The sequence below is a fragment of the Scomber japonicus genome, chromosome 7, assembly GCF_027409825.1.
Source record: "Scomber japonicus isolate fScoJap1 chromosome 7, fScoJap1.pri, whole genome shotgun sequence".
NCBI classification, from domain to species: domain Eukaryota; kingdom Metazoa; phylum Chordata; class Actinopteri; order Scombriformes; family Scombridae; genus Scomber; species Scomber japonicus.
The window spans coordinates 10,249,360-10,317,635 of record NC_070584.1 but is presented as its reverse complement, the minus strand read 5'-3'; the positions used below and the strand labels follow the sequence as shown (position 1 = coordinate 10,317,635).

General features: G+C 42.0%; 8 protein-coding genes across 12 annotated transcripts in view; 3 read left to right on the top strand and 5 right to left on the bottom strand.

The window, feature by feature from the left end:
• Positions 1-5,329, bottom strand: part of paics (phosphoribosylaminoimidazole carboxylase, phosphoribosylaminoimidazole succinocarboxamide synthetase) — a 6,622-nt gene extending 1,293 nt beyond the window's left edge. Inside the window, exons 1-8 of one of the 2 annotated variants that reach the window (XM_053322775.1) lie at positions 5,184-5,329; positions 4,128-4,208; positions 3,671-3,831; positions 2,212-2,251; positions 1,925-2,122; positions 534-712; positions 233-412; positions 3-116 (exon numbers count right to left, since the gene is read on the bottom strand). In XM_053322775.1, the coding sequence (XP_053178750.1) occupies positions 3-116; positions 233-412; positions 534-712; positions 1,925-2,122; positions 2,212-2,251; positions 3,671-3,831; positions 4,128-4,208; positions 5,184-5,322 (1,092 nt within the window). In that variant the 5' untranslated portion in view covers positions 5,323-5,329. Of the gene's footprint in view, positions 1-2; positions 117-232; positions 413-533; positions 713-1,924; positions 2,123-2,211; positions 2,252-2,357; positions 2,405-3,670; positions 3,832-4,127; positions 4,209-5,183 lie in introns of those variants that run through there. The other variant, XM_053322776.1, reaches the window with a different exon arrangement.
• On the top strand, positions 2,545-11,203 carry ppat (phosphoribosyl pyrophosphate amidotransferase). The gene is made up of 11 exons (XM_053322777.1): positions 2,545-3,089; positions 7,634-7,700; positions 7,976-8,182; positions 8,349-8,461; positions 8,546-8,691; positions 8,899-8,971; positions 9,055-9,206; positions 9,297-9,424; positions 9,524-9,745; positions 10,060-10,180; positions 10,337-11,203. The coding sequence occupies exons 1-11, from the start codon at positions 2,962-2,964 to the stop codon at positions 10,504-10,506; spliced, it is 1,527 nt and encodes a 508-aa protein (XP_053178752.1). The 5' UTR covers positions 2,545-2,961; the 3' UTR covers positions 10,507-11,203.
• A 238-nt stretch (positions 11,204-11,441) lies between these two features.
• si:dkeyp-117h8.4 (uncharacterized protein LOC572032 homolog) lies at positions 11,442-13,840 on the bottom strand. The gene is made up of 5 exons (XM_053322348.1): positions 13,823-13,840; positions 13,664-13,739; positions 11,886-13,559; positions 11,725-11,766; positions 11,442-11,629 (listed from the first exon to the last, which is right to left on the bottom strand). Exons 1-5 carry the CDS (start codon positions 13,838-13,840, stop codon positions 11,541-11,543), a joined length of 1,899 nt encoding a protein of 632 aa, XP_053178323.1. The 3' UTR covers positions 11,442-11,540.
• A 2,487-nt stretch (positions 13,841-16,327) lies between these two features.
• Positions 16,328-22,792, top strand: aasdh (aminoadipate-semialdehyde dehydrogenase). The gene is made up of 14 exons (XM_053322767.1): positions 16,328-16,683; positions 17,242-17,362; positions 17,594-17,871; positions 17,953-18,145; positions 18,240-18,481; positions 18,571-18,677; positions 18,761-18,933; positions 19,587-19,905; positions 19,992-20,110; positions 20,194-20,908; positions 21,031-21,194; positions 21,409-21,534; positions 21,623-21,754; positions 22,350-22,792. The coding sequence occupies exons 1-14, from the start codon at positions 16,445-16,447 to the stop codon at positions 22,743-22,745; spliced, it is 3,324 nt and encodes a 1,107-aa protein (XP_053178742.1). The 5' UTR covers positions 16,328-16,444; the 3' UTR covers positions 22,746-22,792.
• Positions 22,793-24,377: 1,585 nt separating this feature from the next.
• Positions 24,378-43,536, bottom strand: cracd (capping protein inhibiting regulator of actin dynamics). 3 transcript variants are annotated; one of them, XM_053322771.1, is made up of 9 exons: positions 43,464-43,536; positions 31,071-31,239; positions 30,437-30,569; positions 30,194-30,349; positions 29,874-30,089; positions 27,411-29,781; positions 26,081-26,271; positions 25,836-25,998; positions 24,378-24,597 (listed from the first exon to the last, which is right to left on the bottom strand). In XM_053322771.1, the coding sequence occupies exons 3-9, from the start codon at positions 30,476-30,478 to the stop codon at positions 24,437-24,439; spliced, it is 3,300 nt and encodes a 1,099-aa protein (XP_053178746.1). In that variant the 5' UTR covers positions 30,479-30,569; positions 31,071-31,239; positions 43,464-43,536; the 3' UTR covers positions 24,378-24,436. The 3 variants fall into 3 exon arrangements, with proteins under 3 accessions (XP_053178746.1, XP_053178743.1, XP_053178744.1); XM_053322768.1 differs by lacking the exon at positions 43,464-43,536 and adding an exon at positions 31,462-31,676; XM_053322769.1 differs by lacking the exon at positions 43,464-43,536 and adding an exon at positions 31,462-31,676 and having other exon boundaries at positions 29,874-30,086.
• Positions 43,537-47,553: 4,017 nt separating this feature from the next.
• chst14 (carbohydrate (N-acetylgalactosamine 4-0) sulfotransferase 14) lies at positions 47,554-49,973 on the top strand. Its single transcript, XM_053322778.1, has 2 exons — positions 47,554-47,955; positions 48,607-49,973. The coding sequence occupies exons 1-2, from the start codon at positions 47,662-47,664 to the stop codon at positions 49,432-49,434; spliced, it is 1,122 nt and encodes a 373-aa protein (XP_053178753.1). The 5' UTR covers positions 47,554-47,661; the 3' UTR covers positions 49,435-49,973.
• Positions 49,974-50,563: 590 nt separating this feature from the next.
• Positions 50,564-57,612, bottom strand: cep135 (centrosomal protein 135). Its single transcript, XM_053322781.1, is given in 24 exon segments — positions 50,564-50,720; positions 51,211-51,315; positions 51,527-51,729; positions 51,820-52,029; positions 52,123-52,308; positions 52,437-52,547; positions 52,636-52,804; positions 52,940-52,995; positions 53,112-53,266; positions 53,399-53,514; positions 53,827-53,978; positions 54,111-54,188; positions 54,351-54,488; positions 54,569-54,781; positions 54,783-55,057; positions 55,135-55,285; positions 55,645-55,710; positions 55,801-56,016; positions 56,143-56,271; positions 56,361-56,445; positions 56,573-56,714; positions 56,941-57,108; positions 57,207-57,397; positions 57,500-57,612. Coding segments are annotated over 24 exon segments (3,585 nt in total).
• Positions 57,613-58,520: 908 nt separating this feature from the next.
• exoc1 (exocyst complex component 1) lies at positions 58,521-68,068 on the bottom strand. Of its 2 annotated transcripts, XM_053322772.1 has the most exons (19): positions 68,031-68,068; positions 67,210-67,342; positions 66,990-67,120; positions 66,737-66,896; positions 65,508-65,695; positions 65,151-65,378; positions 64,702-64,834; positions 64,443-64,552; positions 62,932-63,081; positions 62,552-62,660; positions 61,397-61,441; positions 60,883-61,046; positions 60,653-60,766; positions 60,268-60,347; positions 59,909-60,137; positions 59,568-59,751; positions 59,262-59,461; positions 58,972-59,166; positions 58,521-58,850 (listed from the first exon to the last, which is right to left on the bottom strand). In XM_053322772.1, exons 2-19 carry the CDS (start codon positions 67,331-67,333, stop codon positions 58,698-58,700), a joined length of 2,697 nt encoding a protein of 898 aa, XP_053178747.1. In that variant the 5' UTR covers positions 67,334-67,342; positions 68,031-68,068; the 3' UTR covers positions 58,521-58,697. The 2 variants fall into 2 exon arrangements, with proteins under 2 accessions (XP_053178747.1, XP_053178748.1); XM_053322773.1 differs by lacking the exon at positions 61,397-61,441.
• Positions 68,069-68,276: the final 208 nt, after the last annotated feature.

The window sequence follows — 68,276 nt, the reverse complement described above, 5'->3', positions numbered from 1 at the left end:
ACCTGCTTATCTTTCTGCTGGCTTCGATCTCCGGCAGGCCACAGCCTCCACGAGTCGTTGTCAATAACATCGGCGAGGACAATCTCGTTAGTCTTCACATTCACACCAAACTCAATCTATGACAAAAAAGGGAAGATAATCTATTCATATTGTGCGGTCAGCTGTGAGCGTTCTGTAGAAACGTGGTCACAACAAGGTGCTGACCTAACCAGCAGGGGGCAGCACTGCATACCTTCATGTCCACCAGTGTGCAGTTCTGAGTGGCCCAGGCCTTCTCCAGAATCTCAAAGATGGCCACAGTGCTGCGATTCATGATGTCTACCTCACACTGACCGATAGTGAGCCCAGCCAGACAGAACTTGGCTTCCAGCAGCTGCTCCTCCGACCACTGGGGATCGTTGTTGGCATCATCCTAAAAAAGAACAAACCAGGATGATTAATTAGATCATTTTGGATTTGATATTGGATCACTTTTGAGCAAAATTACAGCTCTTCGGACTGAAAACACATTAGGGAAGAGGCCTGAGACTCACTTTAAAGAACATCTCCATCTTCAGGGGGGAGAAGCGGTAGCCTTCTTTGACTCCTGGGTTCCTCTTGAGGAAGGATCCGGTTGCCACTCTCCGACAAACCCACTCAATGGGAATCATCTCACAGTGGGCTGCAATGAACGCTGTGTCCGAGTGCTGCTTCACGAAGGCAGTCTTAATGCCTGGAAAACGCACATATTAAAATGAGACTCAACATTTGTCACATCTCAGCATGCATTTAAAATTACAGCTGGGTCATCAGATATGAGCAGTTTAACAAACATCTGTCTCAAGCTTTAAATGAAGGGCGAGTGACAGGGATGTAAGTGGTCACGTTCTGGTAAAAGGTCACAAGACAGCAGTTACCACAGCCTGGCTGACTGACACCACGCTCATGAGCAGCATATGGGTCACAGTTACCCAATTACCTTTAAATTAATGCAAGGTGGAAAGTCATTTTGGAATCTGGGCTTTTTTTGGACCAAACGTAAAACTATGCATGTGGGCATCATCAGTTGTGTGCACGCGAGAGATTAGTTGAAAAGCGTTTGTCGTTAATTGAGAGGATCATGCCATGCAACCTTAAAGTGCACTAGAATCTGATTCACTGTGTCTGTAGTCCCAGGACAGGAAATATTACACATATAAACAAATTAATTAAAAAAAAAAAAAAAAACATTTTCATCTGCATGTAACAGAACACATTTTAAAATTACAGAACAAGAAAACCAGAAAGTGAGGACATGTGTTCACCATAAACCCTTTTTCTTTTTTTTTAAAGACATTTTATGAATTATAAGGCATGAATTAATAAAGTGTGTTAATATTTGCTGGTTATCTCAGACTTCTATTATTTTTAACTTATGGTTTGGTACACTAAGCTATCTTTAGTAGATTAACCTGAGTGTACATTGAATTGTGATTTCTTTTTCTTCATTCCCTGACTTTTTTTTTTTATGAACCAAACAATTAAAAGATAGTGAAAATGAATAATAAATAGGCTAAAGATTGTCTTCCCTCCAGAATAAAACAGTCACCTCTCTGCACTCCTTATCTTGCACATGTGGGTGAAAAGTAGGGATGATGAAACCACAAAAATTCCCGAGAGATTCATTCACTTAAAAAAAAAAAAAAAAAAAAAAAAGGTGTGTGGGTGGGTGTGTTGAGGGTGGGGGTGGAGAGGAGTTATCAAAACTAAGCTTAAAATAAGTTCATTCTACAATCATTGTACATGTTTGGCTTTCATGCACTCACAATATATATGACACATTTTATATGCATGTATGAAAGCTGTCTCCTGGTTATGACAGACCTGCTGCAGCCCCCCCCACACACACACACACACTACCTGACAGCGTGTCTTTTGAACTGTGTCACCTTCACTGAGTCCTCACCAGATTCCTGCAGCAGCTTGAACACGCAGCTCGTGGTTCTATTGGCGATGGCAGCCTTTCCCTCCATCTGGTCCTTCCTCACGGCATTCCCAGCGGTGATCTGGTCTTTAGACTGGACCAGAACCAGTCCGGGCTGGTCGGCAAGCTCGAAAATCTGCTTCGTCTTTCCCTCATTCAACTTCTGGCCAACTTTTAACTCTGAAACATACATAAAAAGAAACAGGTTCAAAAACGCGGCGCATGAGACGTACACGCTTTCAAACGTGCATAAATGTGCTGTACTGTACCTGGTGCGGAAGCCATGTTTTTCTTTGACACCCTACAGACCTGAAAGACAACACAAAGCGAGACCACTCAACTTGGGAAAGTTGTTGGGTGAAGAGGCAGCAGGAGGCGTGCAGGCAGAAGAAGAGGGAAGTCGGCGGTGTCTTACGTGCTCTGATAACCAATCGCATCCATCCACTGATTCAGATAACCAATCACGGTAGCACACTGGTGACCACGTGGGGATGGGGGTGAGAGGATGCTCCAACTAAATATTTTGCATGGCCAGAAGCATTTTTGAGGTTTTAACAACTTTACTTTCCCCCCCATTTTCTCTTTGACGAGGAGATTGATTTAACAAAAAAAGCTGCACCGAGAGAAGAATGGTTGGCTGATAGACCGAATCGATTCATCTGATAAAGTGACTATATCTCTGTTTCATCTCCAAAATACCACGCTTGCTAAATTCAGGAAGTTTGATGCCATCTGTTTTTGATTTATTTGTATGTTAACAGCTATGGTGGCCTGTTAGGTTGAAGCCCCTTTTTTTTTCTTGGTCACTAAGTTACTTTAAAAATTGAAACACGCTGAATTGAACGATGTCAGCTGAGTTTATGTAGTTGTTTAACCAGCCACGTTGTGTCGGAGTTTGTGGCACGTGCTCGGTTAACGCTATCGGAGCGCGAGCAAGGCACGCGCACACGCACGCGCTCATCGCCCTAGGACACCGTCCAGGAGAACCGGAGAGAGAGAGAGAGAGATACAGCCAAGAGATGGAGTTCGAGGAGTCCGGTATCGGGGAAGAGTGCGGGGTTTTCGGCTGCGTGGCTGCAGGAGAGTGGCCCACTCAGCTGGAGGTGGCTCAGGTGTTGACTCTGGGACTCGTGGCTTTACAGCATAGGTAGGTAACACAGAGGTGTGTGTGCGTTTTAAACCCTACCTAAAGTTAGTTGTAATAGCTGGGGGAAAAAGTTACTATCACATGCTTGACTCCAGAGCTATGGAGAAAAGTTTAGTTGTAACGTTTATGAGTGACACCTGAGAAATATAGGGGAAAAAAAGCTAAAGTGTTTTTTGGGGGGAGGATGAGAAAACAGCAATAAGCACGCCTCACATAGTTTGCGTGACTGTAAATTTGACAAAATTGTTGTTCAACGCGAGACTCGAGGCACCATTGTTTTGTTTTTTTCCAGCTCCACATGTTGAATTCCAGCCACAAAGGAGTCACATGAGCATGAGAAGATAAATTGCCATACACTAAAGATGCTGCTGTGTTTTTCCCAAAAGTCAGCCATGATAAATGTCAGCATGTGATGACTCGCTCTCAAATATTTAAACAGATCCTCCTGTGTAGTTTTACATTGACTGCCCACCCCCCCCCCACATCACTTTTCTGGACTTTACAATCTTTCAAAAGTAACTAAAAGTTTTTCCTCAGTTGTGTAACATTTTGTACATTTAGTTACATGTGATTAATATTACCTGTCTGTCAGGAGATGGATTAGGGGAGGCCATTGAACAGACTGAACTGATCTTTATTATCGGGATGTGTTCCTGCTCTTCTTTACATTTGGCTTTCATGTTATCAGTAAAGTCATGGCCAGTGTCCACTTTTTTTTTCGCTGGGGTCTGGTGTCTGGTGTCTGAAAATAAGAGCAAAGTCAGGTTTAGTCCAGTACCGATTTGCATACTGTGATTTGTGAAACATTTTGGATTTTAAAGGACATGCAAAGTTTCTGATCTTTCATGTAATATAGTTTTAGCATGAGTTTTTCCATTTGTTAGCAGTTATAAGCGTACCCATATCTATAATTTCATTACCAGGCGTCATGGCAAATCATGAGACTGAGTGCACTGAATTATAAATTACAAAGGCTTCAGTCAATTGTGGACATCATGTGACAGACAAAGTAATTACAGAAGGAGGCACATTTCGGACCTTGATCAACGGCTTTCCTCTTGGTTCCTCTGTTTGCTGATAGAGTATCTGCATTTTCTGCTGCCGTGGTGTTAGATGAGCCTGCAAACAACATACAGCATTGAATGGTTAAAAGACAAAGACAAAGAAAACATTCAAATGTTCAAAAAAAATCAGATGTTATTTAAATGAAGCTTCTTTTTTTTACAACAGTATTACAACTCTAACTTGAAATTCCTCCAAACTACGAGAACGAAGAGTCAGTTCAGATTACAAAAATCATCTTAAAAATATGTTTTCGCTCTTACTCAATGAGTATCCAGCCATGCAGATAAGGGCTGTAACTAATTATCTTTATTACTTTTCAGATTACGTCCTTAATCGATTGATTGGTCCATAAAATGTCAGAAAATGGTTAATAATAAATAATATATATATATAATATAATAACATCATTTTTTAAAAAGGCCCATCACAGATTTCCAAAGCTCCAGTTTTGCATTACAAATATTTGTTTGACTAACCGTATTAATATTGTGGAAGGTAAACGCCACATGTCTTAACACTTGAGAAGCTGGTGTTAGTGAATGTGGCATGTTGACTTGAAAAACGTACTTAAATTATGGATTGATTATCAAAATAGTTGCACATTCATTTTCTGTCAGTTTAATTGGTTAATCAATGAGACTCTAAGGCAACCACATTTTTTTTTTAAAGCTGAGATTTCGAAATATAGGTTTGTCTGCCTCCAACCCACTACAGTGAAGGTGAATTTAAAATTATATTTTGGATGATCCACATTTAAACCACTCTCTGCAGAAAAAGCTGTGAGATTTTTCTTTCTTTCTTTTTTTTTTTTGTTTTTTGTAATTTGGGTAAACCAACCCTATTAAAAGTTTTATTTAGTTGAAATTTGGGAAATTGTAAATTGAATTAAAGTGATGTGACATTTTAATTTACATGTACATGTGAGTTGAGATGAAATCATTAATGGACTTTTTAAAATGAATAGAAGAATTTTACGTGTGAGTTATTTTCATCAAACACTAGATATAAACAAAATGTTCTGATGCTCACTCATTAATCTGTGCTCTTGATCCAAGCGGTGTCCATTGCCCGTGTGCAGTGCTGATTCTTCGCTTTCTGGCGTAACATCGATGCTTATGGACGAGACAGAATCAGAGCTACACGTTCTTTCCTCCATCGCTCCCGACATGGTCGTCCTTGTGTTTGCTTTTGCCAGATACACATCTGCGTGATCGTTCTCCTCGCAGTCCTCCAGCATCGTAAGTCTGCTGGAATCTGCTTGGTGGTCTGCGGGTGAGCCGTTAGTTGAGTGTTTCATAATGGCATCCACCTCATCGTAGAACCTCATGAGGCGTCTTGGGTCGGCCTCATCAGTCTTTCCTCTTTGGAGGGATCGGTAAAGGTACTTGAGGTTTTTGTACTTGGTATGGCACTGTTTCCAGTCACGTTCAATGCCTTGCTGCATTAACCTGTTGGAGATCTGGACGAAGATGTCTCTCTTTCTGGTGGAGCTCTCCAGCTGCCTGCACACGCGCTCGTCGGACCAGACTTGAATCAGTGCCCGCACTTCCTGGTCGCTCCAGTTTCGACCCGTGTCTGACACAGTGACCACGTGGAACTGGTCAGAGCAGGATGGATCTGTGGGTGTTAGATGGGCACCTGGAGTGAAGAAAAAGCGGCGTAAGAAAAGAGAAGATGACAGACTTCAAAACTGTGCAGTATGTTTGTTTCTGCATACCTGTTCCTCTCCATTTTGCTTCCATGTCGCCATCCATGTCGTAATCATCACTGGTGTCATCTGAAAATAAAATAAATAGTAGAAAAACAGTTTAATCTTGTAACCTTTTGAATGAAAAATTACAAGAGCAGCACAGATTGTATACATACCATCATCAATCTCTATGACGACCTCACTTTCCGAAGATGTCTGTACCGTGTGGCCCGCTGGCGTTTGCAGCCTCCCTGCTCCTCCCATTTCTCCATCATACAACCTCTTCTGCATCTCCATAGTCCCATTTTCCAGTCCGCGGTCCAGCAGAATGGCTTCCACTTCATCAAAGAACTTCATGTATTTCCCAGGGCCTCCTGCCACACTGCCCCCCGCAGCGTGAGCACTCTTAGCGGTCTTATAGTCATATTTTAAATTCTTGTATTTCGTTCGACATTGTTTCCAGTTGCGTATCACCCCAAAGGTTCTCTGCATCTGACGGGCCATCTCTTGAAAGATGGACTTGTTGCGTAGCGTGCACTTCAAGCGCTCACGAACGTGCCGGTCAGCCCAGACGCACAACAGCGCTCGTACCTCATCGTCTGTCCAGTGGCGACCCCCCTCCTCAGCCACACCCGAGGTGTAAGGAAGAGCCAGGTGGATTTGTCTCTTGACTCCTGTTACACACAAGCACACAAAGTCTTGTTTTTCTTTTTGATTTTTAAAAACAAGATGGAAATTCTATCAATTTTAATCAGAGTTTTAAACATTTACAATATGAATGGTTTTCTATATAAGTTTAAAATAGTTTAACTGACATGCTTGTTTATCCTCTAAACTGTTAGTTTTTGTCTAAACACTAAAATGTGTTGAGCGTTGTCATATTGTGATCATCAGCGCTACAGTTGGGGTTGAACCTACATTTACCTTCCTGCATTGAGATTGTGACTGAGGAAGGGTAGATTCCTCTTTGATTACCCACATCTTCCACCTCTTCCTCCCAGCCCTCCACCGGCCTTCCATCCACTCCCGGGCTGTAGTTTGCTGATGTGCCTGCTGCTTCAGGCTTCCTGCTCTTAAGTCCCAGGCTCCTGCACTTGGCCTGACACTCCCACCAGCTGCGCACAACACTAAGCCTCCTCAGACGCTCTGAGATCAACTCAAATGTGGTTCTGCTTTCAGCTACGTGCTGAGCTCCCACCTCGTCCCACACGGACATGAGAGCCAGCACCTCTGCTTCCCCCCATTGCCTCTCCACCGAGCCTTTTTCCTCCACCACCTCCCTATCACCTCCTCTTTGTCTCTCTGCTCCTCTCTCCATGTTTGAGCTGACCTGGAAACGCTTTCTTTTCCCCAACCCGTCTGTCTCTGCTGCCCGGTTCCCTAGGCAACCAGGCGGTTAAGCCTGAAAGCAACGCCTCCATGCAGAAAAGCAGCTCCACCACTGGCTTAAGCTGTGTGGTGAGGGGGCGGGATCAACTGTAATCCGAGAAGCAGCTTGGTAAATAGGCTGAAACTGCAGCAAGACGACTCTCCGTGTATGGCAGCTCCACAGCCAAGAAGCAGGCGCTTTGTGGGCTTTTTTTTTTCTTCTTCTTCTTCAGCTCCCCACTCCTGCCTGATTTAGTCCTTATCAAACCAGTTTAGTTTGCCTCAAGCATTTACAGTTGAAAAGGTTTATTCATGTTTAGTCTTGCAAAAAAGAAGACTGAGTGATCAGATATTCTAAAAGTCACATCCCACTGATACATCTACACTGATAGACTGTTAACATGTGATTGTGTCTACTCAGGGGTCAGGAAAGTGCCGGGATTGTCACAAGCAATGGAGCCAGTCCACCAACATATGCAGCCCACAAGGTAACATTAAATCAGGAGCAGAAGCCCTTTTGTAAGAATAGAAATAAATGAAAAACACACTACTCAACTACAGCTGCTTTTCATCAACATGCACCATAAATAAAAGCTTCACACAAACACACAGATTGACACCATTACAGTTAACATCATAATGGTTGTTGTTTTTCTGCTGGTTTGTTATAAACACTCAGATTATGACCTGGTTTACACTTTTTGTGCTGATTATGCAACTGAAAACATCTCACCATTTCTCTTGCCATTTTTTTCTTTTTTAGGGGATGGGATTAGTGAGCACTGCTTTCTCACCCGAGGCTCTTCTGAAGCTGCGCTATGGTAACCTTGGTATTTGTCACACACGCTATTCAACTACTGGGATCTCAGAGTTGCAGAACTGCCAGCCCTTTGTGGTGGATACACTTCATGGCAAGATTGCTGTAGCACACAACGGAGAGTTAGTTAATGCTGACGCTCTGCGCAAAAAGGTGAGGGTGACCTTCTGCTCACCTAAGTCTATTCATTAAGTCAGTATTCATGCTCATGTATGTTGTAACTTGTTCTCTAAGACATACACATATGCAAGGAAATTGATACATAAAATTGCCCTTTTTATATTCATAGTGAGATGATCATTATAAATGTGTTGTGCAGGTGATGCGGCATGGTGTAGGCCTGTCCACCAGCTCTGACAGCGAGCTCATCACTCAGCTGCTGGCGTTTACTCCACCTATGGAGGAGATGGATGCACCAGACTGGGTTGCCAGGTCAGTGTAATGATGTAACCCTGTGTATAATATTGATCATTTTTTACACAATATTTAAATATGTCTTGTTTTTTTTAACCGTAGGATTAAAAATCTGATGACTGAGACCCCCACATCGTACTCTCTGTTGGTGATGTACAAAGATGTTGTCTACGCTGTGCGCGACCCTTACGGAAATCGACCCCTGTGCATCGGCCGTGTTGTTCCCATCTCTAAACTGCACAGTCCAGGTATTGGAAACATGCTTTTAAAGTGACCTTTACATCAGACATCAGACATACATTGTCCTTAAAAGACCCTGCTGCTACTGATAAAGAAGAGGCCTTAAAGCAGGCAAAGGTTTGAGTTTTCGGTGTCACAGGCCGGATGATTGATTTCGTCAGAGGTCAGACGTGTAAACTGCAGATGATTAACTTCATTCTTTGTCCCTTGTTCAGGTGCTGGAGAGGAGGACACTGAGGGGTGGGTTGTTTCATCAGAGTCCTGCAGCTTTCAGTCCATTGGTGCTAAGTAAGTTCTTAACACAGATGCAACATGTTATTTACTTGAAGTGCTATGGGTTACGACACTTTTTTCATGTGCTTGATTCTCAGGTATTACAGAGAGGTCCTACCAGGAGAGATAGTCCAGATATCAAAGCATGGGGTCAAGTCTCTGAGTGTTGTCCCTCGCCCTGAGGGAGACCTTCCTGCCTTCTGCATATTTGAATATGTTTACTTTGCCAGACCAGACTCTATTTTTGAAGGTATTAATATCAATTATTCATAAAACACTAATCTAACTAATAACTAACAATGAAAGTCTAGAGGAATTTTTTTTTTTTTTTGTACATTAGGACAGATGGTCTATACTGTCAGGCAGCGCTGTGGACGGCAGTTAGCCATCGAGGCTCCAACAGATGCAGACGTGGTCAGCACTGTGCCAGAGTCTGCAACCCCTGCTGCCCTGGGTTACGCTCAGCAGGTCCGTCCTCACTCACTCTGACAAGAAATGCTGTAATACACCCACCTCCTGATGGCCTCTGTCCTCACAAGCTTTACTCCTTATGTCCTCCTCTCACAGTCTGGGCTGCCGTATATAGAGGTTTTGTGTAAGAACCGCTACGTCGGCAGAACATTCATTCAGCCAAATACCCGCTTAAGGCAGCTTGGAGTTGCCAAGAAGTTTGGGGCATTGACAGACAACTTTGCAGGGAAACGAGTGGTTCTAATTGACGACTCCATCGTCCGAGGCAACACCATCTCCCCCATTATAAAACTGCTGAAGGAAGCTGGTGCAACAGAGGTTTGTTGACTAGAGGTTGAACAGTTATTATCTAGGTTGTTCAAATCTTTTATTACACAACTAGAAAATAAAGTCTAGATTTTTTTTCTTGTGCTGCAAAACATGTTTATATCAGTATTATTTGAATGTGAAGAGCTGTGAGGTTTTCTGATTTTCTAAAAACGCATTTAATCCAGAAAAATATTAAGAATTGAATGTAATGTCTGTATTTATAGTCAAAAATATTGTATTGACCACAGTGAAGATTGATTTAATGTGCCACTGCACTTGTTGTTTGTGTCAACCTGAATGTAACATTATTTCTTTCTTCACAGGTCCATATCAGAGTTGCCTCTCCACCCATCAGGTTTCCTTGCTACATGGGCATCAACATTCCTACAAAGGAGGAGCTCATTGCCAACAAGCCAGAGTTTAAGGACATTGCTGGATACATCGGTAAGAGTTCCTACTACATCGTACTGACAGTATGTCAGTCACTTTGACAAAACCCACACATGAAGACAAAATGAAATGAAGGAATGCATCTTATTTATACTTTGTTGTCTGTTCAGTGCACATAAATTGACACCTCAACTATTGTATGTACTGTAGGTGCTGACAGTGTTCAGTATCTGACTGTGGAGGGGTTGGTGTCAGCTGTCCAGGAGGGAATCGCCTCCCTCCAGGAGAAAGACACAATCGGCTCCAACAAGTCCAGCAGGAGAGTGGGTCACTGCACCGCCTGTCTGACTGGGAAATATCCAGTGGAGCTGGAGTGGTAACTGCTGACCTACATCATGACGGAGCAGCAACAACACTGGATTTACTGCAAACTCCCACAGCTGATACATGTTAGTCTAAAATTGTCTGTAGACTGGAAAAGAAGTGGCCAGGCATCTCAATACTATCTGGGACACTAAAAGATGTATTAAATACACAACTACAACTATGCTTCTCTTGAGGGTCACAATCCTGCTCAGATCCTTAAACCACAGTTACAAATGTTGTGTTTACTGACCTCCAGTGGCTGTAGTGATGTAATGTATCCTGGTGTGACTCCAGGTGCAACAGAGCACATCTGACCACACATTTGTTTTGTTTGTTTGTTGTGAATGTTATCATGTAAATTAATTTTCAGAAATCTTGGCGTTCCACACATCTTCACATTCCCAGACTTGACAAAACACAAGCATTAGATGGTCTGCCACGAAAAAAACATGCGCACAAGCCTAGAGACCAAAAGAGAAACTGTCTTTATTTTATAATCAATTTAAGTTTTTTTGACTTTTTCCTAAAATTAACCACTTTGCTCTATTGTTGTGGTTTTGACTGTTGGATATTTTGTTGCTTTAACATGAAATGTGTATAATGGGAAAGAATAAAAACACAATAAACAGGTTGAATACACTAAGAACAAGTATTAAGTGGACTTTTTTCAGAAACTGGATTTTCACATTTCACAAAAAAACTATACTTTAATAATTATTAGATATTAGAAAACAGACATGAAGCTGTATTAACTTTAGTAATGATTATGAACCACAATTAACAAGTCACATATACAGTTGGTCAACATACAATAGTATAAAATATTAGCATTCATAAAACAAATGAACAGCACATCAAAAAACAATCCAAACAAACACTAACACTCACCTACATTAGTAAGTGATTTATAGTTGAGAAATTCATTTTCCTGAGATCAAACTACCAGCTGAGTAATATATTCATGGTTTGGTTATTGTGTGGACTTCACTATCCACTTGTCACTATTACTCAGACTCAAAACATCCTACTGACATCTGTTACATGATAATTATTTTCCACACCAGTACTTATTGAGGGACCTTTTGGAGAAGGCTTTTCCATAATTGATGTATTTCCTGTTGTGTTCACCACCATTTTCTGCACATATTGAGGAAAGAAGGGTGATTAGAAGATTGCTGGAATGATAGAAACAGAATCCTTTGAATAGTAGTACATAGATACATTATAATTACCTTCTGAAGTAGCCAGCTGCCATTTGCTCTCAAGTGAACCTCCTGTTAAATGAAGAAAAGGTAATCAGTGATTATAGGATTCAACAAAGTATAGGAACAGTGGGCAGGTCATTGAAAAAGGTGTTTTACAGCATTATAGTCTTTAATAAAAGGATATTTACCCAGGCCAGAAAATTCAGCTGCACGTCTACGCAAGCGCAGAGGGATCCAGGCAAACTGACGTGCCTCTGCTGAGGGCTGCTGGGTGAACTGGGTCAGCATCTCTTTGCCATGGCGTTTGGACCCTGGGGAGTATGTGCAGTGCATCTCCCTGAAGCGTTTGGACTGGGGGTGGCTGTCCCAGTCTAACTCCCTGTGGCGTTTCCTTAAAACGGAGCGGTGGGGCGACAGAGCAAGTGCTGCCAGAGCCGAGGAAGAGTGTCCTCTGCTGGTCTCAGAGCTTCTTGTGCACAATCGACAGGAGGCACCGCGAAAGAGGGAAGATTTGTTCAGGCAGACAAACTTGTGGTAGACTTTAGCGAAGTCGTCGTCGAGCTCTTTCTGGGAGTAAGAGATGGGGCTCTGTGGCAGGGTGGAGCCTAAGGACAGGTGCCGGCGGACCTTGTGACGACCTGCTGCTGTGACTGAAAGAGGCGAGTGCTGCTGTGACTTGAAGGAATGATGGGACTCTTGAGGGTGAATCATACTTCGTGGCATACCAGGCTTCTTTAAAGGGGAGGTCAGACACATTGCGATTGATCTGGACCTCGCATGCTCTCTGGAATAGCTTACAGAATCTGATTTGGGGCTTCTGGAAAAGGCATGAGTTGGAGGGGAGTGCTGTTGTGACTGGAAGGAATGATGGGACTCTTGAGGGTGAATCATCCATAGTGGCATATTAGTTTTTTTTGAAGGGGAGGAAAGAAACATTGCCATCGATCTGGACCTCATAGGCTCTCTGGAATAGCTTACAGAATCTGATTTGGGGCTTCTGGAAAAGGCATGAGTTGGAGGTGATCTACCAAGGCCTTCGCTGGTCATCATCATCCTTGCTTTTAAGGGGCTCTGCCTGACTGGGGAGCCATAAATGTCAGACCCCTCTTTAACACAGATTGTTTCATATCTGGAGCAGCCAGCATTCTGCGCTGAGTGTGCAGACAGAGGAAGCCGCTTAAACCTAAGCGACGGGTCTGAGGATGCAGAGGGGCAGTGAGGTCGTGGACTGACGGTGTAAGACGAGGACTGTGAGTAGGAAGGAGGGGAGAGCTGCGCCACATTGAAGGTATTTTTCAGCAAGCTCCTTTCTGATTCCGAAGTCTCAGAGGCGCAAGAGAAGTCCATAACGAGGACAGGCTGGGGCGTCTTTCTTCTCGGGGTTCCTCTGTCCCTCCCAGGAGACTGCAGCAGTGTGTACCTCTCCTGCGGGCTGGTTACTTTACGCAGCGGAGATGTTTCAGGAGCTCTGTTGGACGTTCCTGGGAATTGCCTTTTCGGAGGGCTGTGGAAAGTCTCCTCGAGAATGGTCTCGCTGCTCTTTTTTTTTGGCTTGTTTTTGGCACCCCTCTGTGTGACCTCGAAGGTGATGTTTAAGTTGATTCTGCTCGGCGTCCGTCGCCACTTGCGGTACCTTCTGAGCACCGAGTCGCCAGCCTCGTAGACATGCTGCCGTTGCCAAGCCCTCTCTATTTGAGCGATCATGCTGGGGTAGAGCTGCACCAGAGAGCTGCCTTGATTGTTCAGGGACATTTCCAGTTCTTCATCTTGATCCTCGGGCTGGAGGTCCAGCTCAGACATGGTTCTCTGACTCGCCTCTGAAGAGTTCAGAGTCAGCTTGGTACTGTCACTGCTTGACATCTCTGTGGGACGTAAACAGGGGAAATAAATGTTACTTAAAATCAGACAACAAATAAAGACAATTCAATGTCTTTCCAAGTTGTGTAAAAACAAGTGTTGTTCTTACCATCATCCTCCAGACAAGCTTGTCTAGTGGAAACACGACTCTCATTAGGTTCACAATCTCCATTCATGAAGTCCAACTGTTGAAGATAAATCATCATGAATATAATAAAAATACCATATATTCATGACCTCATGGTTGAAATAAAAAGTATTCTCTCACCTCAGAGTCTTTTCTCATGTTGTGTTCTGTGGTGGAAGAAATATCACAGTCACTCGATGAAATATGCATCACAATTAATGCATTCATTTCTGTAAATTGCTAATCGTGCTGTAAATGATGGATACCTACCACTTAATGACTCCTCTCTCCGAACTGTCAAGCTCTGAGGAGAGATGAGTGCATGGTTATAATCACTGTACTAATGCGATCACTTGTATAAAAGACACAGAGAACATCAGCAGTGATACATGTCTAGCAGGGTGCAGTATCTTGCATGTAGAACACAACCCAATCATAAAACTGCTCTTTAAATCATGTCATAGTATTTTGTGTCACTGTGCTATATTCAAAGAGACCCAAACCTTTGATTCCAGGTTGCTCATGTTCATTTCTGACTGATTCATGTAGTCCTCCATTGCTTCATCGTGTAAGGAGTCGAGACAGAAAAGATACACAATGAGAGCAGGTTACATGACAGCAACTACACTGCAAATATGAAAGCAAACCAAGGACTGTTTAGGTAAAGTGAATCTAGTGAGTATATTAAAAAAATAGACTTTTTATTGATTTTTTATTTTATTAGTCTGATACTGTACTAAGAATTCAGATGTGCAATGACAACTTTTTTGTCAGCCAAAGAGATAGAAAACATTCAGTAACCAAGTATTACACATAGATCAATATATAACTTCTCCTCTGTACAGGTGTGAAGCCCTGACAGTGAAAATATTTGACAAATAAAGGCTATAAGTCTATTTCTGCTCATGTCTTCTTGCATTTTGTGTATTTGTCTTGAATTATTGGGAGATGTTTTGGTATAAGTTTTTAGCTTTTTAACTCTCCTGCACAGATGCTTATTCATTTTAAATGAATGTATAGCTGAGTGTATGAGTGAAAGACTTTTAGTACATTCTTTAAATATTTTGTAATGTGTAAATATAAACAGAATTAACACCAAATTAAAAAAAATTCATTTCATCTGTAGAATGAAATGTGAATGAGTTTGACAAGTCAGCTGATATATGGTCAACATGCTGACCTGCAGGTGCTATAGGGTTACATTTTCAGAATACATGAATGACATGTTAGTAGAATATAAACCCAGTAGGGCTCTAAGATCTACTGACTCTGTAGATCAAACTAAACATGGCGAAGCAGATTTTAACTGTTATGCTGCACAGCACACAACTGGAACAAACTACCAGCAGAACTGAAATCAGCCCCAACTGTGAACACTTTTAAATCCAGGTTAAAAACACTTCTCTTCTCCTGTGCTTATGATTGAGCTCTTTTAAAGCACTTTAAATATTAATCTTTCATTTGCACTCTATGTCCTTTTAATGATTTTAAAGCAAATCATTGTTATGCTGCATACGTATATTTAATGCTCCATTCTATTCTAGTCTTTATTTTTCTCTCTTTCTATTTGTCTGTACTTTGTTTTTATTTGTTATTACTAGTTGGGTTTTTGTTTTTAAATTGTATGTTTTAACGATTATTTCATGTTTTTTGTTTCCAATTGGTACTGTTGAATGTTTGTTTTTTATGTAAAGCACATTGAGTTGGGTGTGAAAAGCGATATAAACAAAGCTGCATTGCCTTGTTACAACCGCTGTGTCTTACACTAAAACACTTATTAGCTTTATAGTTAACTTACATTGCGTGTCAGTCTCGTCGAGGTCCACATCCACCGCCCCGCTTTGATTGCATAGTTTTGTATACTGTTGGAAGGAATTGCACAAGTTTAACAAACTCCATTTGTCACGAGTCTTTGAAGTAAATACAAGTCAGCTAACTTTCCTGTTAACGTTGCGAGTCCGACATCAACACACCTTGTTTATGATCCGCTCCAGCGCATTTTTGTACACAAGATCATGTTGGTCCAGTTGTTTCTTTAAATTCGCGTCCATTTTCCCTACAAAAAAGTTTTCTTCATAATAATGAATGGGAAAACAGTAACAGGCTTGTTGAGCTAACAGTAACGGCGCTAACACGGTTCAAAAATGCTGCTTCCGCCAAACGAGCAACGTGATTGGACAAGGGGCCTGTGGTGCCTTCATGGATAATGGGAAATTTCGAGTTTTTAATAGCGCGTTTGAGTATTTCAATTGAATGACAAAAAATACAAAAAGCAAACCGGTGTGTTTTTATTAGGAGTTACCTTCATGTGGTAAAAGTAAATTATTACTAGTATGTCCGTGTCTGCGCGATGATATATATTGGATAGATGGTTTAAGCATCACGCACACATACACGCATTGTTTGAACCACATTACGCACCAGTGTTTCGACAAGTGGATGAACAAAAAAATAACCACAAAGGCCACATATTTGGTCTGCATGTTGTTTTGAGTGACTTTCAACCGCTTTTCAACCTAACACGAAGTGCGAGGCGTCTTGCCTCATAAAGTCAGAGTTTAAGAGTGACCTGAACGTGCCCAAGATGACGTACATTTTTACGTCAAGCGTCATATGCACTCGACAAGCGGGATCTGGGCTGCGTCATATCACATGGACTATCTACAAAATATAAACAAAGCATGCTTTCCCTGAATTAAATAATGTGCATTAAAATAGGCATGGGTGGAGGATTAACAGGTGGTCAGTGAACTCATCATCACCATGGCAGCAGGGACACTGCAGGCTCTTGCAGCAGCCGCCGCCTCTCTGTATCCTCACCGGACAGCTGTGACATATGATGACGGGTCAGCTGTGGGGAGCCCGGTGTCTCTGCGGTACCGAGATTTGTCTGAACTTACCGATGAACTGTCTCTTATTCTGCGGGAGAAGTGCTCTCCGCACAGTGGCGTGATCGGGCTGTACTGCTCCGATGACTTGTTCACACCTGTCTGGATTCTGGGGTGAGCTCCCTGTTGAACTGACTGTCAAAACTCAGTGTGTAGCTATGTCAGTTTTGAGGGCTTGATAAGTTAATATGCCATGCCATGACAAATTAAATCAGTTTCTGATTCATGGTGAAGGGACACACAAATAGCGATGTTTAGTGACTGATTCTCATTTTTTTCACCACGTACACTGCTGATAAAGTGATTTCAGATTTATGAAACTTCTATTTTACTAATGAAAACATAAAAAAAAGGAATATCACAGCTGTTTCACCATCCGGAACACATCAGACCAGGCCCAGATCAAAAAACATGTTAAATCTTCATAATAATAATAATGATGATGATGATAAGAATAATAGTTATCATCATCATGTATTCCAGATTTCTACATGTAAAGATTTTTGGTCTGGACCTGGTCTAATGAGGCCTGGATGGGGAAAAATTGTGAAATTGTCCCTTTTTTGGTTTCAATAAGCACAATAAAGGTGATAAATTACTGTCTTACTATGTGATAATGTTTTACTACATAAAGGATAATCATTTGTGTGTGTGTGTGTGTGTGTGTGTCAGCATCCTGCAGTCACCTGCTGCTTATGTCCCTCTGGACCCAGATGCTCCTGGGCTTCTCTCTGCCAGAGTCATAAACCAGTGTTGCCTCAAGTTCTGTGCTGTGAAGACTGACCTCCTACAGGTTGAATATTTCATATTTTATGAATATAGATACCACAATAAGTATTTAATGTCTAACTCTGCAAATACAACATTCGACAGTAACATTTAAGCTTATTTATCTAAGAATATGCACAATACGGGTATAAATAAACATCCTAAAATGACATTTTAGCAGCAGCATCAACATTAGGTCTTTCCTCTTCCTCACATGTGGATGCACACTCTGATTTTCTTTCCTCTTCCCATCAAGCGATTCCAGGCGGCTCTCGCCCAACACATGACTGCAGAGGTTTGCGTGGTCTTGCCCAAGTTCAAACTATCCTTGGTGCAAGTCAAGCCGCTGCTGGTGTCTGAGCACACACAAGGAACAGAGCAAACCTCTGCTGATCTCTGTGCTCCAGCTGCAGTGTTAAAGGACGCTGGACAAGGAGACTTGGCGTATGTACTACACACATCTGGAACAACAGGCCTTCCAAAGATTGTGAGGGTGCCACACAAGTGTATACTGCCCAATATACATCATCTGAGGTCAGTTTTGTACCTTTTTGTCACTATTGTTTTATTGAGAATAGTATATTCAGATTGTTTTGAACCGCACCCCTCCCTCAGATCTTTGTTTCAGGTGAGTCCAGATGATGTGGTGTTCCTGGCCTCACCTTTAACCTTTGACCCCTCTGTGGTGGAAATTTTTCTGGCCTTATCATCTGGGGCGCAGCTCCTCATTATCCCTCCTGTGATCAAGAAAATACCCAATCGACTGGCTCAACTGCTGTTCAGGCATAACAAGACGACTGTCCTACAGGCACGAGTCCATTCATGATAGGCTGTATATTCCTAAGAATGGCCAAGATCGTCTTCTCTGTTAGTACAATGTGGGGTTTTTTGTGTTTCTACAGGTCACACCTACTCTGCTCGGCCGCTTCGGACAGCGTATACTAAAACAAGATGTGTTGTCGCCTGGCTCCTCACTGCGTGTGTTGGCATTAGGTGGAGAGAGCTGCCCCTCACCTTCTCTGCTGAGCAGTTGGAGACACGAGGACAACAAAACCCACATCTACAACATCTACGGTATCACTGAGGTGTCCTGCTGGGCCTGCTGTTACAAAGTCCCACAGTCTCTGCTGCAGTTTGGCAACACGTGAGTGTCCTCTGTTTGCTGCTGAATGTTGAATTTTAAATAAGCTGCAGTAAAACATTTGATATCTTCACATCTCTGGCCCCCTGCAGCACGGTTTCCTCTGTGCCTCTCGGGACTCCTCTGATGGACACAGTGGTGGAAGTAAGAGATGAACATGGCTGCGTTGTGACTGAGGGTGAAGGACAGGCATTCATAGGTGGGAGAGATTTCAGTGAGTGCAATACACAAGAACCACAATGAGATGAATACAAATGTAAATCTTTCTAATGTTTGGTGAAGGTGGAGAGGACAGGGTGTGCCTCCTGGACGATGAGGACACTGTTGTCCCCGGGACGATGAGAGCTACTGGAGACTGGGTGAGCGTTAGAGACTCACAGCTGTATTATCTGGGACGAAGAGACAGGACAATTAAACGCCACGGAAAACGGATGAACTTGGACAGCGTGCAGCACGTAAGATGTTTTTTATGTTCATGTGTTATAATTAATAATCAGTGTCACGTACAGCTGCATTTGTTCCATTTCTTGAGGAGAAATTAAAAACATGCACATTAAAATACACAAAAAAACAATGAAAAGGTGGTGATCTATCATTACATCATCATGCTTTGTAACCTGAACATTATGTATGTCACAATGTAATTTGGCAGGTATAAAAAAAAGTGCTTTGTTTTATCATGACAACCATGAGTTTATAAGTTTTTAACAGTTGTGGAGATTTCTAATTAATTTTACAGTCTACAAAAGGCAAGAAAAATTTTGATCCACTCTGAGGCCGTTTTTGAGGAAACTTAATTCAGTTTTCGAGACCTGCAGATACTGTGACATCTTGAGGTTAAAAGTTCATACTTGAGCTTTGGAAACAGCAGTTGACAAGCAATCTCAGCACAGATGTTATGAATCTAAAATTCCTTCACAACTCAGTAGACTCCACCTGCTGAGAAAGAACATGTGTTACAATTAAAAGCTAAGCTAAGCTCTTGCTCTCAAAGTCTTTCAATAGACATAAACCAGAATAGAGGTAGCAAAGGATGATCATAGAGCACGTTTTGTTTGTTTGTTGACTTTGTTAACAGAGATATCCCTGTTTATTCCTCTTCCTCCAGCTCATAATGAGTCTTCCTCAGGTGGAGGCGTGTGCTGTGAGTCTGTATGAAGGCTCGCGGCTTCTCGCCTTTGTTGTGACGTCCACATCTGGAGAGCAGAGCGCTGTTTCTCCTCTCCCGTCTGCACAGCAGCACGCAGAACAAACACCCCCGGCCTCTGCTGAGCGCCAGGAGGACGTTGAACACCACCAGGTGGAGACGGTCGTTACAGATGGAGATCTGAGTGGACTCATTCTGAAGCAGCTGTCTCTGCTGCTGCCTTCATACAGCCTTCCAGACACGCTGGTGCTCGTCCCAGCTTTACCCCTGACTCCTCATGGTGAGCATTGGACACGCATGAGGAGAAAGGGCAGCATTTTAGGAATCTTAATGGTGTGTTCACTGTCTCTGTTGTTTCTTTGACAGGAAAAGTAGACATGCAGGCACTTAAGAAAGTCTACCAAAGACAGAGAGAGAGTTTAGAGTCGGATTCTTCACGGGGAGATATCACAAAACTCAAACTAACCCTTCAGTCTCTGTGGCAGGTATGGCATGTTTTTTCACAACTTTTCAAACAACTCACTTTTCACACATGTTGACACTCCACATTTTGACCACCTACCAACAGGATACTCTGGGTCTTGCTGAAAATGCAGCTATTGACGAGGAATCCAACTTCCTGTTCAGTGGAGGAGATTCTCTGAAGGCGCTGCGCCTCTGTGAAGACATCCTCGCTGCTACGGGAGCCACCTCACCTCAACTTTTGGAGGTCTTACTCGACGGGACTTTCTCCGACGTACTGCGACACGTTTCCAGAGTAACGCTGATGCTGCCAGTTGAGAAGAGCTCGTCATCAGCGTCTGAAGCTGTGAAGCGGCAGGATGATGCTCCCTCTGTGGTGCCAGGGAAGAGGAAACATACAGACTCCACAGCAGCAGAGAAGCCTCAAGAGGGTGCAGATTACTTTGAGAATCAGGTTGTTAAAGTTATAAGAAGAGCCGGCGATGTGAGAGACATCAGAAATGCAGAGGCAAATAAAAGCTTGCAGGCGGATGCACTCAGAGAAAAGGATGTAAATAAGAAAGTCAGTGGTGTTAAATCTAGAGCTCTGGGACTCAGTCTGATCTGGTCATCAGACACAGGCCGATGTGTGGACGCCTCCCCGGTGCTTTTAGTTCAAGAAGGAGCAGACGAGACTAAAACAGCAACGTTCATCGGTTCACACTCTCACAGGATGCAGGCTTTAGACGTGGACACTGGCAGCCTTCTGTGGGAGCGAGTTCTCGGGGGCAGAATCGAGGCCTCGGCTGCCATGTCTCAGTGCGGGCGCCTTGTGGTTATAGGTCAGTATCTATGATGAATGTCTTCTTTTTGTCCTTCAGGATCACTTTCGGAGGCACCGAACTTGCTTCAACAACCCATTTACTTTACTGTTTCCTTTCTACGACTTTTTGTATTTCTCCAGGTTGCTATGATGGCTGCGTGTACTTCTTGTGCACTGCTTCTGGAGAGACACGGTGGACGTTTGAGACAGGAGACGCTGTGAAGAGCTGTCCCGCTGTAGATCCCGTCACAGGTCTGGTGATGGTGGGATCACATGACGGGCATGTTTACGCCCTAAACCCAAAGGTGAGTGTGTGACTTTAATTTCTTTTATTTAGTTAAAACTTTGCAACTTTTGAATAAAACAGGTGATTTGTGGTATAAAGAGGCAGAAAGTGTTCAGTCACCTCTATCACATGGCCTCAGTGTATTTTATAATATTGCTTTGGTGTAAATGAACTGATAAATATGACTGATGGAGATGCATCAAGATAATTGTGTGTGTTGTGTTTTTTTTTAGGTCCGGCAGTGTGTTTGGAAGCATCACTGTGGTGGTGGAGCTGTGTTTTCCTCTCCGTACCTCAACGCCTCCCACAGACAGCTGTATGCAGCATCACTGGGAGGTCACCTGCTCTGCCTCAACGCTGTCAGTGAAGACAATAACAAACATTTGACATCAATTTTGTTTTGCAGTACTGTGTGACAGGAGTTTTTTTGTCTTTTGTTTGTCCCAGGATAGCGGACAGGTCCTCTGGTCTCACTGTAGAGACGTCCCGTTCTTCTCATCACCAAACGGCTCCTGTGGTGATGTGGTGATTGGTTTGGTGGATGGAAACATCTGCTGCTTCAGCAGTACGGGGAAACTGGTGAGAAACAAAACAAGTACTGGGTACTGTATTAGTTCAAATTGTATTTAAAATAAAGAGACTTTAAACAGTAAACTCTGCCTTCACACAACTTAACTTAATATTAATAATATAACAACTAATATTATATATTTTTTAACTTGCACTACCACAATGCTTATCATTAAATGTGTCATCTCATTCCTTTTGATTACTTTCACAGTGTTACATTTGTGTCTATTACAGTAATGTAGACTGTAATAGAGACTAATAGATAGTGAAAGAAAACTGTTGAGATGTGTTGTCTTATTTTTTTTAAAAGCATTATGTTGAGGAAAATATATTACTATCTTATACCCTCGCCCTTAATTAGAACGACTGTTTAACAGAATTATTTGATAATCAAAAATACAACAATGATCAAAATTCAGTATTAACATAGTTGTGATGGTCTTATAAAACCTTTGGTGTTATGCATTACCTAATTTGATTCAGGTGTTGCTATGGAGCCAAAATTAGGAACGTTTTGTATAATGAGCTGATGAAAATTGAGTCAATGCTTCTGCAAACTAGTGTAATACTTCAGTGTGCCACTTTTTTCTTTTTTTCTCTGCAGCTCTGGCAGTTTCTGACAAAGGGACCCGTCTTCTCCTCTCCGTGTGTCACACCAGACCAGCAGAGAGTCCTGTGTGGATCACATGACGGTCGCCTGTACTGTTTGAACTGTGCCAACGGCTCTTTGGTTTGGACTTTCCAGACTTCAGGGAAGGTGTATGCCAGTCCGTGTGTGTTTGATGGCTCTGCCGTGGGCAGGAGGGGGATTCTTGTGGGCCTTGCCTCCACAGATGGCACCATCTGGATCCTGAATGTTGAAGATGGACAAATGTTGACCTCATTTACTCTACCAGGAGAGCTGTTTTCATCCCCGGTGGTGTGGAAACAGTCTCTCATAATCGGGTGCCGCAATGATTATGTATATTGTTTAAAGCTGACTGCCAAAGAGGAAACGTAGGAGGAAGAAATGTATTTTTATACTAATTTTCTAATAAACACTGCTGTCTTTTATGTCTGTGTCAGAGCAGAGAGGGTGCTTTGGGAAATTAGATTTTAATTAAAGCTCCGGGTTTAAGATGTGTAACTAGAACAGGGAAATAATGAGTCCATCAGGTTCAGACATCAGTATTTAATTTACATTATTCATAACATTTTGTATCTCTTTAAGAATTTTCTCATGAATATCTCTAAGTGGGACAAAAAAGTGCAAATAATACCAAACATTTTTTTGTTACATATAACACTGCGTACACTACACTATTGTGCACGACCAAAGTTAGAAACAAAATGACAAAGTGACTCAGGCCTCTTTCTGACCAAAGCTCTGTTAACGCCTTTGACTTACATACAGTACATACTTACATACATACAGATCATTAAGTGAGTGGCAGGAAATGAGAATGCTGGAGTTTTGTTTTTTGTTCTTTTCTTTTCATTGAGGAAATGCTTACATTATGTAAGATCATATCACATTTAAGAGGAAGTGATGGCATAAGCCTACAAACACAAGTGTGTTACAGGAATTGTATGTTACAGCAAGCAGGAAGTGTCTGTCTCCATAAGCAAAGCAAAAAATCCAAGTTACGTCATCACACAGCAATGAGTGTAATGTGCAGTTCACTGTAAATGCCCAGTAACACTTGTGGTCTTCAGTGCTGTGTTTAGGTGCACCCACCGTGTGTGAATATGACAGAGTCTGTTTAGTGCTGCTTTACAAACAGATTCTAATTACTTCATAATGGCAAATTGTTCAATAGCTTCTTGGAAAGCTATCACAGTCGTCACGGACACAGTGAGCATTGTTATGCTAAGGTTTCGAGTATGAGTAAAAAAAAAAAAGAAAAAGAAAAAAGGCTTCTTTTGTACATGACAAACAAGGCTCAGAGAAGAGATATACAGTATTGTTTCAACATGGATAAATCCGTTCCTTCACATAAATAATACCAACAAGAGAATACGGCAGAGAAGACGCCTGTAACACTTCCATCAGCTGTCACAAAGCAGATTCAACAGGGTCATGTCGAGTTATTGTTTCTGGTAGCCCTTAAAATACGATTCAGACAGTTACCCTCTGTTGATTAAACACTGTCATACATCAAAGCTTCACCTCTCTAATACAGAAGTGTCTCAGCTCATATTGTGTTTAGTGAATTATGTATTTACAACCACGGTGACACAGTTGGCTACAAAATTTAAAAAAAACAAAAACGGGTTGGCTATTGCAACGGCCAGCCATGGTTGTGATTGGCTGCTGAGGACTGCAGTCCCTGACTGCGACTTGTTCATTCTATCTGTATCTTCTTGGTACATATACTTTGTGTGTTTGTATACAGTATGCGCATGCTCGCAACAATTGTTTACATATATCTGTGCGATTGTATTGGAGTATTTGAATGCGAAGCGCACTTTTACATGATAATAGTACCAGCCAGTGTAGGGTGGAGGTTACGAGGTGATGGAGGGCTCTACTTGTTTCACAGTCAGGAGAGTTTTCATGGTGAGTCATGATATCTGGAGTTTGGGAGGGGAGGACAGGTAATGCTGACTCAGGGGGTGTGTTTCAGAGTCTGTGGGCAGTGTGCAGTCTCGATGCAGGCCAGAGCCTAGTGTGGAGTTGGGGTTTGGGGGAGGGGGTTGCTGCCGGTGGTGTTATTTGATGATCTGAGGACAGTCGCTCCAGGCTTTGGCCTTTCTCTTGGCCAGGGCCAGCCAGGCCGGCTCTGTGGACACCTGCGGAGAGTCACTGGAGGGGAAGCGCTTTGACACCTCCTTGACAGCAGGTGGCGATGGTGTAGAGTCCGCGATCTCAACTGAAACACCAAACCAAGGAAAACATTTAGTTACAGTTCTATTCATAACACTTTTATACTCATTTTAAGTAAGTTTAAAGTCCCCCTCTCATCAAGAATGTGTTTAAGAATTTAGTTACTTCACTGTGATTTTTGAGCTCCACTGTGCAGAATGACGTGTAGAATTTGACACCAGAATCTGTTTTCATATTCATCTGCTGAAATTGAAAAGTTTCTCTTTGTTCACCTGAAATCTGATTTAAAGACATGTAGTCTACCTACTAGCAATATTTTTGACGTTACAACTAGTTTGGAGCCAATCCTGGTCCAGTAGTGTAATGTGGAGACATGACCTCCAGTGCACAAAACACTGAGAATGAACTTTATAGTGAAATAGGAGACATCCTGCATCCAACAGGTGAACTGAAAAATATTTGAACATTCATAGATACTGCATTTTTTAATGGAGGACAAAGAAAATCAAACATTTTTATTTAAGTAATTGAAACATTTCTGTGTAAAACAAAATATCTTAGACAAATTATTATTCCAAGCAGAGTATTTTGGTATGTCTTAATTGTCAGGAGATCATATTGTCAATGTATTCTATTTCTATTTCTTCTTCTTCTTGTTTTGTCGGACCAACAGTCCGAACCCCCCAAATATTTAGTTTACTATAATGTATGACAAACAAAAGCAGCAAATGATCACATTTGAGAACTTGGAACAATCAAATCTTTACTATTTTTTACAATTAATGGATCAAATAATATATAAATATCAAATAAGTTGTTGATTGTTTTATCCATTGATCGACTGATTGTTACAGCTCTTCTAATGAGCAGTTTATTAATAGATAAATCATTTCTTATCAAGAACAAATAATTGAAATATTTGAGTGTCAGCATATTGTAAATAAGACTTGAGAGCAGCAACTTATGAGCATGCTTATGATAATCAATATGACAAATATTGTGCGATTATCTAGTCTACATATTATCAAAGAGTATTGAAAGATGTCCATTTTCCCAGAGCCCATCTCCAGATGGTTTATTTTGTCTGAACAACAGTAAAGACGAATTTCAAACTACAAGAAAACAAAGAAAAGCAGTAAATCATTAAGTACCATTAAGTATCAGGGGCCAGTAATGTTTGGCATTTTTACTTGATAAATGATTGATCAATTATCAAAGATGAATCTCTCCATCAAACAACCATCAGCATTAAAAGGCTGTGCTGTTATAGATGCAGATTCTTACCAGTGACAGAGCTGGGTAAAGTGTTGGCTTTTTTCAGGTGGTCCCGACGCTCAAATCGTCCCAGGAGGCTGTCTGGTCTCTTGGGCTCCTCTGGTGTCTGAGGTTTAGAGCTGGGACTGATACTCCCACTTCCTCTGCTCTCTGTGGGGCTCACCAGCGTAACCTGTAAAAGAGATTTGTAACTGCTTGAGAGGAAGAACACTGTGTACGATCAATACAGATAACAGTCAATCTGGGACACATACGCTGTCTCTATCTTTTGAGTGTTTTTCTGCCACTTTGGCCTCTCTTAGGCTACGGCGGTCCTCTCGGTTCTGTTGCTGCTCCCTGAAACCCTTCTGCTTCTGCAGCGCCAGTGTGATCCATAACGGCCCAGCTTCTTTCTCCTGGACCTTCGAACTGTCGAGTGAGTGCCTGCTCTGTAGTGATGGTTTTTCTGCAGGGGAACACATGCATATTAGCAAATTGTTAGAGCTGTGTATCAATTGAAGCTAATCACACTTGTAGTTCAACTTTTGAAATGAACATATATTTGCATAATGAGGGAGAATGAGCAGATGTCATTTTAGGATAAAGATAAAGAGATAAGTGAACAATAATTTGTGTCTGATATGGTTTTTGTCAGGGCTGCCAACACTTATGCATTGACCATGAGACTCATGCAATGGACACTTTTCACATGCTCTCACGCCAAATGTCTGTTTTCTCATGCAGTGAAAAGAAAATTCATAACTGATAACATTGCAACACGAACAGGAGGATACTGTCAGCGCACAGACAGACAAGACAGAGCAGCACAGCGCAACAGCAGCGGCAAATTTCTCATACCATCATGAAGAAAAACGAGAAATATATACAACTACTATTAGATTGTAATGTGTTCCCATGCATGCTACTCAGAGTAATCTCAATTAGAAACTCTTCTTAACCCCCTGCCAATTACATATCTTTCCAAATTCCCATTTTAAAACAAAACCAGGCACCCGTGGACCTGAGAGACTAAAGTGGGGAGTGTTGGATGATGGGAGCGACTAGGTGAGGAGCATAGATAAAAAAATGTGTAATATTTGGAGTGCTACACAAAATGCTACCCAATTAATATAAATTAGCAAGAAGAAAAAATCTGAAAAGTTGTAGGTTCATAAGGCTGGAGAGGGGTCAAATGGGTCAATTTAACACAAATACCACCCCATAACCCCAACTAGGGACAAATCTCATTCCAAGCCGAACTCAAAAATTAGCAGCTCTGTTTTTACACCAACAGTTCACAGTAGATTTTTTATAGTTTTATATAAATCTTAAAACATGTCTGGAGGGGATCTTTAACAAAACTGTTTTTTCATTTAACAAATTATTTCAACTTTATGGTGGATTTTATTAAGCTAGCTGTTTCCTCCTGTTTCCTGACTTTATGCTTAACTAAGCTCATTGTTGCTGGCTGTAGCGCTATCGATCTTCTCATCAAACCCTTGGCAAGAAAGCTAAGAAACATATCCCTTATAATGTCAAACTTTTTCTTTAAGCCATTTCCCGATTAGCACTAACAACACAGTGCCTGCTCAAAGTGACACTGACCTCTTTTGATGAGCTCTGTCTTTCTGTCTGCCTTCTCTCTCCAGGGGATGTTAATGGAGGGGAAGAAGGATCTCTTCTCCTTCGGCTCTTCTTCCCCATGGATCTGGCCATGGCTGCTCCTCTGCAACTGGGCCACCGCTGATGGTTCCTCGCTCCTGCTTGGCTGCTCCTGGCTGGGTGAATCTGCGCCCCCAGTTCTCAGAACCATGGCATCACCGGAAGAGCCATGGACCACTTTAGGTAACGGCGATGGGGGAGGTGTCGGGGTTGCTCCAGTAGGTTTGGGTGACGTGGCTGGTCTTCGGTAGAGCGGTGGCTTTGAAACCACCTTTTCGCCTTCACTGTGTGTGGTCGGGCTGGTAGACTTGACTGATTTAGCACGAGGGATGGGGGAGGCACATGCATGTAAGTACTTGCCGACCACACAATCTCTCTGAGGCGATGTGGGACTTGATCTGTCAGAAAAGACAGAGGAAGCATCAGAGTCTGGCTCAATGGGGGTGAGAGGTGAAGGGACGCCATCGAAGCTGTCTCCTGCACTGTAGCGTTTCTTCCTTTTCTCTGTGGACTGTTCGTTGTGAAAGCGGAGGGAGTAGTTGGTCCTCCTCAGCTTAATGCCAAAAGGTGAGGGCTTGTCCTCACTGCCTGAGGCCCGCTCCTCTCCCTCCTCTTTGCTTTCAGGTGCCTCTGTCTCACTGTATCCTCTGCTCCTCAATTCTTGCCCCTCAGGTTTGTCTCCAGGGCTGGGAACCAGGAAAGAGGGGAGGTCTTTGGCAAACATACATTCCTCTGACCCTCTTTCTACAATACGGACAGTTTTACTGGTCCTGTTCTGAGGTTTACTGGTTGGTGTTGGTAAGGCTGCAGTAGGGCTATCAGATGGAGGAATTTCCTCTCCTGCTTCTTTGTCATCTGTAGTGAACACCTCAGAGTTTCTGTTTGAATCTCCGAACTTCTTCTTTGCGGGGGTGATGGAGAACTTGGCGCTGGCTGACATTGTCTTCCTGAGGTTCGTGTGGGCGAACGCAGGCTGTTCTTCACTGCTGGGCTGAGGCTGGTTTTTGCTCGACTCTGGGTACTCTTCATACTTTCCTTCTTCTACCCCCTTGAATATCTTCGATCTGATACTAGCCCACTCTGCCAGGACGTCAGCACCAGACTGCTCTGTAGAGGGAGAGGACTCACTGAGTGATTTGGTTTTGCCAGACTTGCGGTCTGGTGAAGTCTTGCTCATGGTTGGCGGTGTTCCCTGGGCCTTTCTATCCTCTCCTAGACCCAGCAGAGACTTGCAGGCGGTGTCTTTGATCTGGTCCAAATTGACAGCTGTTCCACAAAGCTGGGCGCCTGTCACCAGAATGGCTGTGTGGGGGACATATGGAGATGTTGGCAAGTTGGGGGAGTCCGGTCCTTCAGAGGAGGAGGCCTTAGCACCTTCTCTCTGATCAGCGGCAGCGCTGCTCTTGCGGCTGGAGGTCGGTGTAACGGGCGTCAGGTTGACCTTTTGAAACAAAATCTGTTTTTCTCCAGAGGAAACTTTGAAAGAGAAAGGCCTCTGTCTCTCCTCCATCTCTTTCCAGCGCAGCTCCTCAGCTCTCCTCTGCCTCTCCTGTGGATCTGAGCTGCCATCTGGATCCTCTACAGACAGCCTCCTCTGCTCCTCTTCCTCCTTTCTCATTCTTTCCTCTGCTTCTATTTTTTTCTTTTCTTCAATCTCCTGCAACCTCTGCTTTTCTGCTTCCTCCTTTTTCTTCCTTTCCTCCTCCTCTCTTAGCTTCTCCAAACGTAGACGCTCAGCCTCAAGCTCCTCCTGCCTTCTGGCCTCCTCCTCCTCCTCCTCCTGCTTCTTTCTCTCCTCATCTTTTCTCCTCTGCTCTTCAAGTCGTCTTTTCTCCTCCTCCCGCTGTCGATGCTCCTGTTCTTCTCGCATCTTCCTTTCCTCTTCCTCTTTCCGCATCTGCTCTTCCTCCTCTCGCCGCCTCCTTTCTACCTCTTCCCTCATCCTTCTCTCCTCTTCCTCCCTCATCCTTCTCTCTGCCTCATCCCGAATCCTTCTCTCTTCCTCCTCCCTAATCCTTCTTTCTTCCTCCTCTTTACGGATGCGCTCCTCCTCTTGCTGTTTACGACACCTCTCCTCATCCAGTTCACGCAGCCTCAGTTCCTCTGCTCTCTTCCTCCTCTCCTCTTCCTCCTGTCTGAACCTCTGTTCCTCCAACTTCCTCTTTGTTTCTTGTCTTTCCTCCTCATGGAGTCTTTGTTTCTTGAAGCTTTCAAGCGACTCTTCAACAGATGTCCTGCGCTGATCAACTGTGGAGACACCTGCTGCCTCGAAGTCCTCTTGCAGCACACCAGGCATAGATATCTCTTGGATCTCCTGGGGATGTGGAAGAATGATTAGTTTTCTTATCCACAACTAAGGTTTGCAAAATGAGTCAATAGCATGCTTAGACCCACACAACGACTCACCTGTGTGAACCGCCGGTGTTTGCGGGAAACCCTCTGATTTTTCGGTTTGACGGAGAGTTTATGTTTGGCGGCGGTGTTGTCTAAGCGAGGAACAGACTGCGGGACAGCATCCAGGTTGATAGACTCAATCGTACCAGTAGGTGGAAGAACTCGTTTGGACCTCAGGGACTTCACTGGGGTGCTGTGCGATCCTGCTTGTTGGGTCTCCTGGACCTGCTTTTGTCCCAATAACAAAGCATTTACTTACTGATACACATCTCAGTCACACTGCTTTTAAAAATCAAATCATATTGTCACCAGAATAAGATAACAAGTGTCACCTTTGGCTCTGTTTTTGCTGGCTCCACTTCCACCTGTGCCATCACCTTCAGAGGGCTCCGGGGAACCTCCTCCTCATCTGAACTGCCCTCATCTCCCTCACTCCTCCTCAGAGAGGGAGGCTTCTGGCCGAACTTTATACTTTGTGCTATCTGCCTCTGTGTGATCAACAATAAAGGTGACATGTTAATACCATATATAGGCAGAAGAGAACTGATCTTGGTGCACATTGCTTTAAGGCTTACCTGCAGATTCCGAACTTTATCAGAGACGTTTTCCTGGGACATGGTGTAGTCTAGACTGGGCTCGGTCACAGGCTCCTCTGGGATAAAGATGCTGTCGTGTGAGAGAGCTCGAGATCCGATAGGATTCAACTCTCTGCAGAAGAATAAGAGCGTCTTCAGCATTGCAGTGTGTCATTACCGTCTATCATTCATTCATTTATCATGAGCAGGGCTGCAGTAGAGCTCCGCAAATTATTTCACACAAAGAAATGAATGACCTCTTTTTACACACCAGCAGTTTCCACACATCAATTAGAGTCTCAGATCATGTCGACCCTTTTATGAGCTGTACATGAGTAGGGCCTCACCCTTTTCTCAACAGATTGCAAAACCACAACTTCCAGCATTTATGAGAGGCTTTTTTATCAGTTTCACTTTCCTGTGAAGTATGAATGGATGACAAAGTCTGATAAGAAGCAAAGTCGTTTCTTGGATAAAATCGGAGTAGATTTTTCTAACTAAGGTGGCAAGCATTTTACAAACTTCCTGTACAGACACTAAATTATTGATAAGATTTGGGTGTAACTTTCATCAGCTATAATAACAATCACACAAGGACAAGCTCAGTTTTCTTATGCACTGCTCAAAAACTTACCTCAGATTTGGATTGGGCTCCTCATCGTCAGAAACAACTCCATTGCACACTTCCCCAGTAGAAAAACTCGCTTTTAGCTCTGCTCCATCAAAGCCTCCTTTAGCCTCCCGTTTCTTCTTCTTCCCAAACAGTCTTCTGAAGGGCTGGAATTTGCCCTGCCGCCGTTTCTCTGTTGGCAAATAAAACAGATGATAACCACAGCTACATGCAACCGGATCATCAATCTCTGTATCTCGCCCTCAGGCAAGATAACGAGGCAGGACGGTGCCTGTAGGCGTGTCTTTGTGTATCTGTGTGTTAGTTAATGAAATGCAATTGATTGAATGGAAAAAAAAAATCACAATAGCAGATGGAATGAGAAGAAAACCTTGGCTCTTTGGTTCATACTTACTCTTATATACGGGGAGAGGGAAAGAAAAACACCACGCATAAAAACAGAGCACCCACAGTCAGAGCAGCTTTAAAAATGTGGTGATCAAATCCTTGAATTGCAAAGTAAACATAAGCAAAGTCCATGATTTCTTCTGAGAGAAAGGACAGCAGTGAAAACCCACCATGACACTCATGGTTTAAAGAGTTCTGGTCAAATGTGTGACTCACATCACATTTAACCTGCAGTATTTGACCCTTTAATAGATAACAACTCTCCAAGTTATGCAAAACCAAGGGGAGGACAGTTTTTTAAAGATATTTTTTGGAGAGCAGACAGGAAATGAGGGTAAAGAGGGGGGAGGGGTATGACATGCAAAAAAGATCCCAAGCCAGAGTCCAACCAGGGATGTTGCGCTTAATGGCATGCACTATTAACGTAGGGTTAAGTGCTAAGATTATACTTTTACTGCTCCTTAATGACACATATGAAATTAATCAACCTGATTCATAGGTCAATGACATTACTCCTTAAACTGCGGCAAAAGATACAGGGGCAACATACCGCCAAAGACAAAACAATGAGCCAACAGTTACAGTAAGTGTAATAAAGCAATAGTTGTAAAAAAAAAAAAAGCCACTTCATCGTTGCTGATTAAAGGAAGTCATGAGTTTACAGTTTACGGTACTCAATAAAACTAAGTTTGGACTTTTGGTTGCTTTATTTCTTCATTGTGCTTCATGCCAAAAAGTTATACACATGGGCTAAACTTTCCCATGTGCAAAAGCTGTAGTATCCCAAAGAAAATGTAAACAGATATCTCTTAGTTTCATTTCAAAATGTAAAAATGAACTTTTCTGGCCTTCTTCTGCTAGTGTAAGTCCTTCAGTGTGTTTTGTTTTTGTTTGTGTATTTATTTGTGTGTCTGAGTACTTGTGGAGGTCCGCGGGATGAACGAAATGGGTGAAGTTACAGAGCTACAAAGCTACTCTACACCACTGTGCAGACAGGCGTTCTCAGGGCTCTGTGGGTATCCCTTTCAGAGCTATAAGTAGCAACTGGTGTGGGATTTCACATCGCATGCTGCTCACCATACCAGAGGCATCATGGGAAATTATACAGTAGACTCATTTTCCCACTTAGCTCCTTCACCCTGAAGTTAAGGTTTTGTACATGTATTCATATTGAGGCAATTCACTAGAAACACAAAGTGGGGAATTCATGATTTATTTGCTGTCTTTGATTGCCTGAGTAATATTTGTTTGTATAAAATGGGACACTGCCCAGGTTTAATTTAAACAGAATGCTTTTACCCTTCAAATCTGAGAAGCAAACAATCAATAGAAATCAGTTATCATTATCAGTCTTGACCATATCAGTGATGTCATTACAGTGACACCTTCGTCACAAAGGCCAAAATTGTCCAAAATGTACGAAATATGACAAATGTGACAGATGACACAACCACATTTACACTTCAGTCATTAGACAGAATTTCCCTTTACTGGAAGTCTCTAATGCCTCCAATTTCCTCTCAACGCCTTGAAGATATAATCTTATTCTAATTAAATTGGAGAAAATTATATTTTTAATTGTAACGCTTCTCTCTCCTTTTTCTTTTCTTTTTTTTTTTTTTTTTTTTACATTTTACAGAAATAGTAGACATTTTGAGAAATATGTTTGGTTTATTGCCAAGAGAAGTTAGTAGTAGATCATACCTGTACAGTAAATATAAAGCTATCCTGCAACCAGTTAGCTTAGCTCAGCATAAGCACTTGAAATAGGAGCTGACCTTTCTCTTGTCCACTAAACTAACTAAACCCACTATTTAACACACTCAATCTCGTTTGATTCATCAGCACAAAAACCCAAGTGTAAAAGTGACAAGTTGTTTCTTTTTTGCTTTTGTAAGATTGCAGTCAACAATTGTTTTCATTGTTGATTGATATATTCATTATTCTCTTGATTAATAGATTAGTCCTTTGCTTAAATGTCAGGGAGGAAATTTCAGCATGTATTAGGGAGGGCCCATTTCAAGTTGATAGACTGTCTTACAGTCTACAATCCAAAGATATTCAGCCTGTGATCACATGGGACAAGAAAGGGCAGTTCATCTGTACAAGTGGCTGGAATGGAGGAATATTTGGCATTTTCTTCTTGAGAAACAGCGAAACGTTTTTATTTTGGACCGTAATGTTTACATCAATATGGGGATTCTATAAAATTGGGGTAGATATAAATGTTTGAGTTTTATGTTTTGCAGACTGTTAGGTGGGAATGAAATAACTTTAGTGACAGAAAAATGAGAGCCAAAAAGGGAAGAAGTCTTTGTGGAAATGGCCTTCTTCTATTTAACTCTCTTTTAATAAAATATATTGAAAAATAATTAAAAGTCTGTCCATGTTGAGTGTGAGATTTGAGCGATTATCAATCGGTCTGCTTATCACTTGACAATCATAAAAAAAATCTGTCTTTTGTTTAAATAGATTTGTGTTTACATAGCGCGCTGATGAAATTGATGACATGCTCAATACTCTGTCAGACCCACTGCCACTCTGTCTGTCAGAGCAGCCAATGATATTATGCTGAGACGCTGATGTTCTGTTTCCCTGCAGCATGCTCTCTCAGCATCAGGGCCCGTCCAGTGTTTCTACTCTGGAACAAAGCCCATAATGCACTGCCGTGGGCATGCTCACACACTCATGCGTGAAACAAGAAAGGACACTTTTTTCAGCGGCGTAGACGACTCAGCAGCAGCAGCAGCAGCGGCAGCACTCCACTACCAACCTCACACTAGGGTTAACTATTGTTTGCTGTATGTCGGTAGTGCAGTGTGCTTTCACCCTGGTCCTCTGGACTCAGACTCAGACCCCTGCTGGTTTTTTAATTCTAGCCATCTCATCAGGAAATATTTCACATCTGGTAGAGGGAAATTAACTAGCTGGGGGAAGAGAAAACCAGCAGGGGTCTGGCTCCCAATAACAGTTTATTTTATTTTTTTCCTACTTATTGCTCACATCAAAGGTCAAATTCACACAATGAAGCAGCTCACATGTCTAATAACAAGATAGTCAGCAATTCAGGGTGCTGTGGAATAAATTACTGGATTTTCTGTGTCATTAAAAAAATGAGATTTAGGGAAATGCAGGTCAGATCTATAAATATAAAGCCAGCAGCCAATTAGCCTAGCTTAGCATAAAGACTGTAAACAACCAACAACTAGCTTGGCTCTGTCCAAGAATTCAAAATCCTCCCACCAGCACCTCTCAAAGGTGTCTAAAATAACTAAGTCATGTGTCTGACTATTTCTGTTACTGTTATTGTTTTTACATTTAAGCTTTGTACAGATTTGTAGCTGTTGAACAGAGTGAGGCTAGCTGTTTCTAACTAGGTCCAATCTTTCTGCTAAGCTAAGCTAACCGACTACTGGCCGTAGCATTATATTTAACAAAAGATATGAGAGTACTATCAATTTCCTCATCTACTTCTCCACCAGAGAGTGAATTCATAATTAATTTCCCAAAATGTTCAACTAAACTTCAGGCTTTTATCTACTAAACGTTGTCTCTTTCAATTCCTGGACATAAAAGAGGCTTCTTGATATTTTGATATTGATGTGATGTCGTATTTCTTTCACACAACTCATTAAATCTTTGCTACATGGGTATATGATGAACGCTGATGAAGTGTTACCTAAAAATTGCTTAAAGGGATAAAATAGAGGTTAGTGAAGTAGAGAAGTTAGAAATGTGGACACAGCAAACCACCAACAAATCTAAAGGCTACTGTAAATCTCTTCTATCAATTCAAACCCATCACCACACCACACAGTCCTTAAAGAAACAGTGAAAAAAAAGAGCATTACACCGAGGCTAACAGAGGTCATCCTCATGATGTTATCGCTGACTCTGTTTTAAGCACTGTCTCTTTAAGATGCATCTAAAAGCACTCATTTTTTCCTATTTACCTGGGCCTTTGGATTCGGTTACCTCTAAATGCATGTCATGCTTAGTTTCCGTGGTGTCCGTCGCCATGGTCACGGCACACCTTGGCTGTAGTGAGAGAAGAAGCAAGTGAGCTTGTGTGTGTGTGTGTGTGTGTGTGTGTGGGGGGGGGGGGGGGGGGGGGGGTGCTCCTTTACTGCAGGTTTAAAAGGAGCAAGTGTGAGCTTTTAATGAAGGAGAGGAGATGAGAGGAGAGCAGCCCAGACTGAGAGGAGACAAACATGACAGATCAGGAGAGGGGCGCTGCACATTTACTGTGCTCGAGCCGAGCTGAGCTAAGGTTTCCACTTCCACTAGTCTTGCTTTTTATTTCGCTCTCCATCGCCTCTAGCTTTATAATCAAAAGGCTCAGCTTGGTTAGTTCTTGCGGAATAGCTCTTAATAAAAAATTGAATAAAGCATGTGACGTTTTAAAATCAAGATGTGTGCTCTGAGGCCTCTCTGTTATGACTTGTTGGTGCAGAAATTGTGGTTTGGAAAAGTCAGTGATACATCTGACATGACAAGTGGTTGGGGGTTACAGGAAGTACTGAAATAAAACACAAAAAAGTAAGTCATCCACAGCTGATTTGAACATGCTTACTCTCTCTATGATAACCTGTTTGTCGTCTAATATAGATACAACAGGAACAATCACACAAACCACATGAACCACCTCTTATTTGCATCTCATAAACTGGCAGGAACCAACAAACCAAAGACAGCGACAGGAACCCTCAAACCCGTGCATCCTCCAGCCGAAACACTCAACACTTGTCTGCAGCATGGCCGAGCCAGAGGTTTTCTGATGTGCTGCGGAAATGTGTGTTGTGTAAAACCACAAGCACCCGGGCCGGCAGTCGAGTACCACACAGTGTGAGACAGTACTGAGAGAGCCGGAGAAAAGCCCGCTGTCTCCAGTGGGATCAGCATGTCGTGGGCTTCCTTCCTGAGGGTGACAGAACTGGACAGACTCTCTCAGAAATGTCTCGCCTAGAAAGGCCCTTTGTGCTCTCTGACTCCAGCCAGCACAGAACAAGGAGCGAACAAGCATGTTTGGTAGTAGGAGTGTGTGAACACAGACAGTGTGTGTAGCAAAGAGAGACACTGTATGTGGTTTTGTCTGCCGGAGAGATCTTTTTCTTGTATTGTTTGTCTGTTTGTTTACATGTGTTGACTTTTCTTGGCTGCCACTGCTAATATTAAGCAAGTAGCCTGTGTATGACTTGTGTTTGTGTTTCTTGGTGTGAGTGTTTGTAGGCCCATTGCTGCAGAGGACAGACTCAAGGAGCAGAGCTAGAGATGGGATGAGAGAAGCACGAGGAGCAGCCATGTGCTCAACAGAAGCAGAAAAATGCCTTTGACAACAGCTGCATCATAGTATGGCGGTGGTATAACGCGATGCCGGGTTGCAGCGCTGTCCAATGACCCAGCAGCTCAACATCATTTGATGGTGACACGGCTCTGCACCAGAGTGGGCGAGACAATTGCCAGAGTCCTATGGCATGGCTTAGTGTTGTAGCGGCGTGGCGTCGGCTAACTGCCATAACCTTACAGCACAAGTAGCTTGCTGACAAAGCAGACAGACGAACGTGGTGGAGCTGTGTAACAGTTTACCTATTTGAGTTGCACAGCTTGAGATAGCTGCGCACCACTGCAGTAAAACCTTAGGGAACATCGATCTGCCCTTCTGCACAAAGCTTGTTTTACCCAGATGACCGTCTCCACTGCCTCTGCTGTGGGAGGAAATTGTGACATAAATATAGAACAGAGACACAACAGCAGGTTTGGGTTTGTTAGTTTGTTGTGAGGAACATGAGTGTGGCATGGAGGGTGACATGAGGAGGGGTGGATGGAGGAAGCATGTGAATAGTAGAACTATCCATCAGGATGGGTGGAGTGACAAAAACTGTGTCTGTAATAAAATAAATAGGTTTTCCCAGTACACGCAACTCCTCCCAGTCTCATTCTTTACCACTATCCAAAGTTTGAGCAGCCTCCGGTTTCCATGGCAACATATTAGCCAGAGCAGACAAACACAACACAGAATCAACCTTCACATCAGACTCTTATCACTATAAACAGACTGAGATAGTTCACACACCTGCATATATGCACAAACACTGCATGTGGCTGTTTTAACAGCAGACGCAAAGTGTTAGTTCATGTGCACAAAGAGGGAGATTTTTGTATATCCAGTGCACACTATATTTGAAGGAATTGGATAATTTATGGAAAATTAATATCTGTGGTGTGTGATGATTTATCATCTTCTCGACCATACTACTGCTGAAAAAACAGAGGGTTTATGTGACAGGAGTTCCCTTCTAAAAAAAAACATGATCAAATTTAACTACACTTTGAAATATGAAATTCTACTTTCATAGACAAGTTGAAAAGAAGGTCTTCATGTGTGGTAACCCAGTGTTTCTGGATGTGAGTGAGAATTTTCAGGGGGGAGAAGTTCACTGTGAACTATGGTTGTCTGATGCGTCCCCAGGATGTCACTATCTCCTACATCTGATGGTTTGTGACACAAACGGAGACAAAAGTAGAGCAGAGCACTGCCATGTATCAATGTATGATGTATGAAGCACAGAATTTATGTGGTGATTTTGCAGCAGTCTGATGTTGATGGTTTTCTATACAGAGTATGGGTTGTGAATGACAGATGCTGGTGAAAAGCACCTATTTATAAAATGGATAATAATCGAATAAGCTATTAATGTGATGTTGATGTGGGTGTATTAAGTGTCTATTCAGAATCTTTATTCACATTATTTAGCATTATTATGCAATAGCTAAACATTTCCATCATGCATTTCACTTACATTTGCTGATGGAGGCACAAAATCATCAACTGAGTGATGTTGTGCAGAAACAAACTGTGGGCCTGTTTTACCTACTCTTTCCTATTTTCATATATTCATATAATCAAAACAAACTCCATTCTTGTGACACATGCATGTAGGACATGCAAAATTTATCTGCAATTTGTGAACATTAGCAAGTGACACTCCCACCATTTGTACTCTGTGTGTAAGCAGTGCTCGACAGTAGCTTTTGTAAAATGGGCCACTGGTTCGTATACAAATATGTAATGTAATGTAACTCCATGTTCTATCTCAGTTTTATGTATCACCTTTGTGCCATACACATTGTACAGGGCACAAAGATATCAAAAATAAGGGGAAACTGCAGATCCAGCCTGTGCCAATGTTAATGCCCCAATGAAAATGGAGCCTCATGTGTTCAGCATGTCTGACCCAAACCTACGTCAGCTTCAGTGAGAGCTGAGGCAGAGCTGAGACAAAACTACAATGTTGCTGTTAGGCTGTATTCAGGCACAGCTTAATGCTGATACTGAGGGTATAAAGGAATAAAGTTTAGCATGTAAGCGTTTGAAATGCTAACATCTGCTAATTAGCACTAAACACAAAGTAAAGCTGAAGATGAATTGGGAAGGATTAGGTCATAAACCAAATTGATGGGCAGACTGATCTTGTGAATTCAAGTTACACATGAATTTGTATCAAATTTCATGCCAATCCATCCAATCATTTTTCAAGACATTACACTCAAATCCACAAACGTGAACCTCATGGTGATGCTAGTGGAAAAGTCAAGGTGTCACCAAAGTCAGAAAGATTCATCCTCTGAGTTCCTCAGTTCATGTTCCATGAATGTCTGCACAAAATTTTATGGCAATCCATTCAATATCTGTTCAAGATCATTCAGTCTGGACAAAAATGGTGGAGCGACCAACAGACCAACATTGTGATCTCTGGAGCTGCTAATGTGACTGAAAACCTGATTAGAGGTGCCCAGCAAACCCCAGTATCTAGGCCTATAAATACATTACCAGATAAAACACACTCTAGTCCAACAGGCCAGCAATAAATAAACACAACACTGCCTTGATGATTACATAATGTTCATTTTTTTTCAAACATTATGCTGTAAGGAAGTGGCATTTGTCCACACTCTAGATGTCCAAAGGGTGCATGTGGAGGAACAATAGACTATAGAGTAACACGCAACATGTATCACATGACCATGATTATATTTTCCACACCAACCAATGGTTAGCCAACAATGCTCAAGTGTGGAAACAACAACAACAACAACAACAACAACAGAGAGGCCTTCATCTCTTGACTGAACATCACACACCAACACTGGGACTTTTCATATTCACAGCTGACATAGTAATATTGATACGCTTCATTAAGTCCTCGTGCACAACCTGAACAATGGTTTTGCCCACAGAATGCCACGGACGCTGAGAAGAATGAATGCAAATTATAGTTAGAGTCAAACTACAGCTACATCATCTTCACGCTGCTCTAAAGGGAAAATGTTATAGATTTATGTAGAAGAATGCCTTCTTACCGTCCTGCAGTGGCTCTGTGTGCGAGGGTATCTATGAGTGTGTGGCCGTTCCACCTGCCTGCTGTCACTGTGGATCTAGGGCATTACCTGGAGTCAGGTGTCAGATGCAGTGAAGGCTTAGCTATGTGTGGGTATGCGTGCATGTGTGTGTGTGTGTGTGTGTGCGTGTGTGTGTGGGCGTACAGAAAAGTGACAGGGTAAACATCCCCTGATATTCTCATATTGATGAAAATTTGATGGCCCTTCCAAGGCACAGTCTGTACTGAGGAACTAAACTCGTGTCAGAGCGGGTGCAAGAGTGCAGGTGCGTGTTGGAGTGGAAGCACATGTACAGTCAGCCGGTCCGAGGGGAGAAGGCGTGTCGGTGGGGGATCGGGGTAGAGTGAGCGCTGAGCGGGGAGAGATGGGCGTTCTGACTGTGTCTGTTAGTGCTGCTGTGCTGAGGAGGCACAAAGTCACACTTTGTTTCCAAGCCAGATAGCCAGTGCAGGAGAACAGAGTGGCATTCATCTTTTTCAACTGGCTGATGCCAAACAAAGGCTTTCATTGTGGGTTAACAGTAACCGTGTATGCACATGTGTGATTATAATGGTTTGTAATGTGTTGCACCACAAATCCTTAATAATGTTTCGGTCATGAATGGTTGTTTTTTAAGGCATAAATCATTTCTAAAGGAAACAACTACAGCTGAGTCTGGTAGCCATGAAACCAAATGCATGAATAAAATCCTGATTTTATGGTTGTACCAGTCTAAATCTGGAATCATGATGCCATCAACATGGCGTTAGTGTGTAAAAAGGCTGGCTCCAACACGCTCACTCAGTTTTGGCAGGATCACACTGCAGTTTCACAGGGATATGGTAATGATGGGGCTTTACCAACCTGGATGCATTGGATATATTACAGCAGTGTAGCACAAACACACTTTCTCTTTCTCTCTCTCTCTCTCTCTCTCTCACACACACACACACACACACACACACACACACACACACACACACACACACACACACACACACACACACACACACACACACACACAAACAAACAAACACACACACGCACACGCCGACACACACACACCTATGCAGAGCACATTCAGAGAGTCTTCATGACCCCACTTTATGTGTAAAGCAGCACAGAGACGAGAATCAACCACCATCAGTGATACAGGAGCTACCACTGCACTTGACATGCACTAAACCAGTCATTCATAATATTCATGATAATTTGAGCTTTAAAAAATTGCACATTTTTACATAATCATACAAATCAGGATTGCATTAAAAGATGAAAATATATCAGTGTATTTAATTATATTCCATATAAGGATGATAGGGAAGGTCTAAATCTTCATAGTGTCTGGAAGTTGCTCGACAGCCTCGTGATCAGATTCTTTGCAGATGTTATCAGTTTATCTATAATTCTGTTGTCCATGCTGGATTTCTATAATTTTGTTATCTGGTCTATTCTGCACACATAACATCTGTTGCATGTGTGTCCATCCTGGGAGAGGTATCCCTCCTCTATTGCTCTTCTTGAGATTTCATACATTTTCTCCTGTTAAAAGGGTCTTTTTTAGCAAGTTTTTCCTCATTTAAATCGAGGGTCTAAGGATGGAAGATACTTTATTACTGTGCAGATTGTAAATCCCCCGGAGGCAAATTTGTGATATTGATCTATACAAATCAAATCAGCTTGACTCTATGACAATGTATCATAAATATCAGTTTTATGCGGTATTTCCTTGTTACTCTGGATATACACTGAAATTTCTGACGTGACCTAAATGCCTCAAACACATCAGGGAAGAAAACATTCATGAATATTAATAACAATTTTAATAGACTACACACTGAATGGTAGATTAATTGTGGAGCTGATGATAACTAGCAGCACACAGGACTGAATAATTAGGACAGACCTGATCAAAAGAGGAGTGAACAGTAGACTGTTATTACAAATGTGAGCATGCTTTAAATGAGACAGCACTGATTCTAACACCAATGTCTGTATAATACAAAGTATATTCACTACTGTACAAACTACTGATCATCTTAAAATTAATGACTGAACATAATACATGCAGGAAGGTCAAGAGATATGATGCACTATGATAAAATACTAAACGACATGATGTGTGGACAGAGACCACCCATAATAAGAATACACTCTAGATCAGGATCACAGTATAAAGTGCATACTGTTATACTGTAACATATCAAGGTAAGCATTTCCAGCTGTACTCAGTCAACTACTGGTTAAGTGAATTCAAAATAGTACTTTGAAGCGCTATTAGGTGGCGATTCTATGTTTGTCTAAAGTGCAGCCACATCACTGCAAATCAATTGACATTTAAACGCATAGAAAACATTGCATCACTTTCTTTGTCTGAGTGGCTGCAATTAAATCCAAATCTGTAGCTACAGTTTTATCTGAGGTCAGAAGGTGATGTATGACTCAGGTAAAATGGATGCTGTTTGGCACTGTAAAGGCACTCCACAGATGTCTCTGAGAAACTGTTCATTAGTCACCATTTGGGTGGTGATGACAAGATAACTGAAATCACTGTTTCTGTGCAGCTATGTGTGTCTGAGACTCTTCAGACTGGAGATTAAACTGATGGTTGCAGTATTTCATTAAACATTGCTCTTGAATCAGGATGGTGAGGTAGTCTTAAAGGTTTCCTCTGCAAAACACAGAGCTGGATTGCACATGACACACCTCTGTAATTTAATGTATCATAATTCATGTATCTACAGAATTACAGACAAGCATTACAACGCAGACTGTCAGTCAATCAGGTGCTGAAGCAGCCAAGCAAAAAAAACAGACCAGTTTACACAGAGCAGCACCATAAATCCAACACCAGCAGCCTGTGAATTCATTGCTGGCAAAATGCCATCCATTCTCCCTGCCTCTGTGTGTCTCAGCACCAGAGTCCACTGACGATGACAGTAATGCAGCATTGATTTAAAACGCCTTTAAATGACGCGTAGAAAAATAGATCCACAATTTCATTTTTTTTATCGCACATGTCGGGCCGCGCCATATGGCCTGTGCATGGGATTCCAGCTGACTCAAACCCCCCTGACTATTCAAATGCTGTATTGTGTGTGTGTTTTTTTGGGGGGCAGAAAGATGTACATGTACAGTACTACATCAGACCTAAAGGCACGGATCAATACGTAGCCGTTAATGGCAGATTAGCGGATGCGAGCCGCACAGGGATTACAGTCTATTAATTGCAGACTAAAAGGCGCCCGGAGAACAAAGAATCTGGCCTTTGCTTTTCACACATATAGCCAAAGATGACACCCAATAGGCGTTTAATTGGTTAGTATTATTTTTGGATTTATTAAAGTACCGATACATTCCAATTTGGCCTGTTGACATCGGCGTTTGCGCATTTAAAGTCGGATCAAATTGCGAGTCCCAGCCCATTTAAGGCGCGCACACACATACACACACATACACATAGACACACACACACACACACATCTGCGAAGGATGGAGCAGAAGATCTGTGCAGGTCAATGAAGAATGAGAGGTGGGATGCAGTGACAAGGTCATCAGCGCCGTGAAAATGGAAAAAACATTCATCATAAACACCAACAACATGTTAGAAAAAGAGAAAAATCCCACCACCTTCTTTTAAAACGCGATTCCTCCCTCCGATCAGTGCTGAGGTAGCCCACGGCAGGCAGCTCCGACCCTTTTGTGTTGCTGATGCTGCGGGTGCCCGACAGGGAGACGCACGCACGCACGCACTCACAGACAACCCCGCACAGCTGCACGCTTGCTTGATGGGAGATGGGAGGGTGTGGCTGCGAGAGAAAGGGCGAGCGGCGGCAGGCAGGCGGGCACACGGTGCAGCTCCGACATATGAGCTCTCCTGTCACGATGCGAGCACGTTACTGTAACGTAAGCTCGTGATTTTCGGAAGTCATTAAAGAAACGAGGAGATGAATGGAAACATTTAACCACCTCGACGCAAAAAAACACCGTGTGCTCGTGAAGGTGTCAATCCTACTGGGATATGACAGTGTTACTGTATGGAGAGTGTATGAGTAATTGGTTTGGGTGTTTATGATCTACAGCTGTACTGTTTCAGTTTATATTATATCATTACTCTACTATATACAGGATATTTTCCAATTCATACAAATAAGCCACAGAGCTGTTGACCTGTCTTGTGTTTTTGTTCTCAAAAGAGATCCCAAAGTCAGTTTCAGTTTTAACCACAGGAAAAGGTCATTAAGATTCACAAATGAAAATATGTGTTTACATGATTACATGATTACAAGCCTGAAAAATAAACTCCACTTCAGCTACATTTGTCTTCATTATTCAGGGATAATTATGCATTTCTGCAATAAAATGTTATGACTAAAAAATAACATATAGAGTGATTTTTGTCTCTGCCATGAAAGAGCTGTATTGAGCCATATTGTGTTAAAGATCAGATAACAGGTTATCATCATTTAATATGAGCATCTATTCAACAGCATTTAGGTTATTGTGTATTATTTCAAAATAATATGTTTAATAAAGGACAAAATAAGAAACTATTTCCATTATCATCAATTTTTTTAACTCTAAAGAGATCACTGTAAAACATGATAAACATATTAATTTTATAGATCACATGTGGACAAGCTATCAGATACAGGAAGTGAGCAAAGGATTAATATTAGTTTATAGTAACAGGCTTTACAAAATCAAATAAAGCGGGCTAAATATTCAGCTCTAAATGTAGCTGGTGTCAGCTGGTGTGAGGATGGTATAATCTACACCTACAGATTGACACTTAGCTGTTAAGAGTGACAGGCCTTGTATTTGCATTCATAAATAATACAAATATGTCACAGTCATACTGCTGTACATTTAAATACATTTCCATTCACCTTTAATAGGTTTATTTGTTAAGTTGTTAAGTATTGTATAGATTTTCTGTTTGCCTTCTGGGTCTAAATGTACCACCTAATCATTAGATTCAATGTCAGTTCATTTGGTTCAGTCACATTAGGATGGTTTCTCTGCTGTTTTATGATGATGTCATCTTTATGGCCTAATCACAGGCAGGATTTTAGAAATACTGAGCCTCCCTAGTGGGGCTGAGACTAAAGCATGAATCTATGTGTTTGGGTGTAAAAGTAGTCAATTAGGAAATAATATCAGTGCCAACACATAAGTGAAAATTGGACTAGAACCCAACATAAGGCACAAATATGGCCAATTTTAAAATGACTCTTTTTCAGTTTAGTTTCTTAAAGGACTGAGAACACTTTTAGTGTCAAAGAAGTTGAGCATGAGAGCACAACTGTAGTATCTTTCAGTTTTTGCCCCAAATTAAATATTGTAACACTCATTACTCAAGTTCATCCAAACAATAAGCCATAATAAAAGTTACACATGGCTTGACAGTGAAAATCAGTGTATATAAATATAGTAAAACAAAGGGAGAAACTTTAACTTAATATGCAATAAGATCCCTGAACTCAATGGAAAGACCCATTAAAGGCCACTTTTGCAGCAGGTGATAACAGACAGCATGACTGCAGCAAGGTAAGCTACTTGTTTATTCAAAGCTGCTGCAGTGCAGTAACTTATAATGTATTAGCATATTTCTTACCATGAATATTTTTGCCACTGAAAACATCAGAACAGAAACTCCTGATTGATTCTGTGTGTAACAGTTGGGACATGTCACATTTTGACAGAATATAGGTTGACAGTTTGAGAGCTCAGACCTTGAACACAGCTGCTGCTTCCTAGTTTCCTGTTTTGAGTGCATAGGTCAGATTGACTACAGTCTCTGTAAGGCTACAGCCTGCAATGTCAGATATGACTTTGACCAATCTTGCTTTGAGAGGAACTACAGCACCCCCATTACCATTCTACCATTGTTCTAAAATGATCTATGAGTATTTTTATCAGCCATATTACCAACACCATATGGTTAAGACTAGTCACGACCCAGATGGCATAAAATGTAATTACTTAGTATGTTTTTTTTGTAATGCAGCTCAACATTGAGGAAAATTCCTGTATGTGCAAACCTACTGGGCAATAATTTTCTGATTCTGATCTCTTATGGATGTAGTTTTCTCATCAGTGTTGTTTTTACTATCAAAATCAGTGTAGAGTAATGATTTGCAGCTGTATACTTCATGATGCTTCATGTAATAGAGTAAAAAAGGGAAATATGCATAGTGCTCAAAAGTTTCATGAAGTATGTTGTAGCTACTTCTAATAATGTAAAAATACATTGACAGAGCCCTGTTACCCATATTTGATACTGTTTTGGGACATTTTTGACATAGTCACAAATGGACGTTGGATGATCAGCATCAAAAGTCATGTGATCTGTGAAGACATCCAACCAAGCTTCATCATAGGGCTTGCTGTACTTTTGATTACATGCTACGTGTTTAACTTGCAATATCAAGAGGAAGCTGCAAGGACACAAGGAGTTTGTTAAAGGTAAATCTTCTCCTGGTCTTAAATATTGTTCAGATGTTCTGCCCCTCTTTTTAGCTCTGTCCAGTAATGTTGAATTATCATTATCTATAAGATGGCATGTGAATTTAAGTGTAATGCTGAATTCAGATCAAACATATTATAACACTACATGTTTTTGAATCACAATTCTTCCTCTTTAAAGAGAGATGAAGAGAAAGAATCCCCCCACCCCTCCCTCTTTCTCTCTCTCTTTGAATATCAAATCAAAATGTAGTAACTTCATTGGCTTGACAGTAGTTTTTGTGTTGCCAAAGCACTGCAGGACAAAATATATACGCATATACCAATGTTTGCCAATAAAATTAATTTAAGTTCGGATAGAGGGAGGGAAAGAGTGAGAAAGAAAACAGTGAGGGGAATAGAGAAGGGCTTCACTATGCTTGCACATGCAGTCTGAACCCAGAATAATTCCCACCACCAATAAATTTAATCTTATTACTAACAGGATATTTTGTCAGAGGGTAAGGCCATTATAACACTGGTTTGATTTGCTTTTATTTCCTCCTTGGTGTGAGTAATTGGGATGTCTTGGTACCCTTGAGAAACATATGCTATTATTGTTAGGTGACATCAGATTAATTATAGTAATATTTATTTAATATTAATAATGTAATATAATAATACTCATCAAGGATAGTATTATAATTGCTATTTGTATCTTGAAGAAACAAAATCTGCTTAACACTTTGTTCCACAGTATAAATATAGCAACACTCCTGATGCGTCAAAGGAGTCACATACTGTCATAATGGAAACAACTGGTATGTGTTAATCATATTTACTATTATCAGATTTTGTCCCATCTGGTAAGATTTTTGCTTTCATTACAAAAATGAAACCCATGACCAAAACAGTAATTGTGTTACTTATGGAAGGAATTATAGTGAAAATAAATAATTCTACTTTTTGTTGGGGACCCCCTCCTCAAGGATCCCTGGAGGTCCCCAGTCCCCACTTTGAGGATTTTATTTTGGAAATAATAACCGGACGTCCTGTTTACTCTAATGAGCTTGACAAGAGTTTCCTGACTTAAACATGTCCTGTGAGAGGAAATGTTAGATACTTGTATTAATCACAGTCAAGCCTCATTCTGACTGACGTTTTTTTCACTGCAGACATTTAATTTGATAGTTCAGAACTTATAACATGTTCCTGAGGAGGGTTTTATTTTGACAGTTCATACAGGAATCGCTATATTTCAAGCTGGCGGACTTCTAAAGTGAACTATGGGTACGTGGTAGATACCCAGCGGGTTTTTTTTCCCTACTTCACGCAGTAGTAAACTAAAAGGTGTTGAAGTGAGAAGCCAGACAGACAAAGCATGCTTCCTCGTAGGCAGGACTCGACCATGAAGAGGGCCGCAGGAGGACGCAGCGGCTCGGTAATAAACTTCAGGACCACGGTGAACTCGGTCTCGGGCCGCCGCAGCTCCGCCGTGCTGCCGTCGGTGCTGACGTTCCTGGTGATCGTAGCCTCCGGAGGCCTGCTGCTCATGATAGAGAAAGGAATGCTCAACAGTATGGAGACGCCTCCACCCATGGGTGACGGCAGGCGGCTGGACTTCATCCGGCAGGCTGGGAAACGTAGCCCGGCTGCCGTAGACGTGGAGTCCCAGGTAGTGTACGGAACGCACCCCCTCATAACTGTGCAAGGATTTCACAATGGATCCTAACTAGAGGAAACAGGCTTGAGAAACATGAGTCAGTCATGTATGAATGTTTTAAAAACTCATTACTCATCAATTACTCATTAAAACTCATATATGTAGTTTTGTTCAGCATCATTTTATGATCAACATCCTTTAATGGCGTTAAAGTTCACTGTAACTCAGTGTCAATGGTTAAGGCTGAATTAAGTGTGTATAAAGGTAAGCCTATACCACTCACTTTAAAAAAACTCCAGCAGTTTAATAATATACTTTCATAAAGGTTTGGAACATAAAGAATAGTCAAAATCCAATAAACAGAGGCCACGATATCCTGATTTTTAATCCCTGATGTGGATCCATTTTCAAAAACACTGGTTCCTACACTTACCCACAATGCAACTCAATGTCTTTTTTTTTTAATCATACCCCCACCCTGCCGTAAAGTCAGTTTATGTGCAGGTATGCTGTTATAAAGTTCTCCCAACCTACCTGAGATCATCCCAAATGACATCACTGTGACATCAACAGGATAATTGGATGCAACATAGAACATAATAAAATGATTGTAATGGCCCTTTAAAGCTCTACTTCTTTTGTTGTTGTTGTTGTCACATTCAGTTCGTCAAGGAGATCCGTAACCGGACCATTAGGACCATTTGCAGCCAAAAGAACATGCCCCACAACGTGTGGTCCCTGAGCCCCTTGCAGAGGAAGACCCTGCTGCAGCACATCCTGGTCAACGACAAGCACCGCTTCCTCTACTGCTACGTCCCCAAGGTGGCCTGCTCCAACTGGAAGAGGGTCCTCAAAGTCCTGAGTGGAGCCCTGGAGAACGTTGACGTCAACATCAAGATGGACCACCGAAGCGACCTGCTGTTTTTGTCCTCTCTGAAGCCCGAGGAGATCCGCTACCGCCTCAAGCACTACTTTAAATTCATGTTCGTGAGGGAGCCCATGGAGCGCCTTCTCTCTGCCTACAGGAACAAGTTTGGAGAGATCGAGTCCTACCAGAAGAAGTACGGCGTGGAGATCATAAAACGCTACAGGAAGGGCCGCGCCAAGGACACATCGTCAACTGGAGACGATGTGACATTTGGGGAGTTTGTCCGTTACTTGCTGGACGAGGACGTGGAGCGTATGAATGAGCACTGGATGCCGGTGTACAACTTGTGCCAACCCTGCGCGGTGTCTTATGACTTTATCGGCTCCTACGAGCACCTGGAAAGTGATGCAGATTTTGTGCTCCAACACATCGGGGCCCCTCCTTACGTTCACTTCCCAGAGAGGCAAACGTGGTACAAGCCGGTCACAGCAGAGACATTACACTACTATCTGTGCAGCTTACCACAGAAGCTACTGAGGGAACTCCTACCAAAGTATATTTTAGACTTTTCCCTCTTCGCTTATCCCCTCCCCAACACAACCACTGAATACTGCCGGCATTAAATGTTTTATAGTATTATTAGAGATTATTTTTTATAGAGAATCATTTGTACTACTTTTTTCTTACTGGGGAACAAACAGTATTTTGATAGCTGTTACACTTTTTTTTTTTAAACTTGAGATGTCTGCACTTCATTGCAAAAGACTGCAAAAACCACTAAAGCTTGAAATCAGCTGCAGACAAAGTTAAAAAAAAACAAAAAAGTTACTGAAATGTAAATCATATTGTCGTCCAATTTCAACACATTCCTGTTGAGCACTGTTACTGTAAATGAACCAATTCAGTATACAATGATGGAAATGTTTATAGTGGTGAGACCAAACTTTGTATTTTGCTTATTTCTTCAACCAGATATGGGAGAAGGTAAAGAGTTAACCGCCTCAGTGAGCATTCAGTGGTTTAGCAGGCTAAAACGCATACTATGTACTCAGCGAGTTGTGGGTTTTAAATCAAGCTTGTGTTTTCTTTGTATGTCACAGCCTCTCGTTCCCATCTTTCCTATAACCCTTTACTATTTACCATTGAATTAAACACAAGTTATAAAAGGTGATGTGTATGCTAATGTGATGTACGTGACTGCAGTTTGTTGTAAAATAATTTAATAACTTAAAACATCATTTAAAAACATTAATATTAGGCATAATACACATTACAACAGTGGTGATTGAACACTTGTCTTGCTACATGTATGAGGTTATATAGTTGCTGGGGACCAAATTCATTACAGAAAACATTGACCTAATTTTATCATTGACTGTATAATGTACTGACAGAGAGGAGACTGCATCTAGTGAGATATCATATAACAGCTTTAGTGAAGACCCAGGCATGATTTCATCCTCGGTGCCTCAGGAAAAACAGGGAAAATAAAGCAGCACTGAGGAATGCTGTAGGCAGGGGGCTTCTAAACATTAGTACCGGAGACTTCATATCCAGACTCAAGACGTCGAGGGCAAGCTTCTAGTGGTTTCTGACTCACTCGTCAGCGCCTTCATTTGTCGTTAATCCTTGAAGCTCACACTTCTGGAAAGAGAAAGAGATTTTAAATTGTGGAATTGTTAAAAATGATCAAACACTTAACAAAAACAGATAAATAAATCAAAAACAGTGAGCATTAAAAACAGCTTCGTCTTACTTGTCTGCCGACTTGTCAGTGGAGCGTTCGAAAGACCGGAGGATGGAGCGTTCAGGGGAGATGTGATGAGATGATGAGATGCTGAGGGGCGACGAGCTCCGCAGGGACGAGAATGACAAACCTTGTCTGCGCATCTCCTGAACTGCCCTTTCACTGCGATCACAGCGACAATAAGACAAGGTCAAAATCTGCTTTTTGATCCTCCACATCGTACATTGTAACTACATGTAATTACTGTAGTAGTAATACCTAAACAATACTAGACAAAAACACCAGAAATCACTAGTTCCAGCTTCTCAAATGTGAATATTTGTTGTTTCTTTTAAGCCGATATGATCAGAAGTGCAATATATAAAATCTAATTAGTGTTAATCATTGGATGCACACAAATGTCGATAATGGGATATTATTCAAGCCATTTGTAAACTATTTTCTGGTTGCAGCTTCTCCATTGTGAGTCTTTGCTGCTTGTCTGTTTTACATCAATGTAAACTGAATATCTTTGAGTTATGGGCTGTTGATTGGATAAAAGCAGACATCTAAAGAACGACCTCTGGGCTCACATTTACTGGCAAAGCTATGAATTCATCAAGAGAGTAATCTGATAACCGCCAGTGTGAAGAGCAGCAGTCATTCAGCTCACCGTTCAAAGCGCTCAGTGGTCAACTGTCTTCTCAGAACGTCCATCTCTGTCTGCAGCTGAGACACTTTGCCACGGAGATTAGATACCTCTCTTGAATGCTCCGTGCTGAATTTATATATAAAGACACACACACACACACACACACACACACACACACACACACACACACACACACACACACACACACACACACACACACACACACACACACACACACACACACACACACACACACACACACACACGATTCATAATCAACACTTTTTAAAAACAACATTTAATTTATCTCCAACAGTCCCAATAGGATGTGTCATACGTTTTGCTGTCAGCCAGGGTGAGTCTGTCGCGTAGGACCTTCAGCTCAGAGTCCTTCTCGCTGGCCGTCAGGTGGGTTTGGAACTCCTTCTGCCGATTGGTGGAGAGTAACGTCTCCAGGTTGCGGACGGCTAACCTCTCGCTGGCCAGTTGTTTCTTTAGCAGCTCTGCCTCCGACTGAACGTCTTCCAGTTCTCCTGTGACCTGGACAACATGCAGATGTATTAACAGAAAGCACAACAATAAGACAGCTGCTGATTCACAGCCGAGACGAGAAGAAACAGCAGTCTTCACCCTCTCCAGATCCATGCTCTTAGAGGTGAGCTGGCGTGCAATGAGTTCCTTGCCGGAGTCCACTTTGACGCAGAGCTCCCTGACAGAAGCCAGATCAGAAAGCAGGCTGGCCTTCTCCTCCTGAGTGTTGCGGAGCTCCTCCTCTAGTCGGGACATCCCGCGAGCCAGCGCTGACACTTGGGCCTCATAAGCCTGCAGGGCCTGCATATGCTTGGAAAAGAGTCATATGAAAGATTATAAAAAACAACTATCTTATCACATACTCATTCTGGCAGCTTTCTAATTGTGAATCTATCATCTTACCTGCTGGATCTCTCTCTCCTGCTGGCTCAATGTATCTCGGAGGTGCCTGCGTTCGGAGTCGGAGGAGAGCAGCTCCAGGCGGATTGAGCTGTTGAGGCCTTCAGCCTGCTGTAGCTTCTGCTCCCGCTCCTCCATCTCGGAGTGGGTCATTCGGAAGCGCTCCAGCAAGTCCCTGTTCTCTTGCTCCTGTGGGTCAAACACCTCACAGTTAGTAAGTGAGACTAAACAGACATTTATTTGCTATCCAAGCACTTCAGATTGATTTCATTTTGACATTACTATACTACACAGAGCACGCAGCTGTTTTCTCTTGCCTTTGTGGCCATCAGTTTCTCTATTCTGGACACTTCCGATATGTAAGAGTGGACCCTCAGCTTCAGCTCGTCTTTCTCGTGCAAAGCCTCTTCCATTTCCACGTGTACAGCCTGGACAAGCATGAGAGGGAGCTGGTGTCATTTCCTTCATTTTTTGAGTTTACACATCTGCACACCAGTGGAAGGTTTTATTACTAACTTGATTCTCTCTGGTCATGGTGGCCAGGTCATCTTGAAGCCTTCTGTTCTCTCTGAGTGTGATTTCTTTGTCTCTCCTGAGTCCAGCCAGCTCTTCTTCAGAGGCGTCCAGCTGCCTCCTGAGGCTGGTTATCTCCCTCTCGCGGCTGTTTAATGCCCCCTGGAGTTGACTGCAGGGATCACATATTAACCTCATAATAAGGCAACAGTTCTATGGGCTTATTAAGAAGAACATTTGGTTTCTAGTTTTATAATTGCTTGTGTGACACTTAATAAAGCTACATAATAAAATAAAAGATACTTACGCTAGTGAGGTGTCCATGTTTGTAACTGTTAGTCTCACATCTTCAAGGGTCTTTTCCTGCATATTCACAAAAATATGGTGCTTAAACCTCTTATAGTAAATTATTCATTAAAATTTGTAATCTGGAGGAGAGTCAACTAAAAGTTTGGATCAGAACATTCAATAATAACTACCTTCTTGTATAACTCCTCCTGCAGAACAACCAGCTTTTCAGTCTTTTCATCCACCTCATCCTGCAGAGCGTCTTTCTCTCTATCCAGGGCAGAGATGGACTTCTGAAGAACAGCCATTTCCTCTTTGTGCTTGGAGCCCTGTTGACTCAGCTCCCCTGTGAGACAAACTAGAGTAACTGAACAAGAACCAAGAAACCACAGAAATAAGAAAGAAAAACAGAAGTGGAACAGTACAGAACAAACATCCACAGTCCATCCTGAACCTACTAAAACTCACAAACATTCACCTATTCTCTCCTCCAGTTTGTCGATCTCCTCGTGAGCAGTAAGCAGCTCGTTCATCTTCACAGACAGCCTGTGTTGGGTGTCTGACAGCGACTGCTCCATCTGTTCCTGCAGCAACCTGGAGACAGACAGCGAAAAATACATTAGCCCCCCGTAACGAAAACCCCTTACTGCAACAGCAAAGATTCATTTTCAGTTCATTTGTTTTGTCGACAGGAACAATATTGTATTAAGAAGACAAAAAAAAGAGAGAACAGATTAAATTAAAACAAAATGCCATAATGGAGAGTAGTGAGAGGAAACTGACAAAAGCATGTTACCATCATATTTTGTATTGTATTTAACACCATTTTGTACAGCAGAGAGATGCCATTACTCCATTCTTATAGAGAGTGCTGCAGTATCACACATCATTGTTTAACACACAAACCTCAGAGCGTTAGACTCTGCCCTCTGCTGGGCCGTATCCTCTGCGTTCTGAACCAACGCAACAGACCGGACCTTCAGCTCCTGCTCCACAGCGTCCCTGCCCTCCTTCAGCAGACACACCTGTGACCGCAAGTCCTGTTTCTCCCGTTCCAACTGCGCCCACAAAATCACATAGTATTGATGCAGCAACCGCTAAATTATTTAGCAGCAAAGTTACGGTAGTGAATATAACATAATAATGGTGTACTGGGACATTGGATTTATTTTAAGTATCATCAGGCTTACGCTCTTAATGGCATCCTCCAGGTCGAGAATCCTCCTTTCCTCTTCCTGTCTGTCTGTGAGAGCTGAAGTCTGAGCTACCTGCAAAATATTTGAATCCACTCCAATATATAAAAATAATGTAGAGTATGCCAACTTGTTTCTGAGCTGTTTAAATGCTATAAAATGAGTTTATTTCTGTAAAAGGCTAAAACGATGTACTGGGCTAATGTGTACTGTGACAGGTGTGAGTGCGGGACTAACCTTTAATCTCTCCATCAGTGTGTCTCTTTCAATAGTCATCTGCTGGATTTGGATTTCTGCCCGTTTGAGCTCCTCCTTCAGTGTAAAGACGTCAGCTGACACATCAGTGCTAGGAGAAAGCTTTAAGTCCTCTTGCGCCTAAATGGACGAGAGCATTCTGTCTTTACATGTGTTTTTTTCAAGTGCATAGCTGAGGTCATCCAGCTTCTGAAACTCACCTGTTTCAACAAGGTTTTGAACTGGTCTCTTTCAGCACTGAGGCTCTTCACTTTGTTCTGGATGTCCTCCATATGCTCCTCAAAGTCCAACAGAGCAGCTTTCAGTTCATCTCTTTCCTTTACTACACGAAGCAGTTCCGACTCTATAACACCTCCCTGAAAATGTGAGGCCATGATTAACTTTTCCATTAGCTTTCTATAACAAATGACCCGTGACTCTATTCAAAATATATCAATCAATTTCATCTTCTTCTTTTACCCTGGTGACTTTAGACACAGGACTCCTGCCCCTGCCTGGACTGCGACTCGGGCTCAAATCCAGGCTGTTAACTCCTCTAGTTCTTCTGTATCGTTCCGCCTCCTGGCGATAGTAATCCCTCTCCTCCTCCAGACTCTTGACGAACGCATCCAGACGCGATGGGGAGCGTTCCTTTCCACAAACACCATGTTTAGCCCGCAAGGTCTCCAACTCCAGCACCAAGTGTTTGTCTAGAAAACAGCACCTTATTAATCATTAATACTACTTGGTGAATCTTTGACTTCAGGTACATTAAACTGGTACTTACCAGCTGCCATGGTTTTCTCCAGTTTGTCCTGCAGCCTGATTTTCTCTTCCTCCAGGAAATTCACCAGTCCCTCCATTTTCTCATTCTGCTCTTTGAGCTCCGCCATCTGGTCTCTAAGACGGTCTTTTTCAAAGTCGTTTTCAGACTGCTCCTAAATGACCAAATCCCAAAGTTAGATTAGAAAATACTTAAATGTTTACTGAAGTAAAACTGCCAAGACTTCAATTGTGAAAGCTCTTGGCTGGATTAATATTGTCCATTATTGTTTAGCAGGACAAAAAAGACAAGAGGGAGGTGAAAGCTGATTTTGACTGATCAACTTTCAGAGCAACTTAAAACATGCAAAGTCAATGCTGATGCTGATGTTACAGCAGATTCATTTAACCTAGTGTAACATTATGAAGTAGGCAGATTTTTGGCAAGGAGCTACAGTCAATGTTTTCTAAAGAATATCAATTCTACATTAAGAGAATATAAAATAAGAATACATGCAGTAAATACAGAACATACCCTTCTTAATTTTGTAATAACATCCTCCAGGTCTTCAATGATTTTCTGCTGCCTTTTAATTTCTTTCTGTTGAGAGAACAGATTTCACTTTTAAAAAGGTTTCTCATGCTACAATTTTCATTTCATGTTACTCTTCCTGCCTTCACGTGTTCTCACTTTAGTTTCTTGCAGTTCCATGTCGGCAGTCTCCAGCACCAGCTCCTTGTCCATCTCCAGACGCTTGGCGAGGTCGTCTATGTGCGTCAGCTCCTCGCATAGTTCCAGGTTCTTTAAAGACAGATTGGCCACTTCGTTGGAGGCGTCCTTCTTCTTCTGCTGCAGTCCCTCTATCTTCTGCTCAAGATTCCTGTTGGTCTCCTGTAGGTACTCAATCTGTGGGGCACACAGTTAACACTTAATATACAGGAAGGTAAGGAGCAACCACACAGACCAAGTTAACCTCTCAGTTAAAGAATCCCACAGCATCAGATATTTAATAAACCATTATATTACGCTTGCCTGAAGGTTAAGATGGGCGATTAGCTTCTCATTGCTGATATTCTGAGCCTCGAGGGAAATGACATCATGAGGTCGTCCTCCTTGAAGTACACGATTCAGACGCTCAATCTCTTTATCCCTCTCCTCCACCTAAAGGAAATGTTTTAAAAAAGTAAGCAATATTCCATCACCTTTATCACATTACAACTTTAAACTATGTTTCTACTAAACGTACTTACCTGTGTATTTAAGTGTTTTATATATTCTTGAGAATTTTCCAGGTCTAATTTCCATTTTATGATATCATCTTGTAACTCAAGAATCCTGTGAATTAAAATGACAGTGAGCCAAACAGTGGCTGAACATGTGACACATGTAAAAGCAAAATCTACAAACACATTTATCAAGCAACTATCACTTCCATTCATAATAGAGTCAAGCTGTCACAAACCTTCCATCTGCCAGCTGCAGAAGGTCGGCAATGTAAGGATCATCAGGCTGGGACACAGGATAAGCTGATGTAGAAGAAGGAGGTATGAGTTCATCAATCTGCATTCTCTGACGTCTGAAGGGAATACTGCGCTTTTTTCCACCTGTGAAAATGTGTGAGAGGTGCAGAAAGGTTTGACATTTGTTTTTAATTTTTCTTTAAACACTAAATAAGATCTGATCTGTATTTCTCAAGAGATACAATGTTATGACAAGATTTTAAAACTAAAGAAAGTTTAAGTAGTCAAGCATTATTCTACTATACTATTATCTCACAAAGTCAAATATCACTTTCAGTATGCTGTCAAAGAGTTTAGACCCTGACATTACCTGGTGTCTGCACCACAGCTTGCATGTTCTTCTCCTGCAGCTGTTGGATGCGCTCAGCTTTAGCTTTACTATCCTTCTCCAGGCTGCGCACCTTGTGCACATACTGATTGTTTAAAAACTTCAGGTCGGTTGACTCATGGTCTAGTTTTCTGATGTGGGTCTTGAGCTCTAAAACCAGATAAGATCATGGGGTTATCAAATGAAGGTCACAGATGATATGGGGAAAGACTGCTGATGAGGGTGCCTGTTTGATGATCACAGCGTACCTCTGCTGACACGATCCTTTTCCTCCCTCAGCTTCAGAAGGTCAAGGTGCAGCTCGTTGTTCTCCCTGACCAGCCGAGCATTGTCTGTCCTGTATGGCTCCAAGAGGGCGTCAAAGTTTTGACTTTCTTTCTCAATCTTCCCTGCTGATAGTTTGGCATTGCGCAGGCTTTCTGTTGTGTGGACCAGATCACTGTAATACAGAAGACATGTCAGTGTAACATCTGAACAACTGTGATGAGGACTGTCACTAAGGGAATAAAGGCAGCAGGTGCACAAGGGCTTAAGGTTTTACCTGAAGAGTTTCTCCACCAATGGCAATGACTCTATCCCCAGTGTCTGTCTGTAGCCCAGCTGATCCAGACGCTTCCTCAAGTTGACGAATTTCCTCTCTGCACTGCTGTTCATGGCTGTGATGTGGCGCTGGACTTATCACAGCCACGTTAGGAAGATATCTGCAATAATAAAACAAACGTTGACTTTAATTCTTAACGCTGCGTTAAGACGGGAATTAAGCAAAACTACAGCTTACCAGTCAGCTATGTGGCGTTAGCTGGCTAACCTTAAGCCGCTAACTGGCTAGCTAAGACAATATTATGATTGTGTCTACTTAGCTATCAGGCTGCCTGCTAGTAAGATACAAGTAACATTAGCATTAGCCGGCTAGGAAGCATCGTTTGTCTGTTTAGCCCAGTTAGTAAGTTGATTAGCTTTGACGTTACTTAAATCTCAGGTTTATCTTAACTTACTTTTCTCGTAGAGACGCTGCTCCGCTGACAGCTAACTTCCCTAACGCCAACTTAACGCTACATCACAGACATAAATGTCTCTTTTGGAGCAGCTGTTCGTACTGAATCCATTATAGCAGAACACAGTGCTTAATGTTTAAGTTAGATAATGAGCAGCCTTTGAGTGAACATGTTTCCGCGGTAAAGTTGTTTGAAAAGAGCGCCGACGGTCTTCGGCTTGGATTCGTCGCCATGGAAGTGTGGAACGTCTGCGGCAGCTTGTTTCGTCAACCGGCGTTGTCCGGGCAGAAGGCGGAGGGGCGGGGCTAGGCTACAGATGAGCTCAATCATAAAAATGTCATCTATGAGCTCAACAGTGATATAAATACACATAATGCAACACAGATTTAGGTGGGTTGGCAACTGCAAATTTATTATATACATGTGGCATAAAGAAATGACGAAAATATAACAAACAATTACCTATTTCAAGCAGAGTGTTTTTTCAAAGAAACAGGCACACACAAAATACATCAGTCTTCTGCACAATTCCCTTTCATTAAAACACACACACACACACACACACACACACACACAGAGAGAGAGAGACAGGGAGAGAGAGAGAGACACAGAGAGAGAGAGACAGAGAGGTGAAATGTTTCTTTTGTCCAAAAAGCAAATCAGAGCAGTTTGTAAGTAGTTACTGTATGTTCAGCCAGTAAGAGGCAGTAGTGATTCACTGTTAAACAGTGTATAGCAGCAGGACTAATGAGATTGAGCGATGCTGGAGAAGTACTCCAACATGTCCTGAATGGTAAACTCCATAGTGATTCCAGATCCAGGATAGCATCTGCCGATCAAATCTTCAAAGTGCTTGTACTGACGGATGAATTCGTCTTGCATGGAGTGCCACACCACCTGGTGGAGTACATCAGAAAGTGCAGAAAAATATTCACAAACGAGAAGAAGAAATGTGTCACCGGAGATCAGCTGAGCATTTTCAAACTAACCCAGGGCCATAAGAATATACATTTCTCACCTGTAGCAAACTCTCCTCTTCACACAGATGTTTGTCCACTTTCTTGTAAAGGTTGTCAAGTCCCTTTTTCACCTCTTTGCCGGGGTATTCTTTGATTACTTTGCGCAATTCTTGTTTGTTAAAAGCCAGCTGGTAGCTCACCTCCTCCTCACGAACACCCTGGGCTACACGGGCCTCAACTCCTTCAAAGAAATGCTGCAAGGAAGAAACAAACACAACTCTGGTCTCATTATCTGTGCCAATTAAAACAACTTAATTTGGTGATAACTGCGAATGGCCGTCTGTCTTACGTTGAGTTTTTCTAGAGGCTGGCCCAGAGAGTTGATTACATAGGACTGCAGATGGTCTGTGTATTTATGCTTGGCCTCTCGCCTCTCTGCGTCCAGGCAGGAGATCTTCAGACGTGACAGTGTGGAAAAGATGTGGTGGAAATTCTCCATCATCACAACGTCCCGTGGCGTCTTCTGACTTTCATTAGCAACCTTCTCCACTGGAAAGAAAATCAATGTTCAGAACTCTGTTTCTAGGCATCACATAAACAGCACATGGTAAACAGCCAATCAGAGGTTGATTTTGGGTAACCTGTTGTTTCTCACCGTTCATGAAGACAGCCCTGATGAGTTTGACATAGGCTTTATCCAGGTCCCCTCTGCGCTCTGCGTTTCGGAAGATTGTTTCAGCCAACTCGGCAAACTCCTCGAACCCAGTAACAAAAACCAGGATACCGACTTTGCTCTTCTTAGAAATCTTGAATTCCTCCATCTGTCTGATCTGGCCAGACTGTGAGGAAAAAAGACAGATCTTATTAAAATGATTTGAAATATGTGAAAGCACGTCCATCTGGAATACCCAAATCTTAATTTAGGGGAAGAAAACAGAACTCCCAAAAAGTCAAAAGACTCAGATTTTCTTCATCCATCATGTGGACTCTACTTACAATGCATTTGTCAAAGTTCCTCTTGACAGTAACCAGCACATTTCCCAAAGTAGTGCTGAGGTAAGAGGCTGGGTCAACGTTCTCAGCTGTCCACACGTGGTGACTCATCTTCACCAGCATGTAGAGAGAGTTGAAACTGTCAATCTTGTCACCCAAAGCGATGAGGCTGTTGAGCTCCATCTCGATGCTCTGGAAGATTTTGTTCATCATCAGCCGCACCATGTCTTTCCTTTAGGAGAGAGAGAAGAGGGGGAACAGGGCAGAAAGTTATGGAAAAAGGGGAGAGAAGGAGAAAAAAAATATGAAATGTGTTTCTGGACGTGAGCAGAACTGTTAGATAAAGATGTGCAACCACTCACTCTGATGAAAGGGAGTGTCTGTGCTCTGCCTGGGGAGGCATTCTTGATGGCATGCTGCCATCTGTTTCCTCTGCTTCTGGCTGATAGGACAATAGACATAAAACATCACAAATCCAATCAATCTATAAAGCTATGCTGGAACTGAAAACATGGCAGCGTCACTTATTGCTGTATTATTTCATACTTTCCAGGAACGGAAACAAATGTTCCAATTTCAGGAGCCATCACACATGACTGCAGCAACAGATGCAAAATGAACTCACATCATTCTTTTGGATTTAAACCAAGACAATTTTCTATGCTATGAAAGACTACACATCAGTAGGTGACAAGCTGTATGATCCTTCTGTAGCAGCTATTTCTGGTTATGTGAACGCAGAATCACCTGAGCGAGGGGGGGTGTAACTGTCGGGTGCTGCTGCAGCTTAAAGAACTTGCTGATGAAGTCTTGTTCTGCAAGACACAGAGGCTCCAGCTCACTGAGGACCTGCTCGAATATCTGCAAAATTGGAAAATAAACACTTTGGATTTGATTTCAACGTAAAGAGCAACGGCTTTATGTCCACGCCACATTCTGATGGTATGATTAAATCTGTGCATCTCTTGCGGCGTCACCTTGTCAAACTTGGTCCTGTCAGCCACATCTAGGTCAGAGGCCGACATGTTGCCCATGTCCAGCAGCGAGGAGGACTGGGAACGCCGGCTGTTGGAGCCCTGCACTGTCAGCTTGTTCAGGCTTGATGTTGAGCCTGTTAGCTTCCCAGAGCTGCCATGCAGGCCTGAGCATGACAAATGCAAAGTTATTCAATGAGTTTGAGGAGAAATAGCACAAATATTAGAGAAAGTCATCCAACCCACATGCTTATATAAGTCAATTATGACAGTATTCAAGAAAATTGAGTCGTCACATCATCAGAAATGATTTGGATATTAATGCTGTTGATTTAGGACAAAATCAACCTGGCTCATTTAAGGGTAAGGGGTTTGCAGAGCTTAAAGTGGTTATGTTTCAGGTAGTGAAGGGCTTAGAGCACAGGATTCTTTCTTTCTATTGCAGTTACAGCCCAGTGGTAAGAAGCAGAGTGGCAAATTGATAGTGGAAATTGCTCCATCCTCATGTCGTACTTACTTTCCGTTTCCTGTTTGAGTGCACTCTCTTTCCGCGGAAGTGTGGCTGCAGCCAGTTAGAAAGGCAGGCATCAAAGACAGAGACAGGTTAGGCTTAAAACATGCAGCATGGCAGCGGTGAGGCTAAGATGTTAGACGTACAGAGTTACATATGCTGACGTACACTGCAGTGGGCTTGGAAAACAAATTCTTTTTTTCTTTTTTTTTGTTTATTTGTTTTCTGAAGGAAAAGCTAATACAGAGTGCAGAAAGCAGAGTTTGATAATTCTGACAGAGTCCAAGAGTCCTGTTCAGATTTTAAACATTTAAAGATCCTCTCCAGACTTGTTCTAAGATGTACATAAAATACTCTAATACTCTACTCTACTGAATTTTCAAGTTAAAATCCTTAAAATTACATATCCTTCTTCTCCCTCATTTCAAATTCCAAAAACTATGACTATGCAATCTTCTTTTTATTTCTAATGTTGAACTGCTGGACACCAGATTTCTCTAATTTCACTGTAAAGTTCATTCTCAGTGTTTGTGCACCAGAAGCTTCATGTTTCTACATCACACTTGTGCAAGTTGAATACTCAACCAGGAATGGCTCCAAACTCGTTGTGATGTCACAAATCCTGCTCTTAAACTTGCATTTGGGGGGGGGCACTGAGAAACTTTCCACTTTCAGTAGATGAAAGTGGAAACAGACTTCTAGTGTCAAACTCTGTACATACATTATTCTATACAGTTAAGCTGGAGAGGGACTCAGTAGAGAATTTAGGATGTTGAGTCCTGATAAAAAGGGAAGAAGAGACATCATCATAACAAGGTGAAACAAGAAGCAGGACTTTTACACTTTAGAAGCAAACATTCATTAGGAGACAATCTCTTTGGGAACAGGTGAGCTGCAGAAAAGGCTGTGAAGGATTTGGGCTTTGTCTTCATATCTATACATGAAGAATACTTTAAGTTCTCTGTAATCAAGCAGTATACATAATGTGACAAAGTAAACTAGAGGTGCACTAAGATTCAATTTTCCTAGAAATATCTGAGAGAGCTACACATAACAAAAGAAAGGAAAATTAATGACAAAAACAAATGTTACTAAAACTCCTAATCACACTATAACTGCAGAAGACAAACATGCTTCATATCTGTGAATTGTTGCTCTTACCAAACTTGCCCTTCGCCTCTTTGGTTGTACCCGCCATCTTTATCTTGGCGACCTCAAAGAAGTCTTTGATTTCTCGTTCATACAGTCTGCTCATATAGTCAACATAGGTCTGAAAAAGAGGGATAAGTATTTATGTCAGATAAAAGGGCTTCTGCAGGCCTCACCAAGATACATTTAAGATTTTTAAAGACATAAAGATATAAAATGTAATTTAATACCTGTTTCATAGTCATGAAAAGATGTCATATCTTATTTAAGACATGCCTGGATCAAAATTAAGACTTTTAAATACCTTCTATGCCCCTTTTTTATGAGGAAATCAAAATCAATGCCTTTAAGACTTTTCAGAACCTGCACATAGCCTGGATAAAAGCACTGACCCTGGAGAGACCCTCGTACTTCTCCCTGTGGGTGTTCTTCAACCACTCCATCAGCTTGGCATAGCGCAGTAGGTCCCTGTGGAGGGGGCTGTGTTTGGGCAGGGTCAGCTCAGCTGTGTGCTGGGACAGGGTGGAGCTCTGGTCATGACCCTGAATGACAAAGTGAGAGGAGACAATTAGAAATATGTAGATTTTTCTTTTTTTTTAATGCATAGACTAGTTTATTATAAATCCCCATTCCATCTTTTTGTAAACACTCAACACACACATGAGGCAGCTTTACCTTGTATCCCTATCACACACACACACACACACACACACTTGGACAGGATAACGATGTTACCTCAAATTACCAAGAAACCAGATGTTTCAAAAGGTAAACAGATATTTGTAACTCCAAAATTCCGACACTTCTTCAGCTCGGCTCACAGACAAGCTTACTGAAAAGCCCAACTGTTACTGACATACTGACGTTCTCCTCACCTCCCCTAAGTGTTAGCTTGTTCAGTATATACTGGTTGTGCTACAAGACACATGCACGCAGGGCAGGACAGGCACAGGATTTCATGATATGAGGCCTTTTGCGACAAAGCCGTGTTAGCACCCAAACATAAAAAGCCCGTAGCTGAGAGCAGAGAGTTGGTGAAGGAGGAGAAAGATGGAGGGAGCCTCTTCAGCTTTGAGATCAGACGACAGACATTAAGTAGTTAGAAACATATCCCATGCAGTAAATAATGTGCCGTGGTGGAAGGCCTGGGTTGTCTGATGGGACATGACATGTATGTTGGGGTGAGTCATGAGAGGTCAAACATTTGCAAAAGGGGGTGGGGGGGGCACGTGAGGGGGTTGCTGTGAGGGTACTCACTGGAAGTGACAGACAGGAGGACCTATAGAACTGAGGGATGGTCATTTTGAAGTGACTGAAGTGGTTGAACTGACATAGAGACAGAGAGCAGAGTGGGATGATTCAAAGTGAGCAACACAGAGAGTCAAGAATAGAATAGAAGGGACACAACTGGAAGGAAACGACACAAGGGAGCCCAGGAGGTAAACAGGAAGTCCGTGAGAGGAGAGGGAAAGAGAGAGAGAGAGAGCCTGGAAAAGAACAGGAGAGGCTGCGGCCCTCCATAGTGCAACAGGCTCAATGAGTTTAGAGACAAAACGAGGTGTGACCCTTTAAACCCTTCCTGATCCCAGTTCTTTCTTAACTGGCACTTAAGTTTTATAAATATCATGTCTGTTGTTAAATCAATTGAATAGTTCAATACAGCTAAAGCATTAAAAGATTGCAGCTTAATTACTTTTATGTCACTTATTGCACCACTGACACATTATCTTTATGGCTTTATTTCTATACATTTTTATAACCACAAAAGACCCAAACACAACACCAGAAAGTCAATGATATCCTTGAATAACTTACCATTTGAAACAGCCACACAATCAGTAGAGCGCTGCTACACCTGCTTTCAGACTATTTAGAACTAGTGTAATGATAGTGAGCCCGTTACCTGGTGAACAAACACGTTGTTGAGGTGATTGGTGAGGCGGCGAGCAAACGTATCTCTCAGCTCAGTGAACAGGTGCTGCTGTTGTTTCACAGCAGACAGTTTGTCATGGCCTACAGAAGGAAATCGCACAACAAAGACATTTATAGGCTGCAGAAAATCATCAATCAGCATTTGTGTTAATCATATACTTGTACACACACTTTTCTTTTTTTTATATGGCTTGAAATGTCTTCTTATTTGACCGTGTGTGTAAACTAACCTGGTCGGAGGGCCACGTTCATGCACTGCAGAAGAGCTTCAGAAGCATTGATGCAGGCTTCAATACCTTTAGGGGAGGTCAGGTCACCTTCCTGCAAGGCTCTGATGTGTCCCTTTGACAAATCCATGTAGTTCTACATGAAGAATGACACAAAGCAAAGTCAAATATCAAGCACAACACTTAGTATTCTTCTCCTGTTGGTTTCCAAGAGGAGGATAGCAGATTTCAAAGCATAGCACATCATCATGGTGAGTTATATTTTGTGCATTTTTATTTATATTTTATCTTTGAAATCCACATTTGTTTGCAGAACTTAACCTTTTCTTAAAAACTCATCCTAATCTACATTGAAATATAGACCTCTGATAACTGGCTTTAGTTCAGCTGAGTCTTTAAGCACTTTACTCAATTCAGAGAACATGGAAAGGATTTCAAGAAGTGTTCCTGACCACTAAGAACTGGATCTCGTCCAGCAGTTTGCCGTTGTTGGTGTTGCTGATCTGGATGAGCCGGTTGCTCTGTGAGATCTGGTCCATCTGCTCCTTGACGCTCTGCAGCATCTCTTCGTAGCTGCTCAGCTTCCCCTCGATGGTGTCCACCTCAGACAGAGCCTCATCCAGCAGCGTCATCAGGATGTTGACCTGCTTCTCTGACGCCATGATGGACTGGATATTGGCCTTAAAGTAAGATGAGATTAAGACAGGATGAATATGTGTTGTGTTGTAAGATAGGATTGGCAATGAATTTAAAAAGAAAAAACAAGACAGTAGAAGAACATTGTCATTTCTAGGAGTTGTTTCACTCACCCCATCTAGAACCTGCAGCTCCCTGGAGAGCTGCTCTGCGAAAGCCTCGGCGTTGGAGATGGCGTACTCGCACATCTCCATCATGCTCTCGATGTCCTGCTCTTCACGGGTACTGAGCTCCTGGTAGTCATCCAGAGCGTCCTCATCGCCCCCGGCAACGCTCTGGCTCTCGCCGCTAGGCACCGACTCTGTTCCATGGCGGAAAAGAAAAGGAAACGGTACGTGCAAGACATGAGCATAAATACAAAGTTGGGTTGAAGACACACTATGGTGCCTTCAAACATGATTCCTACACTTCAGGTAGAGACTATGGCAGATATGAACACATTCAGTGATAGGGGAGGGCATTTCTTCACTGACCTAACTGAAGAAATGGTTCTTTTACGAAGGCATAAACTATTTCAGAATATTTATGTCATAAAAAGCATTTCGACTAGGTTGTAAAATTGTACTCATTTACCATCAGTTACAGATTTACCTTGCATTTTAAAGTACAGGCTATGAAACACCATAACACCAAAAACAACCTTTGGAAGTGGCAACATTAAAAGAAATAAAGGAATGATGTCTACATTTTTAACAGGTAAATTAACTGACTTCTAGACCACAAGAAAATGAAATGAACTAGCACCTACACTTGACTTTGCACAAGTTTGGATCAACTTAGATACATAAATGAACACATGTCACTAAATAAACCTATGAATTAACATGAGTGAAGAGTGAAGTAATAACATGACCTAAATGTGTGTTATGATTATTTTTAAAAAAACATAAAATGAATCATGCCCGTCTTTATTTAGTGATAAAAATCAAGCAGCAGCAGCAGCAGCTTTGAGGAGGTGAGAGTCTCTAATGAGAATGATGGTTTGAAGTCATGAGATAACAATGGAGAGGAGTGAAAGGGTGGGGTGGGTTGGGGTGGGGGAGTGGGAAGTGAAGTCCTACCAACCTTCCGCTTTAGGAAGTTCTGGCCAGAGAAAGTTTAAAGAGAGAAAAGTGAGAATAAAGAAGAATTTAACACAGAAAGCCACACCAGAAGAGGTTGAATACTTTAAAAACATGCTATTAATAAAAAATCAAAGAAACCAGCACTGATTCTCATTTCTGGGCTCAATTAGATTGTCATGACCGATACACACAAAAGGTCAACACTGTAGGTTTAAAAGAACACGCCTTTAAACAAATATACTCAAAACAGGACAAAGAGGCAGAGAGTGTTTCCGCACCTTCCAGCAGCTGAGAACTGACATTCACAAACTCCACCTTCTTCCTCAAATATCGCTGGTTCAGCTTCCAAATGCAGGAGATGAAGGAGTTTTTCTCAGCTGTGCTGCTGGCCAACCACCGGTATACCTTCTCAAAGTGAAGATCAAATTCTGGATTTTCCTAAACCAAAAAAACAGAAGAAATGCATAAAAATGTACAAATCTCACTGACTGTAACACCTCTACATCTCTCTATGCTACTTCTCTATGGTACCTTGCTTGCATCTTTGGCATCTACTTCTGTCAGATCTCGGAGCTCCCAGGTCTGCTGTCGTTTGTAAAAATCGCCTTTGTCCGATTTCTTCACCTTCACCACTTTCACCTGCACGGGTCTCTCTGTGGTGACTAAAGTAAGACAGTAAATATTTCTGAAGCACTTACGCAATATCATCAACAGTTACATACAGCTATTCTGATGGTTATCACACACTCACCCGTCGCACATAAGAAGCAGTTCTTCTTTTTCTTCCCCGCCTTGCAGACATTAACAATACCGAGGAGACGCTCATCGTTGGGTGTGAAGATGTCCCTCTGGAGAGCGTGCTTGATGGCTGTCATGGTGGGATCCTGTCATACAGAACACACAAGGGTTCCCACACATTGACATGGTAAAAGTGGTACATATTACTGTAGGGATTATACATAGATACACACTGGCTATTCAGTGTTATTAACTACATTTTTGTAATCTCAATCATGTCCTGAAAATCAAAGCCATTTTAAAAACAATCTACATGATGTTACTGTCATATTTAGTATTAATTGCACTCAGCAAAAAGCCAGTTCTGCTAGTGACGAGACACATCTCACCTAAATCCATCCAGAAAAATAACCATTAACCATTTATTTCATGACATGTTGGAAGATTTTTTTAACTCCATCTGACAACAGCTGTATGAATGTATATACTCTCTACAGGTTATCAGAGACTGTACACATTCTCTTTACAGCAGAGTGACCACAGAAAGTATTATAACACGTTAATAAGTGTAGCTACTGGTGCGGGCTACTGCAGCAGTAAAAAGAAAGAGGCCCTTCCTGAAAGAAATGTCCTCATCACAACAGCTGACTGACGTCCTCTCTGTTAGCTGCTAGCTTCACGGAGCTAACAGGCTAACCTTTAGCTCAATTACGTTGGTTTTCCCGAACAATGGATGCATTACTGCTAGGTAACCAACTAAACAGCTATATTTTTTCAATCCAAATCTACTCTATTTGCATTTTAACAGAGGTACAAATCATAAGGAGCGGTTACCTTGTTTTTGTGAGTCCACCAGCTCTTTGCAAAGCACCGCCCTCTCACTTCCTGGTTGTGAGAGGCGGAGCTGTCATGTGACCAAGGCACTGTCAACATCCACCATCATTCGGTCCTGTCATCTTTAATAATAAATGAATTGAACTTGTGAAAAGCCACTTAAGTTATGGAAGTTATGAAATGTAGGATGGTATTAAACTAACGTGTAACGTGTAACAATAAGCAATATTTACAAAGAAGAAATAA

Excerpts from the sequence above, each read along its gene's own strand:
- chst14 (XM_053322778.1), top strand. The coding sequence starts at position 47,662 with ATGCTTCCTCGTAGGCAGGACTCGACCATGAAGAGGGCCGCAGGAGGA. Across the intron at positions 47,956-48,606 it reads CCGTAGACGTGGAGTCCCAG|TTCGTCAAGGAGATCCGTAA; the intron begins GTAGTGTACGGA and ends TGTCACATTCAG.
- ppat (XM_053322777.1), top strand. The coding sequence starts at position 2,962 with ATGGAGTTCGAGGAGTCCGGTATCGGGGAAGAGTGCGGGGTTTTCGGC. Across the intron at positions 8,692-8,898 it reads CTCTAAACTGCACAGTCCAG|GTGCTGGAGAGGAGGACACT; the intron begins GTATTGGAAACA and ends TCCCTTGTTCAG. Across the intron at positions 8,972-9,054 it reads TTTCAGTCCATTGGTGCTAA|GTATTACAGAGAGGTCCTAC; the intron begins GTAAGTTCTTAA and ends CTTGATTCTCAG.
- exoc1 (XM_053322772.1), bottom strand. The coding sequence starts at position 67,333 with ATGACAGCCATCAAGCACGCTCTCCAGAGGGACATCTTCACACCCAAC. Across the intron at positions 65,696-66,736 it reads CAGTTCTCAGCTGCTGGAAG|AGTCGGTGCCTAGCGGCGAG; the intron begins GTGCGGAAACAC and ends GCCATGGAACAG. Across the intron at positions 61,047-61,396 it reads ACTCAAACAGGAAACGGAAA|GCCTGCATGGCAGCTCTGGG; the intron begins GTAAGTACGACA and ends TGTCATGCTCAG.
- aasdh (XM_053322767.1), top strand. The coding sequence starts at position 16,445 with ATGGCAGCAGGGACACTGCAGGCTCTTGCAGCAGCCGCCGCCTCTCTG. Across the intron at positions 18,482-18,570 it reads CTGCTGCAGTTTGGCAACAC|CACGGTTTCCTCTGTGCCTC; the intron begins GTGAGTGTCCTC and ends GGCCCCCTGCAG. Across the intron at positions 21,535-21,622 it reads ACCTGCTCTGCCTCAACGCT|GATAGCGGACAGGTCCTCTG; the intron begins GTCAGTGAAGAC and ends TGTTTGTCCCAG.
- si:dkeyp-117h8.4 (XM_053322348.1), bottom strand. Across the intron at positions 11,767-11,885 it reads AGCTGAATTTTCTGGCCTGG|GAGGTTCACTTGAGAGCAAA; the intron begins GTAAATATCCTT and ends TTCATTTAACAG. Across the intron at positions 11,630-11,724 it reads GCAGCTGGCTACTTCAGAAG|AAAATGGTGGTGAACACAAC; the intron begins GTAATTATAATG and ends CAATATGTGCAG.
- cracd (XM_053322771.1), bottom strand. The coding sequence starts at position 30,478 with ATGTCCCAGGAAAACGTCTCTGATAAAGTTCGGAATCTGCAG. Across the intron at positions 30,090-30,193 it reads CAGCAAAAACAGAGCCAAAG|CAGGTCCAGGAGACCCAACA; the intron begins GTGACACTTGTT and ends TTGGGACAAAAG. Across the intron at positions 26,272-27,410 it reads GACAGAGCTCATCAAAAGAG|AAAAACCATCACTACAGAGC; the intron begins GTCAGTGTCACT and ends GTTCCCCTGCAG.